Raw genomic sequence first — 63,225 nt, forward strand, 5'->3', positions numbered from 1 at the left:
TATTCCTCTGACTAATAACAACATTTTTTGAGTCAGTATATTTAAAGATCCCCTCCGGATGTATTAAACTCAGATTTATGGTGAGCACCATCAGCAAATACATTTGTATAAAAGCCTTCTAGTGTCAAACTTTGCACACACAATATTTCTTTCCTAAAGCTGTATCCCTAGGACTTTTTGAGATTTAAAGCTTCACCTTAAAATACACAGGATGTTTCCTTGAACATTAAGCTAAATAAATAAGTTATGGAAAATCCAAATACTTTCATATTTTCAGTAAATCCCAGCTACAGCCCTGCCCCCCTGCACTTAAAAAACTACACATTTTTTAAACACCTCATGATAACTGCATGCATGACATTTTCCATGAGCTGTTTTAGTTTATGTGTCTGGGCCTATATTCATTATTTTGTTACTTCATTTCTTAAAACCAAATTTTAGCCTTTGAGTAATGTGAAAAAGTTTTAAACCCAGCAATTAAATTCTGCACTCTGATGGATTTCGAGAATGAAGCTGAGCAGACGCCGCTCTGCACTTAAATGATTTATTAGTGCATCAGCTGAGTGTTTATATAGTATAATGGCACTGAATCTATCACTGCCATAATATTGTCACAATGGAAACATGTGTGTTGTTACTGTTATATATCTGAATGCCAGTAATACTATTGCTCGAGCCCCTCCCCCCCCACACACTATATAAACACACACATACGTACGCACACGCTTCAACCCTATGGTGCACATACACATGCTGGCTCCATCTCCATTCATTGGTTCAATCTTTCGAGGAACCTCCTCCCAGAGCGACAGACTCGATATCTTTCGCTCTAATAATCTCTCACAAACGCTGCGTGTGGCTTTAGTGTCCCCGAGTGCTCTACGCATGAGATGGTTCGTATAGGACTCACTGTATGACCACAGAGACAAATAAACAGACTGTACGCACACGCAGCAGTAATATTCCTCCTCCACAGCTCTTAGGATAGCATTTTACATCACAGTCTTGGCAGCTTAGAGTTAGACCTGCTGTATGATATCCATTAAAATAGATACATTTGCTCATTTGAAGGGATTTTCCTTTATTCAAAGCCTTGAAATAGCACCTGATGTGTTGGATGAGGGGATAGACAGCATGAGAAATAACAGTGACAAAGGATTGAGATGAATGGAATTGGGAGAAGAGGACTTGCTGTCTGAAAAGCAGAGGGAGGAGTACTGTGTCATGCATGGACATTTGTGTGTGTGTGTGTGTGTGTGTGTGTGTGTGTATGTGTGTGTGTGTGTGTGTGTGTGTGTGTCTTTGAGATGGAAATAGACAAGCAGACACATTATGGGATTACGGATGTGATTTTGGTCTAAAGGGAGGTTAGAGGATCTGGCTGTCTTGGAGCGAGAGGAAAGGAGAGGAGAGGGGGAGCGATGACTCCGGAGTTCTCAATCTAACCCTGGAGGAGTCTCACATCAGGGCAACAACAACGCTCAGAGGGGAGCGGTGGATGTCCATCATCATAGTCAACAGATTCCTGAAGAGATGAACAACAGAAACATTAAGTAGAGAAAGTGTCTTGAAAATACGAACATGTGTCCTTTTTGGCCCATTGTGACGACAGTTTGGGAGGTTCAGAGTGAATGACTTGCTGGTGGCTCTGTGCTCACGCTGGCACTTTGCCCAAGCAGCGGGTTCATTACCACTGAATCAGTTACAGCAGACTGACACCCAGACTTCAACCCGTACACCTCACAGCTCTGACAAGACCGCCCTCCTCTTCTGTGCCAAGATGGTTTGAGACCTCCTCTTTTGTGATGCAGCTGGCTTACAGTCCTGTGACCTCTGAAGCAGGAAAGACACACCTAAAAGTCCTCTTAGGTTGTTTGCACTTTATCCACCCTGAATAATACTTAAAGGTTAATTTCCACCTGATTGCACCATTTTTGTAGGATGATGTTACTGATCTGTGCATTGTGTTAAAGGTAAACTGACATCTTGGGAAATACACTTATTGGCTTTCTTTCCTCCCTGATGAAACGTTAACGAACTTAAAGTTTCAATGTATGTAACGAACAAAAGTAACATATTTCTGGTTTGCAGAAATGTACAATGTCAACATTTATTCTGCCGATTTGGTGGGAACAAGCATAGTCAGCATTATTATCTTCTGATCCAGAGTCATTTCTATGAGTCTTCATGCAGTTTAACAAAAGGTGGTAATGGATATCTGTAAGATCAAGAAGCAGTTCTAATCAATAAGTAAGGAAATGCACCATGCAGTAAAATTCTCTAAAACTACTACTCAAATCCATCTGCTATTTAACTGATAGTTTGACATTTTGGGAAATATGGTTATTAGCGTTCTTGCAAAGTGTTTGATTATAAGATTGATATTACTCTCAGGACTGTTCTGAAGTGTAAAAACATCAAGTTGCAGTTTTATAGAAGGTAGCAGACTATTCCATGGCTGGGACCAAGAATTTTCCTAAGCAAAAATAAATTGTGTTAGATTTTTAGCTTTAGTGTTGCTGATAGGCAGATTTTGTTACCTTTGGACAGAGATAAGTTAGCTGTGCCCCCATTTTCAGTATTTATGCTAAGCTAAGTTCTGGTTGTGCTGGTGGTAGCTTCATAGGCGTATATACTACAGACAAGAGAGCAGTATCCTCCAAACTGTGAATTGCTATTTTTATACTTTTGTGCTGCTGGACAACACATTCTCACTAACAGTTCATCAAATTGTGGTATTTGGTCAGTGGCCCATCACGTCAAAATATGATGCACTAGCTACTCCTCCATTGTCAGTTTGGACGTTCAGGAATCCTCTCTTTTCAACTTTCCATTTTCAAAGGAAATACAGTCCTAGTACAGTCTTTTTCTAAATAAACTTAGGACATGAATAAAAAAAACATTTTTAGGTTTACGTCATTAGGTTTAAGCAACATAAGCAGGTGGACATCATGGTTTGGCTTAAAATAAGGACCCTTGTTACTAACGTAACATAAAGTCATGTGACATGTCACTAGAATAGTTTGCTAAATATACTGGTACACTATGCTGTTAGCTTGATTGAGTTTTGGTTTCACCTTGGACACAAACAGCAGGCTCCTGGGTCATAGTCCAGAGTTTGCATCCACCTCCCCTCCCACCCACCCTGTGCAGACTTTGTCGCTCCTTATACTGTGGAAGTTGCCCGGTGTGTCAACAAATGCTATCGCCCAAGTCGTCTCATACCACCTCTGTACGTTGGTGTCTGACGCCAACGGGCCACTGACCAATTGTCAGCAACCAGGCAAGTCAGAAGTGACACCAGGTTGTGCTGGTAAGTGGGTTTTGTTAAAGATTTGGACAAACAGGCTAGCTCTTTCCTGTTTCCAGTGTTGTGCTAAGCTAATGTGGCAAACAAAGTTAGCCGGCTGCTGGTGGTAGCTACATATTTACTGCATAGAAATGTGAGTGGTATCAGTCTTCTCATCTAATGCTCAGCAGGAAAGCAAAAAAAAGCACATTTCCCAAATCGTGAAACTGTTCCTTTAAGGTGTATATTGTGGAGATGGACCAAAAAAAAGTAAAATTCTCTTCACAGCAACTGAGTAGCAGCAGAATCTACCTTATAATAATCTCTCATAAATGAAAACATATGCAGCTGGCCCTTTTAGAGGGAAAAATGATTGAGAGCCCCAATTGAAAGAGGAAGTAAAGAAGGTCAAAAAGTGATCTTTATTTTCTTAAGCATCCTTACCTCTGCTATTAGCCAGTGGTACTTTCTTAACCTTTTTGGTCTTGAATCAAGGGCCTGCTCAGTTGAGTCCCCCCTCCCAAATGGAATTAGACTAAAATTATAGCATGAGGTCATGGCTCCCTGGCAATGAACTCAACAACTAAAAAGGGGTTAGCAAAAAAGATTTGAACCTTTTGAAGAGCATGGCTTGGTATAGAAATAATCATAAAAAATAAAGTAAATTATATTTACTGAAGTATGTCAGAGCATGTTAAAGCCAGAAACCTCAAAGTGGGAGGACTATAGCAGGAGTTTTATGGAAGTGGCCAGTTTCAGCATTCTTGTGATATTCCCAAAGGAACTAAAGATAGCAGGGCTGTAAAGTACACATAAAGGCTTGTGTGCTACAAGTACTTACACACATAGTGCCTTGTATGTTAAAGTTTGTTCAGATAGGTACCTAAAATATCAGGTCTGTTTCATTGTTTTTACAATCACGGCCGTCCGCCTTCTAATTATGTGATCTTGCAAAATGGTTGTGGTGTGGCATAAAGTTTATATTGTGAGGACGGCAGCGAGTCGAAAACACCAAAGTGGAGGAAAAAATCATCACTGTTCTCCAATTGGTGTAAGAAGTTACAAGAAAATTCCAAACTTTACACTCAGTTTAGTTATGATAGCTGCGTATGATGTTGGGAAGTTGTGTTTGCATCTGGTTTTTAACATCCTCAAAGTGCAGCTTCCTTTGCTTTGCTTGTGGTTCGTCTTTGTCCAATAGCTTCACTTATGGGGCTTTTAAAACAAACGTCCTGGGGCATCATTTTAACCACAGTACCTTCATATGGAGCAGACCCTCTCAACACATGGGATGCAGTCAGGGGCGGGATTTACAGGCAGAAATCCTCAACAGGGCTTCAGTTTTTCAGATACCCCTACTGGAGATAGGACAAAACACATCCATGTATTTTTTTAAATATAATTTTGACATGTCTCCTTCATGCAATGGATGGTTGTGACAAAAATATTTTAAACAGCAAAACAGCAGAAAGTGTTGAAACTGATCAGTATAATGACTCACCCAAAAAAGTGCATAATAAACCCACATCTGTTCAAATTCGCATTAATATAATTAATATCTGCCCTAAATGTGCCCTACAACTCACAGCAACAAACATACAAAATACGTATTCATTATAAAAACTATAGCCTATAGAGACTTTTACATACAAAGTTGTTAAAGACAGTTTGTCAGCACAGTTCAGGCTGCATATTGACTATGAAACTTACAGGTGGTGTAATTAAGCAAAAAGTGTAAAATGCATTTTTTTTCATGTTATGTAAGAATAAAAAATAACTTGCTTGTTAAAAACTCTATTAAAATCTATGAAGCTCAAGATTTCAAAATGTATCTCTTACAACTCTTGTTCCCATGCACCATCCGTATTTTTTCCTGCGTAATGCGTAAAAGTAATGTACCAAATTTCGTACATATCCCACATAATGATGAACCTGTAATTCATGCATAACCCACATACTTTGGAAGGCTACCATCATGTAACCAATGAACTGTCGAGAGTAGAGAGGGAAGTGGTCCGAGCAGTGCACTTAGGAGGCACATTGGGGCAAAGGACTTTCCCCAGGAGGCTGGTGTTCAGATCCATGTGAACTTAGACTGAACACTAAGTCATTTTAAGGTACGTCCTCACAATGTTTGTTTTCCTAAACCTAACCACAGTAACTTTACATTAAGGATGTAACAGCATTCGTGGGGTGCTAATTCGTAGGATATCATATGAACCGTTGTATTAGGATAGGTTAAAACCCAGCATTAAAAAATTACGTTAAAAACATAATTTTCTATAACTTAAAAGATACAAACCAAAATATTCTTACTCCCAAATCATCAGATATTGCCACTTGGTCGGTGGACTTTGACATCCACATATGATGCGCTACGTAGTATCCTATTGTGTCTGTTGATGACGTTCTGTCAATTTATACCTTTTACTTACATCGTGTCTTTTTAAAAACACACCTCCATTTTCACAGGAAATGAACAGTTTCTGCTCATTAGTTGCATACAATCTTTTTCAAAATAAACTTAAAACCTCATATTTATTGTATTGTGCAACAAACACATGTTAAGTTTATTAAAAAAAAGACATTTTGGTGTGGCTCAAAATTCATATGGAAAGCGAACACTGGGCTTCTGGGTGAAAGTCATGTTATTGTCCCACAGCATTTCAAGGTGACGTCATCAAGTGGCATTATAAACTGATGCCGTATCATACTGCCATGAAAGGATGGCTTTTTTCATCAGTTTGACATAGAAGTCACGGACCAAGTGGTGATATTTGACAACTTTGGAATAAGAATGAGTTGTACAAACACCATTCTTATTTCTACTCCTTTCTTTTAAAATATATATACATATATATATATATATATATATATAAGATTAGTTTCCAGGCTGTAAAAAGTAAAAGGGTCCCCCTGCCCCCTTAAATTACGCCCCTGGATGTAGTCCTTTACTGCCAGTTTTGGATGACAATAAAAAACAACTATATATTTTGAGTTCACCTCATACTGTATCTTAACAACAATAGAAATACACATGTTTCTCCTCAGCTGTGAGGAAGACTGTGACTCATCAGTTGTGTGACACGATGACTCCCACAGAGCTGACCTACCGCTGGGTGGTAAATTTGGAACAAGGTTTTTTATGCAGCAGTAACAACATGGCAACACGCCTACAACAACAACAGCAACAACAAATACTACTAATGGGGGAAAAGAATCTTAATCAGAATCATAATATCAAACTTTTAATACAAGATCTTTATAACTATTTATATCAAAGTGTTTCAGAACAAAGGTGTTAATAGAAGGTGTAAAAAGGAGAATACAGATAGAATACAGAAAGCTTGAAAGATCAAAGGTACAGAACAATAAAACACAAGCTGAAATGAAAAGACAATATGTGATGTAATGAAGTAGGTGGCAAAATGCAGCAAAATGGCCACTCTATACTATAAATGACATCTGAAATTAGATTTAAAATCAACAGAATTTTAACAAGAAAAGCTGTTTTCGAGTTCGTAGGTCGAAACTGCAGAAGCTGAGCTGGTGAGACAGTTTGGAGACTTTAGTCAGGTGACCACAGACAAAATGTACTCTGGGGCCTTGCTGAGAAATGGTAATTAAAATAATTCAAAAATGAATTTTAATGCGAAGTGGGAGCCAGTATAATGAGACTGAGTAATGTGAGCAGGCTGTTTTGGTGTTTGTTAGAAGTCTTCTGTTCATTGTAAGCGCTGCTCTCCAGCACACACACAGGACAAACAACCTCCAACAGAGATGAGCCCAAAAAAGCAATTACAGCATGTCCTTTCAGCACAATAACACTCACACTGTAATGGACCTGTCTACAGCCAGTTACTGGCATGAGCTTGACTGGGAATGGAAAAAACAGCACTTGATCAATTCAAGCTATTTAGAGTTTTTCAGCGATTACAGCTGAAGTAGATATGTTTTAATTAGTTTGTGTTTACTCTGTGTGGGTGTGTGTGTTGGACGGCAGTGTTCCTGTCAAACTGAAGTTACATCAAGCAGTGCAGCACAGTGGGGGCCACGGAGGAAATGTAATCATAATGATGGCATTGTCATTAGTAAACAAAGGTGTTTTTTATGACTGGCTTTCCTGTTTTTATCTACAGTGTTTGCATTATGTTCCACTCTGTAGTAAAGTCTGCAGTTACCAGCTGTCATTATGGATATCAACTCAAGCTCTGCGGTAGTTATAAGTAATCGCAACAGTTGAAATACACAGAGAAAGCTAAATACAGCTGTCTCCCTGTTCTGTAATTGTTGAGAACTATTCATTTGCTTCAGAGATGCGTTAAGAAATGAATACCTACAACCATAAGTTGAACAAAATGTAGTTTAACAATATCATGGGACAATAGGACATGACAAAACTAAAGAAATAATCAGTGCTTTTGACATTTTAGTCCTCAGACCATCAGGAAAAAAATCAGTGCATCAGACATAAGGTCCTACACACCTGCCAATAAGTCAGTGGTATGTGAAAACTTGTTTAGTGATACTATTTCTTTATACTGATATATACAGCTGTAAAATCTATTTTGACACACTAGAGAGCAGAATTTATTATTGCACAAGGACAAAATTTATGGTCAGTATTGTAGCCTTCAGATGAAGCATGATTAAATTGCAACACGTGAGAGATGACCTCAGACTTTTAAAATAGTGACAACCACTATTACAATACTTTGCAGTCTACTGTAAATGTGACAGTATAATGAGTGTATCAGGAAATGTTGTTCTCATCCTAAATCTTTTTGTGTCTACAGTAGCATTGTGATGATACTGGAATTTTTCACTTCGGTACAGTACCTTGAAAAATATTGACACTAGATACCATTTTTAGAAAATTGACATGAGGGCATACAATTAAAATATTTTATTAAAAGAAAAATAAAACAAGGCTATAACATGATGGTGATATGCTTGCTTTTTAACCACACATTCACATGGACAAACAGCTGCATTGTGAATGGAATTGTTTACATGCTTGCCAATGTACTTTGCACATTACTGGAGGATTCCACTAAAGGGCACACCAGAGAACTCAGACTGAATAGAACTTATGGATTTGCATTAGGTTAACAATAAATGTGGCGACACACGAGAAGGTTATGATATTATTAATTCTGAGATCACAGCAAAAAAAATGACAGTGGCGCCATCATAGATGGTATCTATCAAACACGTTATGACAATGGTAAGTATGTTTCTCTCATTCTGCCAGTGCACTATACCACACTGCCATGTACATGTACATATGGTATCTTGCAGACATGTAGCATTCATTTCTAAGTGCATGCACAGCTAACACTCTAAATAGATACAAGATACATGAGGCAGCCATCATGTGCACGTGACGATGTAGTTATAAGTGAGTACATCTTGGGTTGGAATCAAATCTAAGTGGGGTGTACGATCTGTCAGGTGAGAGCTAGACGTTAGCTTTTAGAGGAAAAAATAGGATATTATACAAACTGCAATAAAAACTCATTACATGTACAAGTACATAACACGTCGAATCACTCACTATGAATTCTTTAGACAGTCACCTTTTATTGAAAATCAATTGTAGCCTTCTGCTGTGTTCTTCGTAGTGTGGACACAGCATTATAATTTTATACAGCTTTTTTATGCCTCTGTGCTGGCAACAGTTGTAGCTAGGGCATAACGTTTTCAGGTTGTTTGTATGTACATACAGTAGGTATGCACTATTCTTGTGAACCCAAGAGTGACGTTTTTAGGGAATTTTTTCAGATTTGGCAGAAACGTCCGCTTGGACTCAATAAACTCATCAGATTTTGGTGATTAAAGGCCTTGTGACGTCACAAAACATGTTTTTGGCCATAACTCAAGAATTCATATGCTAATTTTGATCAAATTTCACACAAATGTCTAAAATGATTAAGTGACGACATTCTAAATCCAAAAGGTCAAAGTTCAACTTCACTGTGACATCATAGTGTTCTGCAAAATCACTTCTTTTTTTTTCTTTTTTTTTACCATTACTCAAGGCCATCAGAAACAAAAGGGAAGGCAATGGGTCAGATGCTGAAGTAGCGACACTAATCTTGGGTGTCCACCTTGAAACTGTGCTGATTGTATAGATCTTCTGAGCTGTCCGGTTGAAAATGTCACCAAAATATACACTTAATCAGTTCTATTAAATCCCCTCGAAGTCTTTATTACATAAACTCTGTAAGTCTGGACAGACATGGATGTTAACTGAAACATGACAGGTTGGCAGAGGCATACAACCATGAGGCAATAATTCTCGTTTAACATAGAACAGACTACAATGAGTAAAACTGGCGCATTTCCTCTTTAATATGATGCAACACCAACTTATCGGGAACTTAAAAAATCCAATACTATAAATCTTGTCCCCCATGACAACCTCATTCATCACAGGAAATATATATCCTCAAATAATAAATTCTGACACATATCTCACTGCTGATGGTGTGGTATTTGTAAAGGTGGATTGCTTAAGCTTAAATTCTGAACACATGCACACACACAGGCTAAATCAGCATGGTCAGAGATGTGAAACATGATGAACTGGAGCACATGTCGAGGATTAATTAAACGTTAAATCACCTGCACTGGTGTACATGATAGATGTTCTGAGAGACATTCATTCTGATGGGAGTGTTGGGAGTGTGGGTGGTCGATCTGTACACCACACCTCAGCCAGACTAACATTCACTGCACTTCCTTTGAAAAGCAATGGGACAAAACATGCTGCGCAAAGCATGTAAGCAATCACACACATGCTGTAGATTACTCACAACATGATGCAGGTCGCTTGTTCCCATGTGTCATGAGTCGGCAAATTCTTTCCTATGAATTAGAATCTGTCTTCAAGACATAACCAACCTCGTCCTGCTCTTTGTCTAATCCTGCACGTACAACTTTAATGACCTCAGCTGTAAAAACAGAGAGCGTACTCATCTCCTCCTCCGCGCCCTGTCCTACGGCAGGTCCCTGGAGGCCGGCGTTGGCGAGGGGGAGTTCGCGGGAGTCAGGTTTTTGGGGGAACCCAGATGCTTGGTTTGAAGGAAGCTAAATAACTTCAAGGTTCACTTGGTTAAGCGCCGTAAGACATATTTCAACACTTCCTTCACTCTCTCCCTCACACTCTAGGTGGGTGCGCCTCCACTGTATGTTTGTCTAACGCAGTGTGAGAGAGTGAAAGTTTGTGTTATTCTTCAGTGCATATCAATCCTTCTACATTTATGCAGCCAAAAGGTGTCTGGTTGAAAGAAAGAATATCAGGAATCAAGTGTAGCGCCATTTTAGAGCAAGAAGAAGAAAAACAAACAGGTAGTACAGGGGTGAATAGAAATGTTATTGTGAGTAAGTGTGAGTAAAGGAGTTAAACGCTTCCATTGCTCTCCCTTTCTCTCTCTTTCTGCCCCTCAGGCTCCATAAAATGGCAGTGGATAGCAGGCCGTCCCTGTGGAGCATCACTAGGATAAACACACACTCATGAATGGCCTGCATTGAGCCGGGGCTCGAAGGGGATGCAGGGGAATACAGGGGTCACTGGTGGACCCCCTCCTGCCGTGGAGAGGTCGCCACACTGACCGCCCTCATAACAGCCAAAGTCAAGGAGGATAAATTCTTTGGTAAACCCCTTCTCCACTCCTCCACTGCCATCAGCCCATGTTTCCTCCATCCCTCATTCTTCTACATCCCTAAAGAGTGAATTGATAGCCCCATGAATCCCTCTGCTCTGCTACTGAGAGACTGATTATTTGTTTAGACTGGGAAAGTCATTAAGCATTAACGAGAGAGTATCAATCTGTCAGGCTGTCAGCTTAAACTACTCTGAACTGGAAATCAGGTAACAACAGTGGAAAGAACTTTTATAGGTGTATCCTGAGCTAAAGGACACGTACAGTAATAAACTGGTAACATCAACACAAGACATGATCAAAATGTGGCTGATGATGAATGTGTATTACAGCTAAGCTTATAGACTTATTTGGTCTACTTTACCAAAGATGATGCTTTCTTTCTTCCTGGTTCATCTTGAATGGAACCACAAAGTCAGGTTTGTGTGCTACATGGTGCCTAAAAGAAAAGTGACACTGAGAGGACAGATTAGACCAAATCAACATGACGTCATGCTAACAAGAATCACTTCTGGGCAGACACCTGGTAAACACCTTAAATAGACATCTTTCAATGCAGAGATGGTTAAAGAGAGTGGCCCAATTTATCTGATGTTTATTTATATACTGTGTTGCTTTGCTGGTGTTGTCAAGACAAATCTAGAGGTGTGGGAGCTAAGCAAGGTACTGCTTTTTAGCTACCTAAAAAGTTCCACCAAAGAATAATCACTATCAGTTCAAGTGTACACTATATTTGGAATATTTTTTTGTACTTAACCTTACAAACTAACCAATCAAGGCAGCAGTAGACCAGCAGCTCCAGAGTTCTGCAAAGTAAAATGACTGTGTTTTTTTTTTCAGTGGAGTCTGGCTTAGAGATAGCAGCTTAAGTTCACTGTCAGAGAGGGCCGTCTGACAGAAAGGTAAAGCAGTGAAAATATTCTAAATATAGTGTACCCTTAAAATAATTCAGATTTTTCTTTTAGTTGTGCCTTTTTTAGGTGGCTAAAAACTAGCCAATGGTAGCATTTGCTCTGTGCCAATTCATTTTATGTGCATGACGCAGGGGTTTTCTACCTGGAAGTTATTGTAATAAACATTGTGATTCAGTCATGAGCTTTTAAAATATGCTGATAAGGGATTTGTTTGAACCTTTGGGCATAGTCAAGCTGGTTTCCCCTGCCTCTGGTTCTTATGCTAAGCTAAACTTAGCTCCAATTTGTGCCTCAAGATGTTCTGAAAGTATTAAAGACTTCATCTGGATGAAAATTCTTTTATCCAATGCATGATTAAAAATCTTTTTGACCCGTTTCCTAAGTTTATCAGAAAGACCAAGGACATAATGGCAATAATCAGACTGCAAGCAAAACAGATCTTTAGGAAACACTGTCTGCACTATTATTTGCAAGTGATCAGATCAGATTTGTGTGTCTAGACATCACCAAGCAATCTGTGTGGGTTGCTGTGATAATGGCATAGGCATCAGTCACTACTTATCTTCACTGGTAATGCTGCCTTCCAACGCAAAAGCATGAGAAACTTTTCGAAAGTTTAGCAAAGTCACCTGATTAAATCATTTTATTCCAGTTCAGTTATCAAAGGGCTAAACCGGAAGTTAGTCGCTCGGCTGATGGAAGATAGCCACTCTGCTGCTGTAAGTGTCTCGTGCACTTGCTCTATGGGCCCAAAAATGCAGATGATGTTGGTAATTTTACATGGAAACCGAAGTTTTTTGCCATCATGCACTGAGCAACTTTCATAGGAATAAACTGGGCCTTGCCTCCAATTTTGTAACCTTCTCTTTATACATCCATGGGTCCATAATTTCACCCTCCAAACAATTGCGCTGTCTGGTCATGGTCATTTATTTAAACCTATTTTGCTGTCTGTCCATGGACTATTGTTTTCCATGTTGTCCTCCATAGTGCTCTGCTAGTAACAGCATGGATTCTGCTCAGTTCTTCCGTCACTTGGATTTAATGCTGTTGTTGTACAGACACAGACATTTTTAAATCCATTTTAGTGGCCAGAGTGTCTGGACTGCAACACATCACTAGAAATCTGATTGGAATCGCACTTCAAACCACCTCCAAATGTGGTTTGGAGCTGATTTGCAAAATCACATTTCATGTGGGTTTTTTGCTGTCAAGACTTTCTAAAACCAATCTGGATATGTCAGAAAGCATATTTGGGCTGGCAGTCTATACAAGGCCTATGTCATATTGGCTACCAGGGTTAGAAAACACAGTCACAACTTGAGAAACAAGTTAAATGTTTTGGAGGGGGGTAAACAGATTAATAGTGAATATTTTTTCATCCAGATGGTCTGAAGAGTCATTGGGGATTCTGGAGATACTTTCAGAATAGGGTAAGTACGTAACAATCTTTTTGGGGTTTTCAGAGATTGCAGCCCATGGTTAGCACTGTAACTCAAATGTAACAGTAATACACACAACCTAATCACCAGAAAAGTGTTGGCATTGTACATTTCTGCAGACCACAGATATGTTACATTTGTACGTAATTATGTAGCAAATACATGAAAACTCAACATCCAATAATGCTGTGGTGACTGTGTGGTTATATTTAGGCACAAAAGCCACTTGGTTATAGTTCAGAAAAGATTTGGCTTAGAAAAACTACAACAGGTCGCTAAAACACAACCGGTTTTGTTGTTTGTTGGTCTCCAACAATGGTCTGCAATGGTCTGCAGCTTCACAGACATCTCACCAAGGTGTCACATCATCCACCACCCCCTCCAACCCCAGATGAGTTCAACTCATATACTTTGTCACTTTAGAAACATTGATATGATAAGTATGAATCATACAAATGTACTGTATTTGTGGTTCGCAGAAATGTACAATGCCAACATTTTCCTCTGGGGACTGGGCTGATTTGCAAGACCTGCAAACTTTGGGTAAGGTAAGCTAACTACCTACTGGCTCTGGCTGCATACTTACCAAACAAACATGAAAGTGATATCAATCTTCTCATATAACTCCAGGCAACCAAGAAAAATGGCCATATTTCCTGAAGTTTCATACTACTAGTTTAAGAGCAGATGGATTCAAGTACCTTGCTGTACTACAACTTTGCACCACCATGATGTCCAATAAAACAGTGTTTCCATTTGGAAATTAGTAGACAGATTTGTAATATGTTGGTAGGAAACTTCCTTTTCCAGACAGATTTCATTTTCAAACTTCACTTCCAACCTATATTACTTTCAAATACTTTAGCTGTTCATCGCGGCTGTGTGTGCTAATTGGACCTGCTTTTTATTTCTTCTCTGACATTAAGTTATAGCAGCTATTAAATTTTTGAGAGGTTTACTAGTGCATGTCCTTATTTATTCATGAGAGCTGCCTCTTGATTTCATAGACATCTATAAACTAAGCTTTATTGTACTGTAGTTTTAGAGCCATAGAAAAGGAGGCGACAAATTTGTTTTACTTTAAGTTTAAGTAAAAGACTGTAAAAGTTTCCATCTAAAACTGACATACGCTCTAGTTGCAACAGTAGGAGGAGGGTTAGAGTAGAATGAGGTACATGTGGGAGGAAAAGTTCCACAGCTAACAAATGATCAGCATTCAGATGCATAGATTTATGTGCTCGCTCTGTGACATCCTAGCACCATCCAACCAGCACTGCATTTCACCCCTCTTCCCTCATCGGCACATGGTAACCCTATCCCCTCTGGTGTCGGGCAGAGAAATGGAAACACGCTGATCTGTGTAGCATATGTGCTCAGACTGGACTGAGACCATGTCCTGGACCCCCTACCGCTTCGTTCCACCTGAGTGCAGAGTGACGGGAGAGGATGGAGCGATCAAGAAGAGGAGACCAGTGCGGCCAGTGAATCAATTAAGCTACTGTAAAAACAACAAGCTGCACAGGCGGGTGGAGAAATCCCAGCTGTCAGAGTTGTTGCTGCTGCCTGCATCCTGTCTGCATGCGGCTTCAAACAACCTCTTCTTGGATTTGTTGTTAAGTTTGTTTTGTAAGTTTTAGTAGCTAAACAAGTCATTCTCTAGCTGGAATTCAGGAATGGGTTTCAGGAATACATAAAATTCCCTTGAACTTATCTCTCATTAACAAACACGTGGTGGGTTCATTCAGATGGCTTTCAGGAAAACATACCAGGCTCTTTCTTAAGCAAATTATTAATATTGTCAAAATTCTCAACTATGTTTTTCTGGCACCTAATAGCTTTGGTTTTAAAACAAGAACTCACTCTGTAATCCAGCTTTGTTGAAAGTTTCCAAATGTATTATTCCATCATGTTTGAGTTGGCTGCATCGGCCTGCAGCCCTGTACATGAATCAGTAAAGAATAAACAGCCACTGAAGACCATCCAGGGCATCGTTTGAGAAACTTCCACGGCTAAAGAAACAAATACAGACTTTAAACAAATTTTGATATTGTTATTTTAGGCCTCACATACAGCAGATCTCAATTAGTAAAGCACTGCATATGGTCAGCATAACCCACGATAATCCTGCAGAGGAACATGAGAACATGTCACAATGTTTTATCGTCAGAGTTCAAGTTGTTGTCATTCATTTGGCATTTTTTTGTTTGGTTGCTTAATTGAAAAGTAAATAGTGAAGATGCAGATACAGTACAGAGCTGCATGCGCAAGAGCCTATGGGAAATACCTGATCAAACACTGCACGCAAAAGGCCAGAGCTGACCTCTGGACTTACTGTCATTATCTTTCATTTTACTAATGTATCTCAGGTGCTTAGTCTCTATAACGATACCAAACTAATTATAAGAGACTAAATCATGGCCGTATGAATACTAAAGTAAAAAAACAAATTCCCCCAGTGCCAACTACAGACTGTATGAAATATTGGATGTAGCCACTGCGACATCACCCACTGGTTTGTGGACACCTGCATAGAGCATATCAGCCATCGCCATCTTGGATGTTTGGAGCACAAGTGACCATATTTGGATGAGAGGGTGGAGCTATGGATGAGCGAGGGGTGTATCTAAGTCATAGACTGATGCCTTGCAGATTCCTTGCTTGTCACTGAAAGCAGCTTTCCTCAATTATGTGTAACTTTAGGCCTAAACTGTCAACAGGTGAGTTATATAAAAATTCACTCCCTGTACAGTTGTCATAAAAAGGTAAAATTATTAATACAGACGAAAACCGTTTTTTGTACCAGGCTGTAAACATCTTCATCTCTGCTGTAAAGTTGGGCATTTTAACATAGGGATCTATCGGCATTGACTCACTTTTGGAGCCAGCCAGAGTTTGCAGATCAGTGCCAACCCATCCCTGAAGAAATCTCTGTCTAGCTACCAAAACATTTCCTGATTATTTCAAATTTTGTTTAAATTTTAATATTTCATTTAATTTTATATGGAGAAATGTTGTTATGTTGTGATGTTAAAACATCACATGATATCATACCACATTTGAATTCTTTTTTTTTTTTTTTTTTAATAACTGCTTAGCCTTCACAGCCTTCAAGCAAATTATGCAACAGTGGGCCCCTGGGCACAGATATGCAAAAAGCCCCACCACCTCTCCTAATTAAGAGCAAGACACACAACCCATGTGTCACCACAGTGATTTGGTTTCACAACCCCTTTCTGTAGTAATTTTGTGTGTCTTTGCAGTTCCTTTGCATCTCTTTGTGGTCATTTTGAGTTTCTTCATGGTTGGTACTTGTTCATTTGAGTGACATTTTGCAGGTGAAAGCCAAGGGGGCCCATGGTACTTTGGGCCCCTGGGCCTGTGCCTTGTATGCCCATTCGGTAATCCACCCATGAGTTATATATAGTCACATACCACAAATATGTGAGAAAATGATCCATATGTGAAAAAGTGAATTTATGCTATACATTTTTCTGGTAAAAATCGTATTTGATTAGAATTTTAATTAGTTGTGACCTCATGTGTAATATATTAAAAAATAAAATCAGAAAATGTATTTAGTCTAACAATTATCATAATCATCCTTCACAACTCACTGTGTCTATTTTGAGGTGTAATGTGTAAACTCAGTCAGTTTGTTAAAACTCCCAAATTGCTCATTGAATTATTAACCTGAAATGTCAGCACTGTAAATATGAAATGAAATAAGCACTTTGATAGCTGGCAGCTCCTCAGTGGCCACATCATCAGTATCATAGAGTCAGAGTAACAGCACAGTTTCATAGTAAAACAGATATGTTGCTGTTTGGAGAAGGCTGCTTGCATAATGATCACACTGAATTACCACTATTGGATGGCGGTAATTAGTCTTGGTGTTCACATTTAAGAGTGTGTGTGCACTGATGGTATGTGGGTGTGTAAAAGCCACTTTTGCAGCTTTGCCGTGTACGAGAGGGCAAAATGGAAGCATAAGTGAGGCACTCTGAACATTGGAGATAAAACATGTGGAAAAAACCCTAAGCAGAGTGATTGTAGATTCAACTGGGATAGATGAAGCGAGTTCACATTATGGAACTTCAGTAAACACACAAGATGGACCTCTTTACTGCTCCGTGAACTGTTGCAATTTGTGTGAATTGAGTAGGAGAGCAGCTTTTTGGGTCCTGATCAGGTATATTTAGCTTGTAAAAGCAGAGGAGTTACATTAAAATTCAGCCTGTAAATTTAGCCTGTGCTAACACTAGAGTTAGGCTACATTTCAGCAGGTCTGCTGCACCCTGCTGCGTCCTGAATATGTATCCAGTTACCTGCCAGTGGAGCCACTTCACATATCCAACAGAGTTCCGTTCAGAATTGGCGGGCCTGGCCACCCTGAAACACAGGGGCTGTTGGACACCCCCCTTGGTGAAGTTATACTTTGATAGAGGCCCCTGAAAATGTTGTGACGGGGAACAGGAAGTGCTTACTGCCTTGGGAGGAAATATCAAATAGAACAGCATCTTTTTTTCCACTTCGGTGAGATCTTGCTAGTTAGACATTTTCTATAGCAAGTTTTAGCACTGGCGCGCCACACAAAAGGGGACTTTTAGCAGGACCTCGCTAGAATATACAGTGTTTTTACAGTTTTTTTCCTCACTTTGAGAGAGTCAACATTGTTGTTGCACACTAGGTGTATGTTTTCTGTCATTATTTTACCAAACCTGTGGGGGGGAGAGAAGGGAATGGAGAAGGGTTTGGTAAAAAAAAAAAAAGCCAGCATCAATCTCCAGAAAGTTTCTCTACTGGCCTTAAACCAATCAACTTTAAAGTGATTTCACTGTCGCAGACAAATTTTTAATGTTGGAGTGAAAAACAGAAGTTTTACCTAAGTTGGTGCACACGCCCGTGATCTCGAATTTTTGGTGCTAGTTGGTCATAAAGGTCAGTCCAAGCTGTCTTTTTTTTGTCTTGACGTTTCATTTAACCAAACCTGTTTGATATTACTTTTTTTGTTTTGGCTCATGCAAATACTGAAGTTCACTGACACGAACATTGTCACCACATATAGGTTTGAGTCAAATGACTTGGACTCAGTCTAGACTGAAGTCATAAATTTGATTGCTTTAGACTCGACTTGACAAATTCAAAGATGATTTGCAACTTAACTTGGACTTAAATGCCAATGACTCTGGACTTCATGAGCCTTTTGTCTTCTCCCAAGCACAAATATTAAAAAGTATGTTATTTAAAAATGTGCCATCAATCATTTCATTTCCTGAATCAACTGACATTAACACTATTCATTCCCAGAAAGTTGATATGTAATTCCCCAGATCTATTTTGTCTGAACCAATCTTACAGCATCCAATCAAGTTGTAGCAGAGATCCAAGAATACCAAGATCATTTTGTTCACTTACAAAAACTATGGTGGTCACCAAAAAATAAATTGCAATATGCAAAACATGCAGGTTGAAAATTACAAAGGGAGATGCAGCAACTTCCAAGAAACCTGTCTCAACAGAAATTCAAATTTAATATTTTATGCTGTTGTTAAAACAGAATCACATTTGACGAAGACCCCATAAGGACTCATTTAGGACTCAAAACTCAAAGTTTATAATTAAAGACTTGTCTTGGGACTTGTCAGTCTTGACTTGGGATTTGAGTGCAAAGACTTTGGACTTATTTGTTACTTACAAAACAATGACTTGGTCCAGCCTCTGCCAACTGGTGCTCTCTCTCCAGCACCAAACAAGAAACAGCAAGAGGAGTAGACAGCAAACATGGAGGGGACCTCAGTGTGGCGCAAGAACATGAACAAGACTTTCTCATTCTCTTTGCTAGAAACTGGTGGAGTTGTGGAGTGAACTCGGGCGTACTAGAACGTATTTTAGTGAGAAATCTTAATTTTCTGAACAGTTTGCCTCTCATCCTCCCAGTCTCCTCCCACGAAAATAGCACAGCTAACCAACAGAGCCTTTTAGTGATTTAAGGTGACAAAATCCAAAATGTAAAGTTTGTACACAAATACAGTTTATGGATTATACTGATGCCAAATTGACAAGAATACTGTTGACATGTGACTGCCAGCATGCTGGTATACCAGAAGTAAAAGAGGCATGACAAGCGTGACATGTAACACAACGGTTCTGGCTTCTAGTGTGACATTTAACATATGCATTGGCGATTCTTTATAAACAATAACAATGGCATAACATGGCAATAAGAGTTATTTACTGTCCCTGTCACATGGCAGCTGATCTCGTCCTCTGCTTGGAGGGTAACAAGCTCCCAAACCTCATTGTTTACCCAATTTGCAGGCAGTTTCAGGTTCTGTTCTACTTTTTTGAGTTAGCTGCTAACTGCTTCTAGCTGCTTTTAAATCTCCTAGTGGTGGGTCACACACATAACAAGTCATCAAAACATTATGCCCATCCCGTTCTGTTTGGCACTGTTACTAGTTCTGCTGCCACCTCAAAGGTGAGACAACTCTGTCCCCCATTCTGCGATTGTATGTGAGGCAGTGAGGCCAAATAATGGTGAAAAATTTCCACTTTGAACAGGCAGTGTAAAGGGAGCTATTGACTCTGAAAGATCCCCCTAATCTTTGCAAAATATTACTGTCTGTGACTAAAAACTCACATTGCTTTTAGATGTTAGAGGGCGTAAGACATTAGTGACTGCAGGCCACTGTGAGCTGTACATGCACACATGCAGTAAATGTTGGGAAATGAACACTTAAATACTCACATATACTGTATTTCCTCTCATTCCTTCCCCCCCAGTAAGTGTTCTTTTTCCAGGCATTACCCAGTCATGACTCAGAGGGCAGTTGACAATTTAAGAACGTGTCTTTCTGAGGCATTTTCCTCACCTCGACAATGTCATACATAACCATGCAGTGTGTGATCACAAAATCAAAGCTCAGATCCCTAATATGTTGCAGAGGGTCATGGTTTTGTCTTTTATGTGGCTCACATTCTGGCTACATCCAAGAGTCGGGGTGCTTGTGAGTGTGTCCTAAAATCTCTGGATCTAATTGTGGGTCGATCTGTTGCTGTGTGAAGAGCACGTATGTCAAATATTGAGACAGATTCGGGCAAACTTCCAAAAGCCTGAGAAGACACAAGCAACACAGAAAGAGGTGGGGCGGCTCAATCCCCACCACTTAAATGCTCAGCTCCAGCGTCTCCCTGCTCCTTTCAGAGATTGGAGTCATCTGCCATAGACACTTTGTGGTCGAGTCAATGAGGCGGAGAGCTGGAGAAAGAGGAGGATGGGGGGGAGAGACATATACAAACAGGAGGGAATGTTCGGGGGAGGAGAGGGGAAGGATATTTAGGAAAGGAAAAGTGAGGAGTGAATGGGCCTACATGGGTGGCTTCCAGTGTTGACGTTTTTCCCTTTTGAGTGACAAGGCCATCGTCATTGAGGAGTCGATGACATAACGCAGAGGATGCAGACTGAAATTTAAACTTGGAAGCTGTTTGAGGAAGCCAGAGTTTGAACTATCCCCCCACACCACCCCTCCACCCATCTACACAAGGGCATAGTTTTTGTTTCAACATTGGGGGGGACACATACGCATGGACAAATTATTAGACAGTCGGCCCCTGGACATGCATATGCAAAGGGCCACACCAACTCTCCTACAGACCTGCAAGACATACAGTCAACTTTTTTTTCTTTTCTTTTTTTTTGTTGTGTGTGTGTTCAGCATCTCTTCGTAGTTAATATGAATTTTTATACAGTTTTGTATCGCTGTGATAATTTTGTGTGCAGTCATTCTCTACCAGAAACTTTTCTGAAGATTTGTGCATATTCTGCATCAATTCATGGTGATGTCGTTAATTATAATTAATTCTGACACTTTTTTGGACAAATACACATATATATTTTCTAAATATTAAGGGGTATGTGTCCCCTGCACCCCCCAAAATCTACACCCATGCATCTACACAAGCATAAATGCACCACATATGTATACACACAGGCAAGAGTTTTCGCCTGTCTGGTTTACTGGTTTTGAATATGTCCTATATTTACTGAGTGTACCACTGTGTCTTAGATTGCTGGCAGTCTGTGTTTAGAAGCTCAGAGGAAATGTTTGGGTTCTGCCTTGTGTCAGCTGCAGCCATTGGTGTGGATTACCTGTGGGTGTCACGATGATGAAGGGGCTGCAGGAGCTCGATGAAGTGTTTACGACCGAAAGGCGTTGTTGCATGTAACTAATCAGGCCTGAAGCTGGTAGAGCTTCTTTGGCAGAGCCCTACTGAACGGTAAGGCGATGATGCTTAATGATGTGTAGGATGCAAACGGTCAGCGGATGCTGCGGTGACATCACACAGCTGCTGGAGTCAGAAGCCTTTGGAGTGACCACAATTTGGGACTTTCCAACTGTGGCTGTATGTGCAGTCGATTTCTTTTTGTTCTATTTATTGTTGTAACCTAAGTAGGAGATGTCTAGGTAACCTCTGTACTTTGTTTCAAGTGGACAGAATAATAAATTCTGCTCTAACAAATGGTTTGTTTCAAGCCGCCTGTTATTTTATCATCACATTCTGCACAAGCGTGATGGATAAGCTACGGGCCCCCAGTTGTTTGTATGAGCGGATAGCATGCCAAAGCAAACACGTGCAGGGCTAAAAAAGTGAAAAATGCAGTGAGAGGCAGCAACATAATTCTGCAGCAGATCCCGGATCTGCGAGTTCACACCGGGGTGAGACAGGCAAGATGTAGAACAAATAAAAACACCTCTGAAAGTCTTCAGCTAAATAAATTATGTGCAAGGACGCGTAAGCTTGCACTTCATGAAGTGGTGAAAGCTCCGTGTTTCTCCCCGGCCTGTCTGGAGCGAGGTGGCCTGGAGCCAGAGTCTTTAATTCCTCTGTCAAACAGCACTTCATGCATCTCTACAGCTGTTACTGTAACTGGGAGTCTCATCATGTGTACTCATCACTGCTGCACGCTCAGGCACTGTACTTCCACCATCACTCTGTCTCTGTAGGGGAGCAAAAGTGCTAAAACATGATGAAAGCTTTGTTCTCCTTTTTGTTAGCAAGCTCTGATATGAGGACACAAAAAGAAAGAAAGAAAGAAAGAAAGAAAGAAAGAAAGAAAGAAAGATGTAATGGGTCAGAAAAAGAAAGAGCAAAAACGATGGCATTACAAAAGGGGAAAAGCAGAATGTATCCCAAAGCCACTCTTGTGTAGCAGGTCCTTGCAATTCTGAGCAGCCTCTAATTAGGGTAGTATTCAGGGGTGGCATTAGTTCCCAAACTTTTTAATGGGGTGGAAAGCGGAGCTCCTTTTAGAGAGAGGGGATAAGTGTAGCGACTGTTCCATACACTGAATAGCAGATGGAGAGATTCTGCACCTCCCTGGGAGGTATTCACTCTTTTTACTCTTTTTATTTTTTTTTTTACATTTCACTCCCTGTACTCACCCTCTTTTCCTATTGCTCTCTTTTTCTTCATATTTCTCGACACATTTCACATCAACAGATGTTCTCAGAGTTTACACACATTATTCTTGATCCGAGGGAAAACAATTGAAATGTAGTCCTTCAGTCAACTCTGGCACATTAACAGTGCAATGTGCATTAACATATGCATAGGTTTGCCTCAAAACTATTTTTTTTTTTTACAAATGTATTTTTTATGGATCAAACAGGAATTAATACAAAATTAATTCCTGACCTCACTATGAAAAGGAAACTTTAAAATACTAAATATATTTTAAACTTGTGCCAAGATATACAAAAACGTGGAAACACATAATTTCTAATATGCATTATGTAGGATCTTTTAGCTACATCCTTCCTTTAAAATGTCTTACTTTGAATTTAAAATCCTTTGAAATAAAAAATAAATAAATAAATAAACATTTACATTGCATTTATGTTCTCAGACAAAAAATGTTGTTTTGAATTAATTTCCACTATTTGTGCTATAAATTAAGATCATTATGATAATGATGATTTTTTTTTTAGAAAGTATAATATCAAACAAATTTTTAAAAATCACATAAATAGTCCTCACTGAGGACTTCCGGTTACACCTAATGCAATGCACCTGGAGCTGTAAATAATTAAACATTTTATAGAGGCATAATGAGGCCAGAAACATGACATGTTCACTATTTAACTCTTTTGCCAACTGTTTTTAGTGAGATAAATTAAATGAATGTACAGGTCAACTTGCATTTCTTATTTATTAGTGAAGGGTTATAAAAGTGTAGTTGTTGGCGTTTTTATATCATAGTGCTTGTAGGCTTATTTTATTAACCTTCAAATATTTCTAATTGGAGGAAAAACAAATATTAGTACAAAATTTTACAGCGTGGAGTCATTAATAGGCTAAGATGTACAAAAATGATAGCTCATTAAAGCAACACACCAATGAATATTAATATAACTGTACAGTTATACTGTACAGTACTTTTTTTTTTATTTCATAGCTCAACACATTTAAAGCCAGGAGACATTTATAAAACTTATTTTTCAGTTTGAATCCAAGTAGTGTATTCTCATTTGTTGCCAGTTTTCCATCTTTACAACACATTTGTGAAGTGAGGACAAAAGCTGATGAGGTCAGTGTGAGACTTACTTATTCAGTAGGACCATAAAGGTGTCCAAAGGCAGCCCAAAATGACCTGTTTACCGGCCCTGCAAGTTTTTAACGAAAGTAGCCAAAAGTCTTTACTGCTTCCTTTGAAATATAGATTATTCTCACAGCCTTGAATGCCCCAACACATTTACCCAAAGCCCAAAGTCTTTTATGGGCTGAGTGTGGTGCTTTATCCCCTCTCCTCATGACCTGTGACCCAGCAGGATAAACTGCTAACTGAGCTTCAGTCATGCTCAAGACGGCTGATGCCCACATGATCCATGACATTTCATGAAAAGAGCCTTTTTTAACTGCAGGACTTTGCCTACCTATTTGTTGCTGTTGTTAGTGACTAACAACCCAAATTCTTAGTAGATCATTGCAGACATTTTGTCACCTGTATGCACAGATAGTATATCTTTACCGATCTGTGTTCAGCTTTGCTGTCCTTATCCTCAACGATCTGTCTATTTATATCTATCTTTCTGGAAACCGCACTTGGAACTGTGTGTAAGTCCAAGAGAAACGAAATTCCGCCGTCAGATTCCCTATATGTTTACATACTTGGAAAAAGAAGCTGATTCTGGTTTTAATATGAGGTTTAATATTTTACTTTTTGCTTATTGGTGAGTGAACTCATTAACCTTAAACACTGCCTGCTCCATTTTAAACACTCCTACTGACTTCCTTTAGTTTTTATTTAAATATTAGGCGCTACACTGTTTGATCAGTCTGTTTAATTATCTATAAGTTCTATTACAGAGTGCTACTACTGCTACTCCTAATAATAACAATAATAATAATTATTATTATTATAAATGAGTGGGCCTATGTATGGGCCGTTTTTCTCAGTGCAAAAATTGTGGATCAAAAATGTGGAACCATTTTTGGTGATGTGATATTCAACTACACCATTTTAATCAAGCTCACTAGTGTATGTAGCCCACTGGTTTAGATAAACAGATGGATAGATCGATATCGCCGTGATCGACCGTCAGCCACGCGCACGTTATGTTATTGTTATTTATGACTTTATTTTTTCACTGAGCCTTTTTTTTTTTTTTTTTCATTTCACCCTGAAGTCTCTTGAGCTGCGTCATGGAAGCGCCAGAATCACATAAAAATATAATTTACAGTGTTGCCATAGTTCTATATATCACAATAACACAGGCCCTGAGAGGCGTAAAGGAGACTTTGACTTCATTCACTCTTGTGTTTTCAATATGGCGTTTGGATGCTTGGGGAAAGCAGTGTTTCCAGAGGAAGTTTATAAATTATTCCAAGCCCAGGATGAGTATGCATAGGCTATATTTTAGCAATAACAACCCCCCCAACGTTAGCAACTAATATTTTACAAATGTGATGTTACCGGCGCAATTACGCAAAGAAAAGACTGCAAAGTAAGGATGAAGGAAATCCTACAGAATATCACAGGGCCGCAGACACACTGTATCTATTTATAGAGAGAGAACAGAAATATTATTTAAATATTTCAGATATACCACATGCGATAAAACACCGTGAGAGGGTCATAGTTTTCACTCTAGAATACATCTAATAGGTAACACACACTATTAGTGTATCTGGAATAGGCTATCCTTACATTATGTATTGAAAATTCCCATAAAAAAATCCCATAAATTTCAATTAACCACATATACAATGCCCACATACTTTTATTGTGAAAGTACAGCAACTGGAAAAATCCCGCGCGGGTATTTACGTTATTATAATGTGTCTCGTCTTATTAATTAATCTGGCCTCTTCCCTGTTTAACCTTCTGTTTTTGTAAACAAGTCCATACAGTACAACTGACCTGCTTCCCTGCTCCTGCTCTCCCTCTCCCTTCAACGTGTGTGTGTATGTGCCTGTCTGTCTCTCGTTGCGTGTTACATCATCACGCAATAGCTGTCCTCCCGTGGCCTAGTGAACTGGCTCTAAGCGCTGCACCAATTTAGCTATCTACTACACACACGTTGCTTTGAATCAGGGGATGCAGACACACGCAGTCGACGGGCGCACACATCCAGTCACGGAAGCAGCGCTGCTGTACAGTAAAGGCTGCATACAGCAGAGCTGGTGAAATATTCACAAAGCAGAAGTCTGACACATGCAGCATCACACAGGAGTTGCAGCCCTGCAGCTTCAGCACCTGCTTCAGACTTAGAAGTGTTTTTTTTGGTGATTAAAATATAATAAATATTAAGTAATCCACTTCCATGTCTTTCTTTATAATATCTCCTTATGGTGCGTAATTATCTCCAAATTTCTGCGCTTCTGCGTAAAAATGGCACACTTTGGCTTTTTGTGTCAAACCACATGCTCTTTCCTATATGGGGGCAAAGTGAAGGTGAGCTAACACAAAATAATGGTGAGTGGATTAAGATGGTTTTAACCTCCACTACACATCCGTCCATGAGCCCTGTTGGCCCCGTGGCGCGCCAGAGCGAGACTCCAGGAGCAAACATTTCATCTTCTCTGGGAACAAACTGTGTCAAATAAGAGCAGATAATGAAATATTACACCAGGAGTGTTTTCTCAAGAGCTGACCAGCTGTCGACATCAGCACCGGTATAATCACCGACCTGAAGCAGGCAAAATACAGCAACTGTCTCACCCCGCTGACACCTTCCTGTCCGCTCACCGTAATTACGAGGATGAGTGTGAGAGAGGTCAGATGGACACGCAGGGCCTCGTGTGCGCATGTTCCAAAGCACTGACATTAGAGAGTGTGCAACATCTGAACAAACTGTTTGATCTCATAAACAACATACAGAAATGTTTGTGTGTGTGTGTGTGTGTGTGTGTGTGTGTGTGTGTGTGTGTGGCTTACACACGCTTTCTGAAATTGAAACACTCTCCACCCAAAGCCATACAACTGTTATTCTACTGTATTTGGGTTGTTGTTACTGTATCCTCTGATTGATTACCATAATCCCAATGTAGAGACCCTTTTAAATCAATAACACTTCCAACTTTAGTTTTGTGGCAACATTAATTAGCCTAATTAAGTATAAACCCCGGGTTTATAGTGGCACTACAGGCCCAGGATGCTGGACGTTATTTAATAAATTTATTTCCAAACAAATTACTTTTTTGCAAAACGAAATTTATTCTTGTTGAAAAACAAACTGTGTAAAAATATCACACTTCAATTACACAATTCTTGCCCAAAAAATGTACAATGTTTTATTACTGAAATAAACACACACTGCATATTATTATTATTATTATAAATGTATGACTTGGCTCTCTCGTGTTTTTTTAATACAAACTTCAAATCAAAACCATTTAAAAAAGTTTTGATTTGCCAAACTAATAAAAAGAAAACATGGATGTGTTTGACACAAATACATTATTAGCCTATTTTAAAAACATGTGATCATTTATAACCTGTCCATTAAGTCCTGAGACGCCCTAAAACAGTGACTGAAATGAATTACTTCATGGAAAATACAAGGAAAAGTTCGTGGTCAACAGTCTGATTCACACCGAGAAAAATGAACATAAATATATCTTTTTAAACAGCATGAATATAGGCACAAATAGTGTTTCTTTATGTCCATCATTCAGCTGCGTGCTATCAAACAAACATACAAAAATAATCCTACCTTCAAAGAGGGGCGTTTTTTTGTTTTTGTTGCTTTCTTTTTTTAGTTTCTTGAAAAGTTTGTTGTTAAGACATTTAACAGTCGCTATGCCGCTGACAGCTCTGTTTGGAAAGTTTTATACCGGGTGTAAAACAGCTCCGGGATGGACGGTCTGCGGCTGACCGGCCGCTGAGGGCCCCAGAGAGGACGGTAAGACCGGGATAACTGCCGGAGAAGTCCTGGAGGGGCTCAGGGACCCCCCGATGATACTCTCTATGGAGAAGGGAGACCGCTGCACCGGAGAGCTGGACTTTTGCACCGGGGCTGCAGCCTGCACGCTGGCTGATCCCAGACTGGAGCTGAGCTGAGGGTAAAACCTACTCCTGGCTAAGTCCGTGGTGGTGGGCATCAAAGACGGTGCAGGGATAATGGTTCCTGTGTGTGCGTGTGAATGCCTGGAGTGCTGCTGTTGTTGCTGCTGCTGCTGCTGTTGGAACGCAAAAAGTGCAGAGTGTGTGTGGTAGGACTGGAGCTGGATGCCGTATCCTCCGCAGCCGTACGGTCCGTACCCATACGCAGCAGCGGCGGGGATAAAATTGTTGTGTTCCCGCAGCAGGTCCTGCGCCTGCTGCCGCTTGAAGCGCTTCCTCCGCCTCAGAAAGCTCCCGTTGTCAAACATATCAGCCGACTCCGGGTCCAAGGTCCAGTAGTTGCCCTTCCCAGGGTTCCCGGGCTCCCTCGGTATCTTCACGAAGCAGTCATTTAGGGACAAGTTGTGTCTGATGGAGTTCTGCCAGGCCGGGAACTTCTCCCTGTAGTACGGGAAGCGGTTGCTGATGAAGTCGCAGATCTCGCTGAGAGTCAGCCTCTTTTTGGGACTCTGCAGGATGGCCATGGTGATTAAGGCGATGTAGGAGTAAGGGGGCTTCACCAGGGTGTTCTTGCCCGCCGGCTTGTAGGTATCCCTTGAGGAGGTGGAGCTGTCCAGGCACGGAGGAGGAGAGCCAGCCAGGAGGATGCCGTCGTGCATCTGTGCCACCTCGTCCACGTAGGAGCGCGTCTGGTTGTCTCCATCCTCCCCTTCGCCGACCACGTCTATGTCGGTCTCTTCCGAAAGGATGGAGGCATCCGACATCTCTGAGCTCAGAGTCATGGCTCACACACGGCTGTGCCCCTCCGACGCCAGATGAGGAAGACGATGAGATGCACAAGCTGCCCTGCCCTCCCTTTTCAAAAACTCATATGAGGAGGGGGAGAGGAGAGGAGCACGTGTCGCCGTCGCTGAGAGATGTCCCCCTGTTTTCTCGCTATTTCCATATGTTTTCAGGGTTTTCTTTTTAAATAGCCGACTAACGAGCAGTCCCGTCGATGCCAAGCGGGGAAAATGTGCAGGGAAACCTGCAAACGGGTCAAACCTGAATCACAGAGGGGGCGGATCTTCTCCCGTTATTTATACCAGCGCCCTGATCACATGGGGAGGAAACGTCACCGAGGCAAATGAAAAGAGAGAGAAAAAATTAAATAACACAAAAGGTCTTTGAAAATTAACTGTGAGTGTTTTTTTTTTAAGTTTGGTGTGGCCTACATCCTTTTAGTGGTCATGCATGGTGGCCTATAGCGCGCATCAATCTGAAGCTTTTATTCCACCACAGTGTTTTGCGCAAAAATAGATGTTAGAATTTAAAAAAAATCTTAAGGAAAGTCTAATCCCTGGTACAGCCATTGCTAAGATGGACGAGGATATCTTGATTATTTATTCAGGCTTTCATTAACAAGAAGTGCACACATCTTCATTTTTTTAATGTGCAGAATTAATACCTCCAAATACTTGGGATTAAAAATAGGTTGCTGCTATGATATAAAATTTTAATATGGAAGAAGATATTTAATATGAATGCGTTGTGAAATAGTGCGGGAGAGTGGTGCACCATATCCAGGCAGCTCAGTTTGCGTGATCCGGTAGTTATCTAGATTATCCGCGAGCCATTTGTAATGGAAAAGAGTCAGCTGTTAACTCGAATCAGTCACGGGTCACGCAGAGCATGCAAGCCCCAGATATAAGGCCTCTGCCGTGAGCATGGTGCTGTGTGTGTGGTGCATGGACATTTTTATTAATCTTATTTTATTAGTTACGATGATGGAATAAATATTATGAATAGGTGTCTAAAACATTTTTTTTTAAGTTGTAGGTAATTTATATAGAAGCAACAGAGTGTCAGTGAAAACTGTACATTGTGTGAAGGCCCTTTAAAAAGTATGATAATAAATAATATATATAATTGTCTAGACTGTATATTCACATGTAACCTAAATAAAACACGTGCTCACGTTTGTTGAATTTATTATTATTCGTTGCGGTTCACTTCCTACACTTGTTATTAGAATATAGATGCGTGAGAGTGAAGTAATACAGTATGAATTATGTTTTATTGTGATTTAATTTTGACGGACCACCTCGCTGCCGTTCATATGGGACTGTTAGTGATATGGTTGCCTGAACATTATTTTTTAAGTTCTTTGTTTTTTTTTTCTTTTCTTTATTTTTTTGTCAGAGAAAACAGCAGATATGCTCTTTTTTTCTTTCGAGCAAAAGCAATTCAAACAAAGCAAGCACGTGTACCAAAAAATAATGCAGTTTAATTAAATTATTAAAGAAAAAACAACTTTCCCAAACTTTCTTTCTCACCCTATCTGTTCTAAAAAATAGAAGCCAGTTTTCCTAAACGCAGTTGGCATAAAAACACACCCATACTTCTAACAAAAATCTCTATATAAAGTGGTTTCTCATGACTTTATTTTTAAATGATAGATGTATTCAGGTTTGTGGCCCTTCAGAAACTTTTTCAGAGGTTCCCATTTGAGCAGCGCCATCTAGCGACGAACTTGTTTCACAGTTAAAACACTTGAGGCCTATAAAAGTTAAAAACTGTTGCAGCTGTGTCACAACCAGCGACTGATTAACTTCTCTTGAACTAATCGTTTTTAGTATTGATTTAGGTGTATATAAAAGTATAAGTATTGACTTTTTCTAACTTGTCATCCTTGAAATAAAGCTCCACACTATATAATACTGCACTCATAATTTATTTTCATGCACAATAAGCGTCACTTATTTAAGGTTTAGTTTTAAGGGAAAATTACACGTATTTTCTGTAATTTCTAAAATAGAATAGAATCATTAGCCTATAATAAAAAATAAATAGATAAATAAATAAATAAATAAATAAAAAGTGATTGTGATTTGCCTCGATTAAAACTGATTGAAGGCTGTATTTAATTTATTAGACTATGTCTCACCATGACAGAGTATTCTGCACCATCACCTTATAATAAACTCATATACCTTATATTGATTATTGTAATTTAACTTATGGACAAAGTATAATCTGATGAGAAACCTCAAAAAGTTAGTCACACACTCTCTACCCACACTTTATATGAATTGATTAATAAAATAAAAGTGTTTTATGAGTTACTATTGCAAATAAACTGAATGAATTATTGCAGCAATGTTGCAACAAGACATGATGCTGTTTTAATCGAACAGTTCTGGCCGATCAGTTTCCATAAGCTATTGGCATTGATGTTATCCTAATAATCAATAACCAATGCATATGGATTGTGCGATGATTTCAGATGTGTTGTCCTCCATCAGGAATGATAGCAGGCTAAAACACTCCACCGTGGATTTATCAAATTCACCTTCAGTCTCCAGTGAAAAGAAGGTGATGTGCCTGTTTCTAGTCAGCACGCTACGGACTCGTGCGCATTAAACAGTTACATGCAAGCCTACATTAACTCTCTTTATCTTACTCCTCAGATCGTCATTGAGACCAGCATGCACGAAACCAGAATGCAACATCAAAGATTAGTTTTCATGCAGCAAGTTAATTAATTGTTGATTGGTTTGTTTTAAATGCATAGAATATGTTCAACATTACATTTCAGTTTAATAAGGCGGGGACTGCAAAGCCAAAATGATCCAATTTAAACACAAGACGTATGTGAATGCACTGACTAACACTGTCAGGGGGGAACAAGTCCGCATTAAATGAATGAAGACCAGGTGATTTTTTTTCCTCTCCTTGAGCCGACACTTCGAACAGCAGCTCTCGCATGTGTGGTAAACCGCCTGTAAAGTGTTTCTAAATTCCCCCTCTGCGATCCGAGGGTGTTTCCGTGCCACGGGGTACCAAGAAAGCACTTAGCTGGTTAAACGCAATCCCTGCCTGCCTGCCTCCTGCTCTGACAAAACCCCTGAGTGTCACCAAAAACGGGCCGTCTGAGAGGGGTCTGTGGGGCATGTGATTAATGTGTATCACATGCAGGAGAGGCGAGACAAAGCGCCATACTAACAGAGATACTGTGCGTGAGGTGGACTGGAGTGAAGGAAATTAGCCTGTGGGCCTATATACATGAAGAATACCGCATCCAAAAAAGTCTCTGTTACATTTGAAATATTTTTACTGCATAAAATGTCAATTGGAATATTTAGAATATAAATTAGAATGGGTTGCACTTTGTTATATTGCACCTGAAGGGAACAAACACCCATTTCTTCGGGTATCCCAATGTCTCCAAAATATGGCTCTGAAAGGGCTTTATACCTGTTGCCGTTTCTCATAGCACCACTATGATCTTAAATTTTGTGCTGTCGATCATTGACGCCTCTTTTCAAATGTCCCCTGTCACATTACTGAACCAAACTTAGCTGATTCTGACTGTCTCCAGATTTTCCCCAAATTTATACCCTACATTATTTTTTGTAATCCCTGTGAACTTCTCATCGCACCTATTTTACATGCATTAATGAATTCAGCTTAAATTTACACGCTTTACTTTTACATGGGGGTAATTATCACACACTAATTAGAGCCAAAGACAAGAAACATTTTCTAAAGCCCCCCAAAAGTTCCTTAAACTGCACCGAAGGTCCTTGATGCAGCCTCAGGTCAGGTCCCCGATCAGTCAGCTGGGAGAAGGCATTATCATGGGGATGCACGTTATGCGTGTTATAAGGCTATAATATATACATATATATATATTCTATTTAGGAATAAATATAAGTGCTATTGTATATGTTGTTTTTATTGGCTTACATATAGGACATTGTACCTGGCGCTGTCCCTAAAGGTTTTTTTCCTGTCTTCAAGAGAACATGCTTTTATGTTTATTTATTTTTTTGGCTGTGCATCAGTGTCATAGGGTGAAAGGTGGAGTGTAGGTGCTGCATATATTTGCTTCATATGCAAGTTTGTGTTAACACACAAAAGGAAAATATTTAAATTAAATACCAGATGAAAAAGGAAAACCATCATCATTGTTGTTATGTATATGGCATGTAAGCTAAGTGTTGTGATAATTTATTAATTATTCATTTTGCTTGGTTTTCATGCAGTTTGATTTGGGAGATAATCTATGCACAACCCAAATGTGTATCATTTTAATTAATCAAACACTTCTATGTAAAATCCCTCTGATGTTGATACCATATACAGGCAGTAACATCACTGATAAGTTTTAGTGACAGTCCATCAGAATCACAGTGAAAATGCTTCTTTACAAATTTACTGTTTTATGCTTCAATATTCAACATCACACAGAAAGAAATGTTCAGAGATACACTAGTTTTTTTTAACTTACAGCACCCTCAGTAGACCAGAATGCAATGCACTCACTCACAAGACAACCACACCACACACACTACTGGGTCTACCGGAGTAAAGCTGATCTGATCTGAGGTGAAATATCCTTTGAATTCAAAGAAAGTCCACAAATTGATATCATATCCCCATTTGGCTTTTTTTCCTACTTTTTTTTCTCTTTCACTGCAGCAAACAGCAGCTTAGACTGAATGATGAGAGTAGAAATGGTTACAGGGGAAAGTTCCTCGATGGGAGGACCAGTGACTGTAAAATCTGACATGTTGATCTTGTTTAAAAAAATCCAGGAACGCGATGACCTGTAAGTAAACGTAACCATTAGTCTTAAGATATGGTTACTTACTAATAGTGGTGTTTACTCATAAAGACTAATACATATTTCCTCCAGGTAATCAGTTGATTTGTAAGATCCACTTGTCAGATTTTCCAGTGGCCATGTACACATGTTGGATATGATGGACATAATTTGCCTTTATGTGCTTATGAGGTTTACGGAGAATAGAACAAATGGATCATTTATGGTCTTGAGTTATTTGTCATCATGAAACACGAGTGAAGCTGAAAGCAAATACTCCAATGACCAAATCAAAGAGCAATTTGGGGAAAGAAGATACATAAACCACATGACATTACCACCATGCATGGTGTTTTTGTATTTTCAAATTTGATGTAGAATAAGATTCTAATAACGTGCCAAATATTCCTGATAAATTACAACAATTACATTAAATGTAATCTAATCACACCAATGTAACTGGTGTTAATCATAAAACAATTGTCTCACTGTCATTATCATGCATAAACAAACAACATGCCAACAGTGAACTGTGATATGCAAATTTATTATCAGCACACTTAATGGTCATTAACATTCCTTGTACTCTTTCCACAGGTGCCGAACATGTCCATGTCTTATGGCCACCCAGCTAGTGACTCTGTAAACCTATAGATCCATCTGAAGGAAGCACTGCAGCTGCAACCTGAGCCTCTTTTGGTGTGTTACATCAGATGTTGAAAAGGTAGAAAGAGTGGTAAGGTTTCTTAGTGGTTTGATTTTGAATGGATCCCCCTTTGAGGCATGCTTACAGACTTGAGGAGAGTTAAACAAAATAATGGCCATAAAATGCATTTAACAAAGGGTGGAGTGCTGATCCAGTGATAACCATCTCAGCTGCAGAATTATTTATATCTTATATGTGTGATTGTATTTCTGAATAAACAAGGTGTCATATTTTTCCACTTTGTTTTTACTGGGTGCACCCCTCAGAGGCTGTCTGGTAATCCTGCATGGAGGTGTCCTATTGGCACCTCTCACTCTGAGGTATATCTCCTCCAAGGATCCCTCCCATTTAGAATTCTGCAGGTTGCAAATAATCCTCAGGAGAACAGGGGATCTTGTTGCCATGAGTTGGCACTGGATCATAATCCCTCATCTTTTTCCTGTCCAATTCAATGCCCTGACAAAAGAACACTGAAAATGCAGGAATACAAGATTTACTTCAGTGAGCAATCAATTCACTTTTCAAACTCTCTAAAACATCCCCAGACACTGTGTGCACCTGCATGTGCTCCAAAGTAAAATCCTTCCACTCTTGAAAATGACAAAAGCTATGAATAAAGTAAGGAAACACCAATGGAGGGCTTTTACAGTAAATCAGTTTGAAGAAGATGCCATTAACAATATGCAGATGTACTTGAGGGTCTGGCATGCTTGTTAAATGTTAGTGTAATCAGATCAGCACTTTAAATTAAAATTTCACATGTTATTAAAAATTATGCATATTGATACATAGTGGCTGTGTATTATATTAGCCTCTTATTGTATTTATAATGTGAAATAAAGGCAAAAAATGATTTCATCCTGCTACACAGTTTATTCCAGCTGGGAGTCTGTATAACATCCAATGAAGTTGTAGCCTCTATTAAGCATTATCTTTTTTAATTTACATGCTAATTTAAAATCTATTTAAATATATAATACAATAATATAATTATATATTTAAAATGAATATCGCATAACCGGGCCAGCTCTGAAGCTAAACTATTTTAACTCCCCAGTCAGAACTTATTGACACAAGCTTGGCGTGGTGACCGGTGGTGACAGTGTTGCCTGCAAAGCTAAACTCGGGGCAAGAAAAACCCAACACAGCTCTGCGCTTTTGGCCGTACGTCACTTCCTCCTTCCTCTCTCGCTTCCATCTTGCTCCCCGCATGTGTCTGCTGTTAGTTTACAGGTCAGTGAGGAGCTTTAAATACCTTCTTCTCTGCACTGTTTCCCCCCGATCCGACGGCAAGAGGTAAACGAAAGCCTTTTCTGACTAGATGGCTGAAATCTGCCGGGGTTTGAAGCTAACGTTACTGACGGTGGTGTGTTGGCTGTAAGTGACAGGCCGTGCACTCCACAAGCTCCCAGCTAGCTAAGAAGCTAGTTAAAGTTAGCCGACAAGTTCTGGCACAAAAGCTAAACCACACCTTGTTTCGGTACAGGGGTTGGCTGAATTAGTCAGCAAACGTTAGCTTAAACCTACCTGGCGCTACCTGCGGTGCTTTGACTTATTCTGTTTGGCCCAACACAGCATTTTGTTTTGTGGCTGTCCTCGCTTGTTGTCTAACGTTACAATACAGCCTAAATAAAAGGGGAATCGTTAGCTTCCGGTGGCTAATTAACCAAACTTAGTGCATTTGACTGTGACACTGACAGCTCTTAGTGGGTTTTAACATGGAGTTGAAAACGGTTTCACCGCCAACTAATGTTAACGGTACCACACCCACACCAAATCCTTAGCTCCCTGCTGGAGTGTGCTAACATGAGTGTCGTTGTAGTAGGGTCTCTAACATCTTATCACATGCTTACACCTTGATTACCATTAGGAATGCGAGGTATCAACTAAGTTACACTCTGACAATGTGTGTCCAGATCGTGTGTATGTCTTGATGTAAATATTTGAGAGCTCACAATGACAGATTTTCTTTCTTCTTTATTACTTTATATGAAAAAGCTGCAACGATATGTTTATCATGGCTGTTCCATATCAGTATAATATAGTAATATGGTGTTATAGTATGTATACCTTATTTGAACTGAATTAATATAATCATGCCCTAGATGGTCAGAGTTCTGCCAGTAAAACCTGCTTGTATGTACATACTCTACCCACATGTGCATCACTTCAGTAGCAGAAGTAGGGCTGGGTAATATATTGATATTATATCTATATTGTGATATGGGACTAAATATCATAACTTGTTTAAAAAAAAAAAAGTAAATATATATTTAAAAAATCCATATATTTTATAGTTTCTTGGTTCCTTGCTAATAGGGGTGGTGGACAAAATTGAGACAGCATAGTATCACAATATTTTTGTGTATCAATATTGTATTGTCACACAGTGCCAAGTATCAATTTTTTAATTATGTAAATTATTAATATCACAAATACAAATTAAACTTTAGGTAGCCTACCTGAATAATATAATCAGTTGTTTTTTTAGTCCCCCACACTAATTTTTCTGCCGCAAAAAAAATGGCCGAAGAAAGATGAGCAGACTGAAAACTTTATCTTATTAAATAAAATGGATGTTGACAGAGTTTTCCCTCAAAGACATAATTTAAAATTGAAAAAGGGTAATAAATTGCAAGATATGGTATATATTTTATTACAATACTCAGCATATCGCAACACATTTAAAGTCTTAATATTGTATAGTGGCCTAAGTATCGTGATAATATGTCATGGAACCTCTGTTGATTCCCATCCCTACTTGCTCTTTTATGTTTTTAATATGTGCCTTTCTTTAGCTGTAGTTTTATTACTTAAATTTACAGTACATTTAATACTTATTAAAATGTTTATACTTTTTTCTATTCTTTTGTTTGTGTGTTTGTATGTTTAACCAAGGGTCAGGGAGAAACAGCATTTCAATTCTGTCTATGTCCTGTATATGTGGCATTATTGACAATTAAGTTGACTTTGACTTTAAATGCTGTGTTACAGTAAAGTTATGTAATTTTCTGAACTTACCAGATGGTTCTAGCTGTTCTATTATTTGTTTTTACCCGCTTAGTCATTATATCCATATTACTGATAATTGCTGAAGGTTGTGATTTACCAGCGAGGCAGTGCAATGAATAATGAAGACAACAAAATCAGTTCTTTGTTAAGAATAACACAGAGTCAGCATGTCACATTTCAATTACACCTAGTGTGTTTCTGCTCTGAACATTCATGTTGTCAGAAGGGTGGGATCAGATACACTGCGATGTAATCATGATATAGCCCTCAAGAAAATGCCATAGATCATTCACCATCCATTTTCTCTTTCCATTATCCTTTACACCCCATATGTTTAAACCATATTGTTTGTTTATGGGTTAGATTTTTCAACAGCATATATTATGTTTTCAGTGCTCAGTGAAAGCAGAACCTTAAGTCAGCACAACTCAACTAGATCACCCCAAGCGCTAGTCACTAAATGCACAACCTCGAGTTGTTGAATATCTCCTTATCTGCATGGTGTGCTTCAAGTCTTGTTGCCTGCTTTGTGCTGTATCTTCAGCAACCATATTAAATTTAGTGTATTCCCTCTAACATGTCTTTTAATGTCCTGACAGTGTCATATTTCAATTTATTTTATCATAAGTTTAAGTTTGTGAGCTATATAATATTTCAGTGTTACATGAGTTAAATGTTAAATGTCTAAAATGTATGTATATTGCGTTAAACATGGATGCTGTCAGTGTAAATATACACAAACATAATTGCATGTAATGTACTTAATTTTTCAGATGAAAGAAGCAACTATGAATCAAGAAAAACTTGCCAAATTGCAGGAACAAGTCCGCATTGGCGGGAAGGTGAGTGACAAAATAAACATATTAGAGGTTTCATGAATTGCTCAGTTTTGTGCAAAGCACTTGACCTTTTTTGCTGATTCCTAATGCTTTAAGACGTGTCAGGCAGTGTAGCTAAATACATCTTTAGGTCTGATCAAGTTTTTGAAGGTAGTTTTCATGATACCCAACAATTATATTTATAGTTTGTGTCATGTAGCAGCATTAATATTAGGCAACAGTGTACTGTGGGCCAGAGAGTGACCTGAAATAAAAAGACTAAAAACGGCTGTAATCCAGCGTACAGGTTATGATGAATACAGTAGAGGATTCATAAATAGATTCATTAATAGATCATTAATCTGTTTGTATGAATGTCCCCACAGGGGAGTGCACGCAGAAAGAAGAAGGTTGTACACAGAACAGCAACTGCAGATGACAAGAAGCTGCAGTTCTCTTTAAAGAAACTTGGCGTCAACAATATCTCTGGTATTGAAGAGGTAGGCATAAAATTTCATCTCTGTTTGGTCCCAGTGGGATTTTAGGCAACTCTGTTTCAGTATCACCTGGTGTTTTGTTGTTAACAGTATGAAACTTTGGTCCGTTACAGGTTAACATGTTTACAAATCAAGGAACAGTCATCCACTTTAACAATCCCAAAGTGCAGGCCTCCCTCGCAGCCAACACCTTCACCATCACTGGCCACGCTGAGACCAAGCAGCTGACCGAGATGCTGCCAGGCATCCTGAACCAGCTGGGAGCCGACAGCCTGACGAGCCTCAGGAGACTCGCCGAGGCTCTGCCCAAACAGGGTCAGTAACCTGTTAGTCCCGCAAAGCCAGGTCGTCTCGCGCTGTACCAGTGCTGCAGAAAGATCTGGCTGAATCCACCATAATTCTGCACTAAGGGAAAAAGTGCTCTGTGTTTGTATTTCTTTAAACTAATCCAGTCATCTTGGTTTGCACCAGTCATGGGTTCACACTACATGAGAATCAAGTTGATTTTGGGCCTAATTCTCCCTTCCTGACATTTGTCAGCTGAGCCCCAGTTTTGTGATGATTCTAAAGGTTATCTGGCCAGATTTTCCTGTGGTGTGAGGAATGTTAAGAATGTTTTCTACATTCCCAGATCTGCTGGGAAGACCATCCTGGCAGCACTGATTTCAAATTGCAAATACTCAAAAGGTTTAATATTTATGATCTGATATCCAGTTGTGAGAGAGAAACCTTGAGGATCACCGGCAGTCCCGCAGGGCTCAGAGGATTATAATGCATTGTCATATGGGATTCAACGCAGAATTTACTCACCTCCAGCTCACGCTGTAACATGTATACTCCACGTTCATGCCTTCTAAATGAATTTATCAATATTTCTTTTTTTGTCTAAGTGATTTATTTGTAAAAAGTAGTGCAAAAACGAACCGCTAGTTCTTCTGTTGGTCGTCCAGGATGTAAGACGGTGTCCTTGCAAAATAGTGCTGATATGGAACTTGTTTTTTTGGAGAGGCAAGTGCTGGCATCGAAATGGCTAAATCTCCACAAAGGAAAATGCCTCATAAAACATCAAAAGACATTTTACCATGTAGGTTGCTATCTCGGAGGTTGTTGTGTGAAAACAGAAGTTTGAAGACTGGTTTGGCGTAGTGACAGGGATTTTGACAACAGGAACATGCAGGAACTATCTGCTGTGAGCTGATAGGTGTGTGAGTCAGTCACACTTTGCTGCTAGTGAAACGGTGGAGCTGGAAGACTCTCCTGCAGGTTCTCAGTTGGCTACAACAGCAGCGGAGGAAGAGTTTTGTATAAGATGAGGGCCGTGTGTGTGCATTGATCTACCACTGTAGTGTCTGTGAATAGAGACACACCCTACATGCTAAAGCACATTCGATGGCATCACTCAGATGTGCCGATAATTGGGATGATAAATGTTTAGGTGCTTTGAATATTCAAATGTAGCCGAGGTAGAACTAACTGCAACACTTCTCCTAATGCACAAGTTTTATGATGTATTCTGCTCTATATATTTTGGTATTTTCAGTTTCATAGCACAAGAGATGCTTTTCCTTTATACCCTGTTGTGACCTGTTGCCTGTGGGGAAAGTGTTCATTGTTCAGTGTACAAAATTGAAATTGTCATTATTTTTATAATGTAAGTAGTTTACCAAAGTTGCCAGTGAGTAAAATGCCCCAGCAGTCCCCTCGTGCATCTGTTATTTGTCAAACTGTGTCTTTTAAACCGGGGTATGAACCAAAGCGTGTATCGTTACACCCCTAGTATTTTCTGTTTAGTCAAACTTTTAAAAGAGATGTCGTGCGGCCTCAGAATTTAACATTGATTGTTTTGTGGCAACTTGACCCTTTAAGCTGCTCTTCAAGCTTCTCACATATCTTTACTTTTCTTGCAGCTGCAGATGGAAAAGTGCCGATTGCAACAGTAGAAGAAGAAGATGATGATGTTCCAGGTGAGTGCTTAAACGTACAGTATGTAATTTTATGCCACTAGGGGCCCTTCACTCAAAACAATGACAAAAGACGAAGCAGTGCCGTCACAGAGTCAGTTTCTCTCAGTCAGGATTCCTTCAGCGTTCGTTGGCACAGTTGCCACTAACTTGTTTATCTTATATCTTAAGATCCAAACATCTGATGATACAAGTCCTTCCTCTGGTTAAAACATATAGTTAAAAACTACCAAGATCAAAAAAAGTATTGCAAAAGTCAATTTGTGACAGTGTCTGGCAGACAACCACAACCCTGATACATGTGCAAAGCAGATTCCACTGAGTGGTGTCGGCGACCAAACGACACCAAAGGCGTCTTTGATCAAAGTTACAGATCCCTCTGGGTTTGAACGTTGTTGTAAATATTGAGGATAATGTAATTACACAGCTCAACAAATTACATAACGTTGGCCTAGTCATTTTTAGACATTTTAATGCGGAAAGATTACACATTATATTTTTAAATGTCTGATTTTGCATTACACTCATCTGTCCATGTATAGCAGTCTGTACAAACATTCAAGATGAAACATTTCTTCAAAAATGCCTCACATAAAATTTCGTCCTGCGTCAAACTCCTTTGCAGTCTTATTTGGAAATACTCCTTCACACTTGTCCATTATGGGGCAAGGTTTTTTCTTCTCTTTCTCTCAGTTAAATAACCATGGCAGGTTTGTTTTCCTTTGGCTTGTGAAAGGGGTCGTATGAAGGGGATTCATCAATGACTTTAGAATGATGGTGCAATGTTTGAATCTCGTGTTCATTGTTTAGACGATCTTAAGATCCAGTTTGCTTTTCTTTGTGAGGAAAATAGGCCAAACACATGAGGTTGCCATTACAATAATCTCAGCTTTTCCCAGGACTTCTCTCCCTGTAGCTCTAGTTCTCACTAATGTAACAAACGATTACACATGTACTCAGCAATGGGAGCAGTCAGAGCCTGATGGCGCAGGGGTTAACAGCCATCGCCATCACGCTGTTATTGGAGTTAAGTTTCTTTTTTGTTCTCTCACTGAAGGAACATGTTTACTTAGACCTTTTGAATTGTTTCCATTTTAACCCGCGACCCTTTGAGCCAAACCTCTGAAAAGCAGATTTCTCACATTTCATGGAGTAATTGAAGCCAACCTTTTGATGCTTTTACGCCATAATTTTTACAGCTGCTTTCAGTAGTTGTGAGGGCCTCATATGTTGAGCACATTGCAGTCTATGCAGTAGTGGGGAAAGATGAGCAAATAATTTGGATTGAGTTCCACCTCATATCACGTTTCAGATAAACATGCTTTTCCTGAATTGTGCTGCGGCACCTCTGAGAGTCATTTGTGCAGATGGACATGCCATTCTCCCCGACTCCCATCAATTTACCATCAAATCTTTTGTTGTTTCAGATCTGGTGGAGAACTTTGATGAAGCATCCAAGGATGAGGCTAACTAGAGGAAATGGGACTCCCTTAAGTGTCAATACTTGACAGGACCATGTGAGGCACAAGATGTTTTTCTGTCTATTTCAAGGGGTGGAAAGCTGATAGTTAAAGTACCTGAGAAGATGGATAATCTGTCAACTTCTGGCTGTGAGCATTCTGTAAAATGTGCAACACCTGAACAAAGTGCTTGAATACATTTAAGTGAATTATTTTGGAGTAATTTTCTAGAATAGTACTCTAAAGTATTAAATACCAAGGGGGGTAGCAGTATTTAAGCGTAAGGTATTTTAGTACTCATTCCACTTCTTCTCTACCAGACTCTCCAAATGCTTGTTGTGCTCTGTATGTCCAGTTAGAGTGAGAGACTGTGTGTAAAATGTGATGTTTAATGCTCCTGCTGTAGTGTACATCTTTTTCCTCCATGTTACTGAACCTTAATTCTTTGTGGCCTCTCTCAAACCACCATATCTGGAATAAACCTTTGCTACTGTCAATAAATAGCCGATGTTTGGTTTTTTTTAATCCCTCAAGTATGATTTCCAGAGCTGAAATACTATTATGCCATATGTAAATTGGTCAGCATTATTGTTAAAGGAGCACCTCACCAAAAAAAATAAGTAGATGTGAAATTAAAAATTATATATATATATTTGGAATCACGGATTTTGCTTATAGTAATAGTTTTGATCTTTTGAAGTGGGGTTGTATGAGGTACTTATCCATAGTCAGTGTATTGTATACAGAAGATGTCAGTTGGCATGACCCCCAGTTTATAGAACTAGCTCACTGAATATGAGAGCTGCTGGTCTACAGCTGTTTCCATCAGTTAGTGTTACTGTGTGACTTTGGTGAATCCAGAATAATGCCAAAGTCACACAATAACAAAAACAAACTAACTGATGGAGGCAGCCGTAGACCAGCAGCTTCTGTGCACAGCTACGTTAAATTAATGTTTTTCTCAATGGAGTCTGGCTTTGAGGAGAGCGATGTGACTGCTTCAGTTCCCTGTAGGAAATCACTGTCTGACAGCAAGGTAAAGTCAGTGATAATACTCTAAAAATAGCATACACTTAAAATCCTGGGTCATCAACAGGGATGGGATCCGCAACCCTTAGGGGGCCTTCACTTACTGCAGAGGCACCACCAAAGTATTGTTTAATTTTAAGAGTTATTTTCTTTTAATTAAACTGTCTGAATATACACATTAACATGAATCCAACATACTATAAGCTAAGCTAAACTGACCTAATCATAAAAAATAAATGCATTTAATTTACAGTACACAACATTGATGATAAGCTACCTGTTACCCATGAATCCTTGTGCAGTCATGTGAGCTAGCTAGCGTTAAATCACTGTGCAGCACCTGTCTGTAACAGCGTGGTTAACCAGTGAGCCCACAGTTTAATACAATGTATGTAGCAGCGAGTCCCTGCTAAGTGGTCCTCGGCCTGAAAACCATTGAAGACCCCTGCTTTAAACTGTTAGATTCTTTTTTTTTTAAGTGGCTAAAATATGTTTTGCTGCTGCCCCCCATCCACAACAGTACATCACTTACCTTTCATGGTGGTACTCCTGCCTGCTCCTCCAAACTGGGGGCATGCAGACTTAACATATACTGGATATAATACACTGACTATGGATAAGTACCTCATACAGCCCCACTTCAAAAGATCTGAGCTATCCCTATAATGTACAGAGCTAACCTGTAAAAGTATTTTCCAGTACAGTATATTGATGTTGATACACATAAAGAAGACGTGACATAATCGTGAATAGGCAGACAAAATATATTAGCACACAACTGTGAAATAAACATGTCTAGCGCTAGTAGCATGTTATTAGATTCTTGGCTTATAATTAATAGTCCTTTAGTTTTACATTCACTGACAGACCCCTCCCCTGCTTCTATGTGCAGCACTCAACAGCAACTAAAGTGTACTCTCCCCATGACTGTGACTCTGTTTGCAGTTTAAAAAGATCTTTTAATTAAATAACAGCTTAATTTCTGCAACTATAAACAGTGGTTTTACCTTTTTGACTTGTGATCAGATAAATATCTGTACAGCATAATGAGTGATACTGAGGTCAGGACAAGTTATTTCTTGAAACACCACTTATGTCTGATATAAAACACAAGCACCCTTACACAGTGGCAAACAGCACCACAGTAACCTCGCGGGACATTAAAATGAGGTGTGAGGTCTTTTAAAATTCACAACACATCAGTGAACATCAGTATCATAAATACACAGAAACAAAACAGACTTACATCAATATGAGAGTTTTATCACATTACAACACAACGTCTAAAGTATTCAAATAAATAAACTCGGAACAACCAACACAAAGATCTTCAGGATCAACAAACAATATGGCAGCGTTATAAAAACACAGTCTGTAACCGTGTGCATTCCAGTCTATACGAGCCTATTTTCAGTCCACCCACTGTGCAGTGGTCCTCATGAGAGCAAAATGAGACTCAGAAATGTGCTCACTGTGAAGACCTGACAGTATGAACATGAGGCAATTTGTATTACACGAATATTCCTTTACTTTTAAAATCTGTTTTTTCATCAAGGTTAATAAGTTATATTTAAAAAACACTTGCCATGATGGGGAAAAGTATGGAATGGCCACTGATGGCATGTAATGTAATATACAATATTAAAAGACTCAAAACCTCCATGCTCGGTTAAACCAAAATCAATCTTACACTGCACTCCATTTGGCAGCGTGAAAATCTTTCAGTGTCTCCGGATCAGATTTGCAACTCCGCATTCAATATGAAACGTAATGTAAAACAGTTTTTGAAAGATGGTTAAAATTGTAAATTCGTAGCATATAAACGTCACATGCATCGTGCCAACAAGACGCTGTTGACATGATGTTGAAATGTCACTTAATGAACTAATATATTACTGTTGGCAGGCAGCCTGGGCGTGCTACATGATTGTCCAGAGCCCAGCTTCGTCCCTTCCGTATTTGTTTTCCTCAAGTGTCACAGTTCAGTCTCTGATTCCCATCAGTAACTTCAGTAGATGTGCCTCCATCACCTGTTGAACTGAGCAGAGGAACAAACAGTATTTTACTGAACAGAGCTGTGTGTCATTTCAAAGTTAACACTAATCAAACTTTAGGAGATGGCCACCTGTCACTCCTAGATAGGAGACAGGATTTGGCAGGAAAAGTGATTGTTTTTCTGAAAAGGCTTTTACATTCTTGGAAGCAGCCACATTGTCAACAACTTGTTTCCTGTTCAGATCAAAGTACAATCAGCAGACACATTCTCATGGACAAAATTTCAAAACATTTCAATGACTTTTCAAGGACACTAAAGTAACATTTATGTCTTGTCCTGCTTGCCGTTGTTTTTTAAACATATCAGATTCAGACTATTCAAACACAATTTCAGGTAGCTGGCAAACATGAAGGGAGAGACAGAGCATGGCAGGAAAATGGAGAAACGTACGTGATGGTAAACAATATGTCACAAATTGACACATTGGAGCTACAACATGTTGACAGCCACAGAAAATAATTGTGCCATTATGTTACATTACGTGGAAGGTTCTCCATGAAAGATTACTGTAATCATTTTATTACACACACTACAAAATTTCCATGAGTTTTCCAAAACTTTCATGATTTTCTCAGGCCTGGAAAATGTAATTGTGAAATTCCATGACGTTTCCAGGTTTTCCATGACTGTGTGAACCCTAAATATTTGTACATATGGAGGAAATCCAATTTGCCTCCTTTTAATCAGTGCTTCTCACTTTGGGGTTCATGAGGAGGATGAAGGGTAATCTTTGACAGGATTGTGAAAGTAATGAGTAGGAAACGAGAAATATTTTAGTGATTTTTAATTTTTTTTTTTTTAAATTGTACAATTTATTTAAACAATGTCAGAAATTATGGGAGACATATTGATATTATATCAAAATCATGATATGAGACTAGATGCCATCTTAGATTTTGGATATCATAATATTGTAAGTGTTGTCTTTTCCTGGTTTTAAAGGCTGTATTACGGAAGGTAATTTTCTGAACTTATCAGACTGTTCTAGCTGTTCTTTTATTTGCCTTTACTTACTTTTAGCCTTTATATCCAGAAAATAGAAATGTTTACCATCAAAAATCGCATTGTGTAAATATTTGTGTAAAAGCATCAATAGTTAACCCAACAATATCGTCACAATATCAATATGGAGGCATTTGTTTAAAAAAAAACTGGTTGTGTTAGTTGTGAGAAAATACTATTGTCCACATAAGACAAACATCAGTTCTCAGCCTGTGTGTACCTACATGTTTTTTAAGCATTAAATGTAGGTTTACTCTGTGTGTTTAATTTACACATACCATTCCGGTGGCCCATAGCCACAGCCATGTCCATTGCATTGAATCCAGAATCTGACTCAATAGTGGGATCAGCACCACTCTCTAGAGGACATACAAACATACAAAAACTTTGTTATTGTACAGATATATCTTAGACACTTAACATTTCCTGAACACAAGAATTTCTATGCTTATCCTTTAAGAACTATGAACACAGATGGATGTCTGACCACAGGTGCTACTTTCAGTAAAAGATGTGTCCTCACCTAACAAAATTTCAACACAGCGCACATGGTTCCCATGGACAGCATATAGCAGAGGGGCTCCTCCATTCTGAAACCCAACAAACACGCCACATAGAATTATATTTGATAGTAAGACCAACATTAAAGACAGTTCACCCCCAAAGTCAAAAACGCATAATTTTCCTCTTACCTGTAATGCTATTTACTATTTGTTTTGATGTGAGCTGCAGAGTGTCGGCTGTAGAGATGTCTGCCTTCTAATAAAATGGAACAAGGTGGCACTCGGCTTGTGACGCTGAAAGCGATGTCTCTTTGCAGACATAATGACCTGATTACTGAAGAGAATCCACAGACCTTGATGTGAGTAGTTTCATGTAGGGACTATTTTCTTTCTACTGAACTACACTCACCAGCCATATCACCATGCAGAAGGAGGCATGCGTCTTCAGCCAGCTTACCTAGCATTGCTGAGCTAAGGAGTGTTACATCTCAGCTGGGGAGGATGCCATTGATGTTTACATCACATGCTGTCACAAGCACAAGCCTCTCATCCATGAGCAGATGAATGCTTCCTTCTGTGCAGTGATACGTTTGCTGGATGACATGAAACTGACACACATGTTCATTACAAGGTCTGTGGATTATCTTGAGTAACCGTGTCATGATTTCTGGAAAGAAAGACATTGCTGCTGAGTTTTTCTAAAGTATTTTTTGGCGCTTTGAGCACCACAAGCTGAGTGCCATCTAGTTCCATTATACTGGAGAGAAGGCAGACATCTCTACGGCTGATATCGACAACTCACAACAAGACAATCTGGACTGATAAACAGGACTACAGGTAAGAGGAAAAATATATATTTTTGATTTGGGGGTGAACTGTCCCTTAGAATACCCAGCACAAAGTGAGAAAAGGATCTCACTTATATTCATACATCAGTTTCTACAAAACCAGTTCTAGTGAAGATTTGATAAAAGCTTTGCATTCTTACCCAGTCATATTCATTGACATCTACACCACAGTCAATAAGCATCTTCACAATATCAGTGTATCCCTTGCTGCAGGCCAAAGACAATGCACTTTCCCTCCCTTTGGCCAGGAGGTTGGGGTCAGCACCCTACAGCAAAGAATGATACAGACCAGTAAATAAACAGAGACGGGATGCTCTGATATAAAAAACCCACAAGATCTGAATGATACTTCAAGTTCAGTTTTCCATACATTTTGGAGGAGAAACTCAACAACAGCAATTTGTCCGTGTGCAGCCGCCCACATCAGGGGGGTAAAGCCTTCCTCATCTTGGAGGTTGATTACAGTCTCTATTAAAATGATATAAAAAGACAAATAACACCATCAATACACATAGTTTATCACCATACCTGCTTATGCTTTGCAGGAGCACAAAGATGGAGACTCACAGTTGTTTATTTGGTTATTATTACTGTCTTCAAAATATTGTATGTGTGTGTTAAAAAAACACAACCAGCCAACCCAGATATGCTGCCTACCTTGTTCAATCCTGCTGGCCAGGAACACCATTTCACCCTGGGCTGCAAGCTGATGAATGGACAAAGCTGAGAGGAAAAACAGGCATGTCCAGATTAACATTTTGATTTGATTTCTGATAGAAACGTTAAAATAAATGGAGTTAAAAAAAAAACTGTGATACTTACAATGCACCAAAAGAGGTGTGGAAGAAACCTCGTTGCCACGGTGTTTATTGGTGAGGGTTGTGGACTGTTTGATGGGGGAGAAATGTTTGGTGGTGGAGGGCGTGTAAACATGGCGCACTTGTATACCTGGGGAAGGTGAGGTCTGGATGTTGCACTCAGCTGAAAGAGAAGGAAAATATGATCAGATAAGTGAGCTCATGTAAGTTACAGCCTCTTATATTGGACATTGTGACAAGATGTAAACACTATAAGTTCACTTTAGAGACACATGAACGGGGCTCTTACCTTTAAATAAAACAGAAGCCACCTCCAGATCAGAGTTGACCTGGTCCTGGATGTTCTTGCTGTCCTCCTCGTTTAGCGATTTGACAAACCTTGAGCAAACATTCATGTCAAAGCGGTTGGGGAGGATGAACTTGATGCCCATGGCAACATTCTGGGTGCCTGTGTCATCTGGGCTTGCACCCATCGACTGCTCAGTCTTGATGGCACTCAAATCCGGCATTACACAGATCCCCTCCATATCCTCTGCTGTCCCACCTGAGGCTGACACGGTAACGTTGTCCATCCTCTGATCACTCACCGAGCTGTCACACTGAGATTAAACTGAAGACACCGCACGCCTGAAACCAAGGGAACAAATTAAAGACACAAACCAGTATTTTCCTACAGTTTACAATAACGTTACCTAACTTTGGCTGATGATGTAATCTAAATGCAGCAGGTTCTAATATTAAATGCCCAGTAAACAGCATGTTAGCTATCAGTTAGCATGCTAGCTATTGTTATTCTACACCTCCCGTTAGTCGCACAAACGAAACGTGGGGAACTAATTTGTACAAAGAAACACATAAAGCACGGGTTTCGAAAAAATAAAGACATTTCTCACCCGATAAGGCATTGTTTTATTAAATTATCCCCAGGCGCGGTCACCCCTCTTCACGCGATGTTTTGATGTGTGTACGCATGCGCAAGAGGATCGCGTCAACAAGAGTGTGCATCCAATATTACCCTCCCTCTTTTTCGTTCCGGTGTCGGGTTTACCCTCGGATAGTGTGCTTTTGCTGGGAAAGGAGGAACGTCTTCACATTTACTAAGGTTTTAGACATGATGCGAAGTACACACAAAATAAATGCCTAATAAAGTGTCTGTTAGCTATCAGTTAGCATGCTAGCTATTGTTAGCGTAACCTTCCGTTAGTCGCACCAACGGAATTGATGCACAAATTGATGGAGCGAACGGGTTGCATTTCACTTAAACAATATTCTTATGATTTCATGAGACAAATAAATTGATTGATACATTGACTCATTGACTGATAAAATACTTGATAGTAGGGTAGTTAATATTCTGCTCTGAGCTTTTAACAGTCACCTCAGCTAATACGGATGTGGCTTACAGTAGAAAATGTATTTCAAACAGAACAGATGCAATTTTTGATCTGCCTCTGCTTATTGTTTCCATTGCTGCTGGTGTATTTTTCCTTTTATCATGTACCATAACATTAGATAATACCGTCCCAAACTGTGTGCATTGTTGTCTTTAGGTCGTCTTATTACATTTGATTTATCATGATACTTTATCAAAGTTTATAAAGACAAAAACACCCTTCTAATATAGTGTGCTGATTATATCAGCTGTGTCAAAAATGTAACAATGCGCAAATGCAAATGAACAGCCTACATTTTACACTTTTCAAGAAATTTCACGTTAATCCAACATTAATTAACATTAAAGTATATCACAAAACACAGTATAATTATTGATGAGTATTAGTCTTTATTTAATTAGCTACACACAAAACCCATAACGTTTTAAAAAAAATACATTTGAACTGAAAATTGAATTATGAAGTATTTAAAAGTTATAGTTGTATTGATGCCTAATAGGCTAAGATATTAATGCCCCACAGAAAAGCAGGTTTAATACTCAGTCTATAGACTTTTAGCAAAAAATGTGGTGGTCAATTAATGTTTAAATTTATTTAAAAAGAAAAAAACAACCTTAAGTTTGTTAAGTTAAGTTTGTGTTTTTGTTTTTGAATATCCGTTGTAGTCTGTTCCTGTCCTGTTTGGTGGCTGATCCAAACCATACAGTGGTGGACTTGCAGAGAACAGACTGGATTGTTGCAATGTAAAGCTGGATCAGCAGCTGGGGGAAGAAGTGCATCCTCTATTACATGTGCAGACCACTGATGCGTGGAATTTGTTGAGGTAGTGCAGACATGAGTATAGTTGTAAAAATGCAAAGGCTCCAGAGCTTTTTGGAACAGATAAGTGTGTGTAGGAAGGTGCAATTACTTCCTGCCATTTCTATAACCTGGTGTGTTGTTCTTTGTCAGTTTAAGACTGCTTAGGGCCCACACACTCAGAACTGCAGGAGGAAGCACTGTTGCACAAATGTTAAATATTATTTGAAACTGTGGCAAACTGAGACTGGACTAGACTGGTGAATGTTGGGAGCATCCTGTTAGGAGTTAAGCAGGAGCTGAATTGCCACCTACAGGGGATAAACCATGCGGCAACCGTACCTCTGATGCCACCCTCAGGTTTAATAAACCCATGTCGGATTTTTTTCCTCTTCTTTTCATCCTTCTGGTATTTTTGTGTGGAATGATCACTACATCCTCACAGCATGGATACAGACTTTTAGTCTCATGTGGAGGAAGCAACATTTATGTTTGTCTCACACACTCAAAGTAATGCTATAGATACTTGCATTACTCAAAACTGTCAACTGTGATTTATATTATAAACATGGCAGCAGAGTTGTGTTGTTATAAAGGTGTGTGTGTGTGTGTGGGTGTGTGATTTTCTTCAGTGGCTGAATGCCTCCATTTGCTTCTGCTCCCCTTTCTGAATGTTTACTTGTCCCATATGTTCATCTTCCTTCTTCCTGATCTTTGACAGTTTCTCAGAACTTTTGAATGTGTCAATGCTTTAAAATGACAAAGTAATCCAGATGACTCAGTGTAGCTGCTTGTTTAAAGAGACTCCTGGTGGTGAAGCTGTTTTAGCAGCATTTTAGCCACTAATACATTTAATGACACCTGCAACTGATTCACTATTTAAAAAGCTTCACATGAACTCAACATCACTGAAGTTAAAATAAACCTCACAATACATAGTGTCACTTTATATGTCTGAGAGTTGATTTTATTCAATTCAACAGTAAACCAGTGAAGTTTAGAAATGAGTGTGACAGAGTGCTCAGTGGACGGCTTTGTGTGGTTTGGTTCACATCCACTCTCAGGAGCCCCTGGACACAAGAGGAGTCCTGCCCTGAAACAAGAAACACATCTTTGTGTTATATATGAAGGAAATATAATACAATGTCTGCTGTCAGCATCAAGGTTATTTAACATCCTGTTGTACTAATGGACTGTTAAGTGTGGGCCTGCAGACTGAATCATCTCTAATGTCACATTATTAATCTGTCACAGGTTATTTTAGTGTAGTAAACATTCACAGGCTTCATCTGTCACACTGAATATAATACAATATATGTCAACAAATTAGCTATAAGAAATATCATCAGCATCTGTGGATGTATTGCTATTTGTGTAATGTTAAGATATTTACTTAGTGGACTGAAACACAGACGACCACTTGTCTCCAGCAGTCATGTCGAGGTAACTGTGGATGTGCTGCAGGAACACTGAGTCTGGGTCTTCCTTCTTTGCTGCTTCCTGTGTGAACGTTCGAGCTGCGCATAGTCCTGCAGACTGACAGTAAGACATAAAATAAGTGATAATATAAAGATAAACAGCTTCATATGTGGCCAGTTTACACAATAACATACATCACTTTATTTATGTTACTATAAGTCAGAAGCTCAAACTCACCTTTTAGTCCACAGTGAACAGCAGCAGCTCAGGTGGTGGAGAAAGAGAAATGGTGGTTGGAAATGGTTTGTGAGACAAATTCAATTTTTTTTTATTAAATAAATTATGTTAACATGGAAAACCAGCTTTACAAAATAAGTCAAAAGCTCATACTCACTTTTTTTTGGTGGAATAAGAGAGAATATAAAAAAAGTGGTTAGTAGGACAGAAAAACAATCTTTGATGAATAAGTAATCAACTGATAAACAGGTTCACAATAAAATTCACTGCTATCTATGTGCTCAGGTGGTGGAGGGAGATCAGACTTTATGAAGACGAAAAAAAGGTTAGTGAGACAATAAGTCTTTGAATGACTGAATATTATGAATGTTATGTATTTTATACTTTACCTTTTGTGGCCATATTAAGGCAATTTTGGTTCCTGGGAGAAGATGCTTAGGAAGTATAATGTTAGGAATGTTTAATTTTAGTCAGTCTTTAACTAAACTGTTTTGGGGGACTTTGGTGTTTCCATGAGGTTTGCTTTCCGATGTTCTGGTTTTTTTTTTAGGCGTCTGATGCATTGTAAGTCGTGGTGATCTAAGAGTGAAGTGCCTTTTTTTCTCTTTGATTTTGCAGGATTTTTTTCCATCTTGTCAGTGCAGTGGTCTTCAGTGACATCTTCAGTGTTGATCTGGATGGGACTGCAGCTTCACTGGGGGTGTGATGTGTGGGTGACTGAAGCTGTTGTTTGGCCTCTGGAGAAGGACGTTTAGGAAGCAAATTGTGAGTGCTTAATGTTGGGCAGACTTTAACCAAACTACTTTTTGGGGGGGCTGCTTTGCCAACGTTGGATGTTTTGGGGTTTCTTTAGGTGGAGACTGATCAGTATGACCCACTGCTGCTGTGAGAAGGAGTGTAGTTTTCATTAGAATGCTGACAAAGCTGAAGGTTCTTTGCCCTGCCAGACTCAAAGGCTGCCAGATGCGAGAGCTTTCTGGGGCATCGCCGACCTCACCAGATGCAAAGGCCCGCCCTCAGGATGGAAGAAACGTTGATCAATCTACCATGCAATAAATGAGGAGATTCTCCAAATATTCCCAGTGCAAGATGCTACCTGGGGTGTTGACCGCCCTGCCAGACGCAGAGGCAGCGTTGTCTTCCTCAGCCCTGCCAGATGCAAAGGCTACCTAGTCTTCCTCAGCCCTGCCAGACGCAAAGGCTACTATGCACAGTGTTGTTGACAGCCCTCACCTCACTGGCCTTGCCACACACAAAGGCCGGTGAAAGAAAAGTCGACCGATCTACTGTGCAAAGAACAAAGAGATACTCTAAAAAAGCCCCGGTGCAAGACGCTACCTGGGGTGTTGACCGCCCTGCCAGACGCAGAGGCAGCTTTGTCTTCCTCAGCCCTGCCAGACGCAAAGGCTACTATGCACAGTGTTGTCGACAGCCCTGCCAGACGCGAGGGCTACCTGGGGCATCACCGGCCTTGCTAGACGCAAAGGCCGGCCCTCAGGATGTAAGAAAAGTCGACCAATCCACCGTGCAAAGAACGAGGAGATACTCTAAAAAACCCCCGGTGCTGCTCACCCTCTACGTTACCTCTCTGAGGCTCAGCCTCCTGAAGCCTGTCCACGACATCCACCCCGACAGGGACTGGGTCATCGGGGGGGGGGCTCTCAGCAACAGGGCGCACGTTGCTCAGAGGCCACAGGGAGCCAACTGAAGAAAGAAAAAAATATTTTAAAAAACGTTACATTCTCCACTTCATAAAACAGACTGAAACATTCACAAGCACTGGAATATAATCAGTATAGACACTCCTTCATAGTTTACATGTGACCCTGTATTGTGTGACATCTGTGACATATATGTGACAATTCATGGACATACCCACATACTGTCAGAATAACTTTGTTTTCACTCAACCTGTGCAGCATGGGTTGATTGAATAGTTCAAGTTCAACTAAATTACTCTGACAGTATGTAGTAAATTGTCACATTTATTCTTTAGATAAGCAAAACAGATGAATTGTTGAATTTTAACTAATAAGAAATGTTACTGTGATGATTTTGGTTCCTGTGGTATGTTTTTGTGTTTGTTCTCTCTCTCCCTCCCCCTTTCTTCTGTTCTGCAGTGCATGTGTGTGTCAGGGGGCGTGGCTGGCTTCTCCTGCAGCAGCAGATGAGGCACACCTGTCTTCAATCACCTCATCTTCCTGTCTACAAAAGCCTGGTCTTCACTCCACTACGCTGCCAGATAATTCCGTCATGTTCGGTAGAGCTCTGTGTTCTTACATTTTGTATCTTGTGCTCAACTTGCTGCATAGCTGTATCTTGCTGCCTATTCTTCTAGTGTTGCTAGAGGTTTTTGTACTTACCTGTGGTTTTTTCCCTGTTGTACTCAGGTCGTCCTTTGTGCCTCACCGTGTGCCTGAGTTTTTTCAATCCATCCTTCGGTGAATATTCTACGAGCCAGCCAGCTCCCTGCCTCCACCGCCTGCTCTTGTTTTTTCTTATTGTTAATAAACCTTTTTTGTGACTGACCTGCATCAGTATCTGCTTTGGGGTCCAAACAAAACCTGTACCTAACAGAATTATCTGGCCACCATGGACCCCGCAGATATTGAGAGGATCAAGCAGGCAATATCCTCTCAAGGAGCCCTTGTAGGGCAGCACGAACAAGCCCTACAGAAGATTGTGGACACTCTTCGCAACCTTACCACCAGTGTGACTCAGCTTGGCGGCCGTATGGACCAAGTCTCCACTCATCTCACCACACTGACAGCTCCCCCAGCTCCCCCAGCTCCCCCAGCTCCCCCAGCTCCAGCTCTTCCAGACATCCAGCCCAGCCACCCCCGTGAACCCTTCATCCCCACACCTGTCAGGTATTCAGGAGAGTTGGGGTCATGCCGTCAGTTCCTTCACCAGTGTTCTCTTGTGTTTGATCAGCAGCCATTAACGTATTCTACTGATAAATCTAAGATTGCTTTTATTATGAGCTTGTTAATTGAGAAGGCATCAGCTTGGGCGGTGGCTATAGCTAACAGTAACTCACCCATTTGTCAGTCTTTTCAGTCACTTACTGCTGAGATGCTGAGAGTTTTTGACCATCCGCTACAGGGTAGGGAGGCCAGTAACCGGCTTCTTTCTTTACGTCAGGGCTCAGATTCTGTTGCTAGTTACTCCATTGATTTCCGCATTCTTGCAGCTGAGAGCGGGTGGGATGAGAAAGCCTTACAAGGGGTGTTCCTTCGTGGCTTAAGTGAGGAGTTAAAGGATGAGCTAGCTGCTCGGGATGAAACCTCCTCCTTAGAAGAGTTAATTTCTTTGGCCATTCGCTTAGATAACCGCCTCCGTGAGACATAGGGAGAGAACAGGCAGGCAGAGTTTCCCTTTTCCCCTCTCGAAGCCCAAGTCTCCCCAGCAGCCGGCACCATCTGCGTCTCTGGAGCCACCTTCCTGCAGTGTTTCTCCGCCTACGGTCTCATCACCTCACAGCAGCGAGGAGCCCATGCAGCTGGGGAGGATGAGGCTCACCCCTGCAGAGCGTCAACGCCGTTTCCACCAGAGGCTCTGCATTTACTGTGGCCAGGCTGGCCACATCCTAGCCAACTGTCCCGCTCTGCCAAAAGAACAGGCTCATCAGCCACAGGGGGGGGCGCTGGTGAGCAATGCATCTGTCGTTTCTCCCCCCTCCAATCGCATTCAGCTTAAGGGTACTGTGTCATGGTCACAAGTTTCTCTACCTCTCCAAGTCTTGGTTGATTCTGGTGCTGATGACAATTTTATTGACTTTGATTTTGTTCTACAGTCTGACTTACCCACAGAGCCCCTTCCTGAACCCAAGGACGTTTTTTCCCTCGATGGAAAGCTTCTCGCCCGTGTCACTCACCGTACTGCCCCAGTTTCACTGCTACTTTCTGGTAATCATCACGAGACTCTTTCACTCTACATCATTTCATCGCCCACTTACCCGCTAGTGTTAGGTCTCCCTTGGCTTAAGTTACACAATCCACACATAGATTGGTCTACCTCATCCATCACCAATTGGAGTCTGTTTTGTCACTCACATTGCTTACACTCAGCCATCCCCACCACTGCCACCATCACACCAGTTCCTCCCAAGCCTGTTAACCTCACCTCTGTCCCTGTTGAGTATCACGACCTCCAGGAGGTTTTTAACAAGGATCGTGCCTTGTCTCTACCTCCTCACAGGCCTTATGACTGTAGCATTGACTTGCTCCCTGACGCCCCCTTACCTTCCAGCAAACTGTATAATCTCTCCAGGCCCGAAAAGGAGGCCATGGAGACTTACATAACTGACTCCCTTGCTGCTGGAATCATTCGTCCCTCTTCCTCACCGTTGGGGGCGGGGTTTTTCTTTGTTGATAAGAAGGACAAGACTCTACGCCCCTGTATTGACTTCAGAGGTTTGAATGACATAACTGTTAAAAACAAATATCCCCTTCCACTCATTGACTCAGCCTTCGGTCCCCTCCACCAGGCCACTGTTTTTTCCAAGTTGGACCTCCGCAATGCCTACCACCTGGTGAAAATAAAGGAGGGGGATGAGTGGAAGACTGCCTTTAACACTCCTCTGGGTCATTTTGAGTACCTTGTAATGCCTTTTGGATTAACCAATGCACCAGCAGTTTTTCAGGCACTCATTAACGATGTCCTGCGTGACATGCTCAACAGATTTGTTTGTTTATTTAGACGACATCTTAATTTTCTCTCGCTCTCTCCAAGAACATGTCCAGCATGTTAGATTGGTGCTGCAAAGATTGTTAGAGAACAGACTCTATGTTAAAGCCGAGAAGTGTGAATTTCATGTTTCATCTGTTAGTTTTCTGGGTTTTGTGGTGGAGAAAGGGCAGATCAAGACCGACCCTGCCAAGGTTCAGGCAGTGGCCGAATGGCCCACTCCTACAACTAGAAAGCAACTTCAGAGGTTTCTGGGGTTTGCAAATTTTTACCGCCGGTTTATCCGTGACTATAGTCGAATTGCTGCTCCACTAACCAAACTTACTTCTGTGAAATCTCCCTTTGTATGGTCACCTGCAGCCGAAGCTGCATTTGTGACGTTAAAGTGCATGTTTTCTTCTGCCCCTGTGTTGTCTCACCCTGATCCTGCAGCTCAGTTTGTGGTAGAGGTTGATGCCTCGGACTCTGGTGTTGGGGCAGTCCTCTCCCAGCGCTCCACCTCGGACCAGAAGCTGCATCCCTGCGCATTCTTCTCCCGCCGACTCACCCCGGCGGAAAAGAATTATGATGTTGGGAACCGAGAACTGCTGGCGGTAGTTTTAGCCCTCCAAGAATGGAGGCACTGGCTGGAGGGCGCTACTCACCCATTTGTTGTATGGACTGATCATAAGAACTTGTCTTACCTCCGTTCCGCCCGCAGGCTCAACTCACGCCAGGCTCGGTGGGCCCTGTTCCTGGGCCGGTTCAACTTCACGCTCACCTACCGGCCGGGATCCAGGAATGTCAAGCCTGATGCCTTGTCACGTCAGTTCGCCCCTCCAGTTGAGGAGTCATCTGAGGAAACCATCCTGCCATCTTCCTGTGTGGTGGGAGCAGCCAGGTGGGAGATTGAAGGGGTGGTCCAGGAGGCCCAAGAGGATCATCCGACTCCCGAGGATTGTCCACCAGACCGGCTGTTCGTGCCTCCGTCTGCCAGATCTCCTGTGCTCCAGTGGGGACATGGCTCCAAGGTTGCTTGCCATCCAGGTTTTCATTGGACCCTGGCCCTTCTTCAGCAGCGCTTCTGGTGGCCCTCCATGTCCGCTGATACGAGGGAGTACATCTCCGCCTGCACCGTGTGCGCTCGCAGCAAGGCATCTCACTGTGCCCCCGCTGGCCTTCTTCGCCCCCTTCCCATTCCTCACCGACCTTGGTCTCACATCGCCGTGGATTTTGTCACCGGCCTGCCTCCATCGGAAGGTAACACCACTATCTTAACTATTGTTGACCGTTTTTCCAAGGCTGTGCACTTCATTCCCCTGCCTAAACTACCTTCTGCTCTCGAGACTGCTACTCTGCTCATCCAGCATGTCTTCAGACTTCATGGCATTCCGCAGGACATAGTGTCAGACAGGGGTCCACAGTTCTCCTCCCGGGTATGGAGAGCCTTTTGCCAGGCATTGGGGGCGTCGGCCAGCCTGTCGTCAGGTTACCACCCACAAACTAATGGTCAGACGGAGCGGGCGAATCAGGACCTGGAGGCAGCCCTTCGATGTGTCACCTCATCACCCGGTTTCCTGGTCCACCCACCTTCCCTGGGTTGAATATGCCCACAACTCCCTGGTTTGCTCCGCCACAGGTATGTCTCCATTCATGGCATCTAATGGTTTCCAACCCCCACTGTTCCCAGCCCAGGAGACGGACGTGGCAGTTCCCTCAGTGCTGGGGCATCTCCGGCGTGCCCGCCGAGTCTGGCGTGAAGCCCGGGCAGCTCTCATCCGCACTGCTGCTCGGAACCAGAGACTGGCAGACCGCCACCGCACTCCAGCCCCAGATTACCAGCCTGGTCATCTGGTTATCTCGTCTGGTTATCCTCCCGTGACCTCCCACTTCAAACCGAATCCTGGAAACTGGCACCCAGGTACATTGGCCCTTTTGAAATTGATCACATTATTAATCCCAGTGTGGTTAAGCTAAAGCTGCCTCCCTCCTTGAATGTCCACCCGTCGTTTCACGTGTCTCTCCTAAAGCCAGTTTCCACTAGTCCTCTGAGCCCTCCGGCCGAACCCCCTCCACCCCCCTGGATCATTGACAACCACCCTGCATTCACCGTCCGGCGGGTGTTGGATGTACGTAGGCGGGGCCGGGGTTTCCAGTATTTGGTAGATTGGGAGGGGTATGGGCCAGAGGAGCGTTCTTGGATCTCTCGCTCCCTCATTTTGGACCCTGATCTCCTCAGAGACTTTTACTCCCAGCACCCAGACAAGCCTGGTAGGCCGCCAGGAGGTGTCCCTTGAGGAGGGGGTACTGTGATGATTTTGGTTCCTGTGGTATGTTTTTGTGTTTGTTCTCTCTCTCCCTCCCCCTTTCTTCTGTTCTGCAGTGCATGTGTGTGTCAGGGGGCGTGGCTGGCTTCTCCTGCAGCAGCAGATGAGGCACACCTGTCTTCAATCACCTCATCTTCCTGTCTACAAAAGCCTGGTCTTCACTCCACTACGCTGCCAGATAATTCCATCATGTTCGGTAGAGCTCTGTGTTCTTACATTTTGTATCTTGTGCTCAACTTGCTGCATAGCCGTATCTTGCTGCCTATTCTTCTTTTTAGTGTTGCTAGAGGTTTTTGTACTTACCTGTGGTTTTTTCCCTGTTGTACTCAGGTCGTCCTTTGTGCCTCACCGTGTGCCTGAGTTTTTTCAATCCATCCTTCGGTGAATATTCTACGAGCCAGCCAGCTCCCTGCCTCCACTGCCTGCTCTTGTTTTTTCTTATTGTTAATAAACCTTTTTTGTGACTGACCTGCATCAGTATCTGCTTTGGGGTCCAAACAAAACCTGTACCTAACAGTTACAAATACTCTATAAACTATCTGTAGACAAACTGTCCAAATAAAGTGTTCCTGGCTTTGCCTCTGAAACACATCTTGTTTCTATAAACCACAATAAAACTCAGACTAGTATAACAGGAGTCAGAACAGGCCACAAGCTTGTCGTGTTGCATCATACATTGCCAAAATGTTTGAGCGCACAGACCTGTGTGCGCAATGACGCACGCATTTTGAGGAATTTGTGAAAATAAGTTCACTAATGTGATCACTTTTTTTTTTTTTTTTTTTATTTAAGAGGACCCGACAACATCTCCGGATACATTTTAAGCAGCAACCTCAAGTATCCACACAGAGGAGCGGGCCCTGGTTTGCTTACACCTGCGCGTGCTGACGTTTGCTCCTAAACGTTCCATCGTCTCCATGGCGCACAAGAAACTCATTTTTGGCATCGTTCAAAAATTGGCCCGGTCGCCATCTTTACCTCCGACAAAATATGGACAATTCAATCTCCTCAAACAATATTAACAGTGTTTTCAAATCACTACACAATTATTAACACCTTCCACACCTGTCCCGCCAAACTCAGCACATGTTGAGTGTACTCAAACAGCGGCACCCTCACCAGATTATAATAATCATATTTACACCGAGTAAACACCAAATTTCACCAAAAACCTTATTTTCCTAACAGGCCGACTAATATTACATTGACCGTTACAGTTTAGTCCACAATGATATAATATCAGGCTAACAACAAAAATAGTAATAAGAGTAATAATAACAATTTACAATAATTAAATACAAATCTTGTACTAAAATTCTCTTTCAATGATTTAAGCAACATCAATAAAAGGCTAAATTTGACAGGACATTAAAAGATGTCTTACCGGCAAAGGAAGTGATCCACCGCCTGACTCGGGCCAGCAGGTGCTCCATCGCGGGGGGTCCGGACGCCATCTTTCAGCAGGTAGGTACAGCTGGAGTTATCTCTCAGTGTTTTCTTGAGGGTTTTGTAAGGCTCGCAGGTCAACTTGTATCAAGTCTCGGTGCAAAGGGGAGATTTCGGAGATGCGTGCAGCTTTTATATGACCTCGGTAGAACGCCACCGTTCTGTTTCCATGACTTTTACTGACGCACGTGCATGCGTGTGCGTGAGTGAATGAGAAATTATATAGGCTACTGTAGGTGTTTCCATAATTAGGTGATGTGTATGAGCTTCAGAAACACCTGATGTATCACTGTAATGATGAACACACACAGCCAGGTCACTGCAGGTCACACCATCTTGACCCAGAGGTCAAACTAAGAATGAACCATGTCAACATCATTTGATTTTATTGTTGTTTTATTTTTAAATACAGAATAATGAACAGCAATATCCACAGACACTAAATGTGACTCAGTATATGCTTTCATCATGACAAGACTGAATCATTAATTCAGCCTCAATTTATACATCATGGCATTTCATTGCTGCTTCCTATCTAAGGAGCATTTTAGTGTTTTCACTGAGTGAATGTGTCTTCTCTTAACCTGTGATGCTTTTATTTTTCCACTTGGATGATACAGAGGAGCCCGGAAAGCGCCAGGTTCCCTGTGTGTCTTAGTTTGGGAGTATGAGAATGTGGCTCCTAAAGCAAATTACCAACAGACATGACAGGACTTTCAGCTGGGTACTGCTTTTTCAACCTAACCTGTCTCAAAGACAGGCCCTTTATCAAAGTTCATTTTAAGACCTTCATTACTGGAATTTTGTGCTTACATGATGCATAATCCTAAATTGATTTGTTTGATTAATTTTGTTTGATAAAACGACACCACAGAAAATCTGGGAGCCTCAGCCAGCATAGGAGCACTGTACACACTGCACAGAGGATGTGAGGTGACAAGGTTTATCATGGGCCCAGTAGCTCATATTTGCTCCACAGTGTCCCTGCAGGTTCATCTAACCATGCCTCCACCTGACTGTAGTCTTTATTTTGAGGCTTTCTGGGAGAGTGGAGGTATGAAACATGGCTGAGTGGCTTCGTCTGCAGTAGAAGAAGCAGGTACCACAATGTCAACATGGGAAAAGTATTTTGTTCCAACAAGGCCTTTGCCATTTACCAACTGCTCCACTGCAGCTGAAGGTAAAGTCTTTTGCAATATTTTGGATTGAATCCCATCATCATGCACAAAAAGAGGCAGTTATTGCTGATTATTTGTGTTGTGTTGTGTTTGTTAAGCCTCTGGTGAGGAGGGTCAGGGGTCATGGTCCATGCATGTCGCTGTGATGACACCAGGGGGTCTTTGGAATTAAAAGCATCAGTTGCACTGAAGAAGTTGCCTCATTCTGTGGATATCCAAGATCACACACAACTCTGATTTCAGCTGCTTTCTTTTAACAGCATGTGATGAATTCCACAGTGTGCTGCTCTCGCCTTCTACAGGACACCTGGGTCACATGCACTGAAAACAAGATGAGCAGAAAATGCATCAGATAGTCCTGTGGACATCATTTTAGCTTACCTTTAACAATTCATGTAGAAAAACAATTCTGAGATTACAAATGTTGAATGTGGAATGTTATCTGGAAAACTTCCACATGATGGCAGTATTGTAACTCCATTTAGTTTTTAACCACTGATAAACTTTTGCCAACAGATGGCACCACAGTCTCACTTTCAGTGCTACAAGTATGATGGGCTTTGTTCCTCTCCCACATGGCCTATAATCCATCTCTCCAGTTAAGCAAGACAACACTGTGCAAGAGAAACTGTGAGATTTACTCTGCCGAATGTGTTAAAAAGACCATATTGTTGTAGACTGTCAGCTGTGACCTCATTACACACATTTAATCTGTTGCTCATTATCAGTCAGTGGGATAAGTCCAGGAGCAGGAAGGGTGGGAAAGTCTTCCTCTGGCTTCCTGTTACTGTCATTTGTCTGTGTGGACGTCTGTGTGTGATTATGGTTACAATCCAACTGGGACCTGGAAGATCTCTATCCAACAGAAGAGCATTAGGAAGTGAAGTATTTCATGCAAATTGAACACTGATATGGAACAGCGCTGTCTTCTCTCCTCAATGCACAAGTTATGTATACTTGACTGAATTAAAAACTTTCAGTTTAGTAAAACAAAACATCTGCAATCCTGAAATAATTTGTATATATTATGGGTTACACAAATCTCAAGCTAACTGATGCAGTGATATCATATACTTATGAAAATTCCTAATACTATAAGGTCACTATTGACTGCTGCTGAATTTCATTGCTTACTAGTCACATATACATCGCAGGTATACAGTCAGTAATAGTTATGTAGTAACACAGTTAAAGTGAGCCAATAGGATAATGGTAAATGCTAAAACACATTCATAAACTGGTCATACCAGACCAAGTAAGTCTGTTGCAGCAAAACCATTGAGTGTACTGAACTGATCAAAGTGCATTTTATTACTAATGATTTTAACTGCTCCTTTATAAAGGAAAGAATGTGTTGTGTCTTCATTCATAGTGACATATTCTCACTTTAAAATAGTTGGATACATCGTCTTGGGTATTGTGATTCATGTTTTACAATTTCTCGTAGAAAAAGTCAGTTGGAAGCTCATACTTGTAAAGACAGAACTGCTGAAATCAACATTGTTTGATATCAAAATTAGGCAATATTACTGTATGCACTTGGTGTTCCTTCAGTGTTGGGTTATTTCACACAGCCACTGACC

General features: G+C 40.6%; 3 protein-coding genes across 5 annotated transcripts; 1 reads left to right on the forward strand and 2 right to left on the reverse strand.

The window, feature by feature from the left end:
- Nucleotides 1–27,392: 27,392 nt before the first annotated feature.
- On the reverse strand, nt 27,393–28,916 carry foxd1 (forkhead box D1). The gene has a single exon (XM_033646492.2). The coding sequence runs from the start codon at nt 28,658–28,660 to the stop codon at nt 27,644–27,646; it is 1,017 nt and encodes a 338-aa protein (XP_033502383.1). The 5' UTR covers nt 28,661–28,916; the 3' UTR covers nt 27,393–27,643.
- A 6,409-nt stretch (nt 28,917–35,325) lies between these two features.
- Nucleotides 35,326–42,420, forward strand: btf3 (basic transcription factor 3). Of its 3 annotated transcripts, none has more exons than XM_033647765.2 (6): nt 35,326–35,404; nt 37,957–38,025; nt 38,388–38,501; nt 38,612–38,813; nt 40,406–40,462; nt 41,887–42,420. In XM_033647765.2, exons 2-6 carry the CDS (start codon nt 37,957–37,959, stop codon nt 41,931–41,933), a joined length of 489 nt encoding a protein of 162 aa, XP_033503656.1. In that variant the 5' UTR covers nt 35,326–35,404; the 3' UTR covers nt 41,934–42,420. The 3 variants fall into 3 exon arrangements, with proteins under 3 accessions (XP_033503656.1, XP_033503655.1, XP_033503658.1); XM_033647764.2 differs by having other exon boundaries at nt 35,334–35,467; XM_033647767.2 differs by lacking the exon at nt 35,326–35,404 and adding an exon at nt 35,525–35,548.
- Nucleotides 42,421–43,886: 1,466 nt separating this feature from the next.
- On the reverse strand, nt 43,887–49,190 carry ankra2 (ankyrin repeat, family A (RFXANK-like), 2). The gene is made up of 9 exons (XM_033646149.2): nt 49,069–49,190; nt 48,465–48,802; nt 48,180–48,338; nt 48,015–48,080; nt 47,728–47,825; nt 47,498–47,623; nt 46,530–46,596; nt 46,285–46,365; nt 43,887–44,986 (listed from the first exon to the last, which is right to left on the reverse strand). Exons 2-9 carry the CDS (start codon nt 48,745–48,747, stop codon nt 44,931–44,933), a joined length of 936 nt encoding a protein of 311 aa, XP_033502040.1. The 5' UTR covers nt 48,748–48,802; nt 49,069–49,190; the 3' UTR covers nt 43,887–44,930.
- Between the last annotated feature and the right edge of the window lie 14,035 nt (nt 49,191–63,225).

Source organism: Epinephelus lanceolatus, chromosome 19 (genome assembly GCF_041903045.1).
Source record: "Epinephelus lanceolatus isolate andai-2023 chromosome 19, ASM4190304v1, whole genome shotgun sequence".
Classification (NCBI taxonomy): domain Eukaryota; kingdom Metazoa; phylum Chordata; class Actinopteri; order Perciformes; family Serranidae; genus Epinephelus; species Epinephelus lanceolatus.

What these genes read in the sequence shown, in the direction of transcription:
- foxd1 (XM_033646492.2), bottom strand. Translation starts at nt 28,660, where the DNA reads ATGACTCTGAGCTCAGAGATGTCGGATGCCTCCATCCTTTCGGAAGAG.
- btf3 (XM_033647765.2), top strand. Translation starts at nt 37,957, where the DNA reads ATGAAAGAAGCAACTATGAATCAAGAAAAACTTGCCAAATTGCAGGAA. An exon ending in ATATCTCTGGTATTGAAGAG is followed by an intron (nt 38,502 to 38,611) that starts GTAGGCATAAAA and finishes GGTCCGTTACAG; the next exon opens with GTTAACATGTTTACAAATCA. An exon ending in AGAAGATGATGATGTTCCAG is followed by an intron (nt 40,463 to 41,886) that starts GTGAGTGCTTAA and finishes TTGTTGTTTCAG; the next exon opens with ATCTGGTGGAGAACTTTGAT.
- ankra2 (XM_033646149.2), bottom strand. Translation starts at nt 48,747, where the DNA reads ATGGACAACGTTACCGTGTCAGCCTCAGGTGGGACAGCAGAGGATATG. An exon ending in GGCCAGCAGGATTGAACAAG is followed by an intron (nt 47,826 to 48,014) that starts GTAGGCAGCATA and finishes TCATTTTAATAG; the next exon opens with AGACTGTAATCAACCTCCAA. An exon ending in GGCTATGGGCCACCGGAATG is followed by an intron (nt 44,987 to 46,284) that starts GTATGTGTAAAT and finishes TCCTCTGCTCAG; the next exon opens with TTCAACAGGTGATGGAGGCA.